The sequence below is a fragment of the Podarcis pityusensis genome, assembly GCF_964106645.2.
Source record: "Podarcis pityusensis genome assembly, chromosome: 7".
NCBI classification, from domain to species: Eukaryota; Metazoa; Chordata; class Lepidosauria; order Squamata; family Lacertidae; genus Podarcis; species Podarcis pityusensis.
In genome coordinates, this window is record NC_138031.1 from 6,384,893 (window position 1) to 6,448,798 (window position 63,906).

At 44.4% G+C, this 63,906-nt stretch overlaps 1 protein-coding gene across 2 annotated transcripts; it reads right to left on the bottom strand.

The window, feature by feature from the left end:
• Positions 1-5,224: 5,224 nt before the first annotated feature.
• Positions 5,225-56,549, bottom strand: DENND3 (DENN domain containing 3). 2 transcript variants are annotated; one of them, XM_081012497.1, is made up of 24 exons: positions 56,398-56,549; positions 54,954-55,142; positions 49,373-49,652; positions 47,696-47,811; positions 46,518-46,657; positions 45,609-45,720; positions 42,735-42,854; positions 40,999-41,217; positions 38,071-38,192; positions 36,838-36,993; positions 33,707-33,803; positions 28,828-28,931; positions 27,757-27,935; positions 26,543-27,064; positions 19,376-19,638; positions 18,341-18,511; positions 17,219-17,348; positions 15,900-16,007; positions 14,406-14,542; positions 13,601-13,761; positions 11,829-11,962; positions 8,178-8,290; positions 7,922-8,059; positions 5,225-6,575 (listed from the first exon to the last, which is right to left on the bottom strand). In XM_081012497.1, the coding sequence occupies exons 2-24, from the start codon at positions 55,035-55,037 to the stop codon at positions 6,375-6,377; spliced, it is 3,807 nt and encodes a 1,268-aa protein (XP_080868623.1). In that variant the 5' UTR covers positions 55,038-55,142; positions 56,398-56,549; the 3' UTR covers positions 5,225-6,374. The 2 variants fall into 2 exon arrangements, with proteins under 2 accessions (XP_080868623.1, XP_080868622.1); XM_081012496.1 differs by lacking the exon at positions 56,398-56,549 and adding an exon at positions 55,353-55,573.
• Positions 56,550-63,906: the final 7,357 nt, after the last annotated feature.

Sequence of the window (63,906 nt, forward strand, 5' to 3'; positions counted from 1 at the left end):
TCCAAGTGATTGCAGTTAAAAAACAACAGCACAGCCCAAGCCTTTTCACTAAAAGCAGTCCGTCCCCAAATGCATGTTGGAACAAGGAGGTCTTTGACTGCCTGAAGAAGGACAACAAGGAAGGAGCCAGTCTGGCTTTTATAGGGAAAGAGTTCCAGAGTCTGGAAGCAGCCACTGAGAAGGCCCTCTCCTATGTGAGCATGAAACTCTTAATCTCAGGGTTGTGGATTCAAACCCCACTTTGGGCAAAAGATTCCTGCATTTTAGGGAGCTGGACTGGGTGATGCTCACAGTCCCTTCCAACTCCACAATAATAGAATTAGCTTGGACCTAAGCTGAATAGGGGACACGGGTGGCGCTGTGGGTTAAACCACAGAGCCTAGGACTTGCCGGTCAGAAGGCCGGCGGTTCAAATCCCCATGACGGGGTGAGCTCCCATTGCTCAGTCCCTGCTCCTGCCAACCTAGCAGTTTGAAAGCACGTCAAAGTGCAAGTAGATAAATAGGTACCGCTCTGGCGGGAAGGTAAACGGCGTTTCCGTGCGCTGCTCTGGTTCGCCAGAAGCGGCTTAGTCATGCTGGCCACATGACCCGGAAGCTGTACGCCGGCTCCCTCGGCCAATAAAGCGAGATGAGCACCGCAACCCCAGAGTCGGCCACAACTGGACCTAATGGTCAGGGGTCCCTTTAACTTTTTCAGCTGCAGAGGGCTTTATAGGACATAAAACCAAGTCCAGGGTGTGTCCTGCAGCACAGAGGGGTCCAGGCCTTTTTTTCTGCCAGAAAGCCACCTCTTTGAGGAATTCCAGCCCCTCTTTGTAGCCTACTGGGGGCCAGAGCTGCGCATCAGAGGTTTCAGGCGCTCTTGGCTTTGTGTCGGAGGCAGTGGGGCAGCGCGTCAGAGGCAATGTAATGCGGCTGCAGCGATGCTGGCGGTGGGGCAATCGGGCGGAGAAGGGTCCCCCCCAAAAAAGCATTGTTTCCCCCCCTAAAAAAAGCTCATCAACTTTGGCTCCCCCTTAAAAAATACTCAACAACTTAGGGTTGTCTGTCCAAACAGAAGTGAGAGTTCTTGCACCTCTTTTTCTAGGGGTGGGGGAGCATTGGATAGGTCCATAAATTACTTGGGACAGACCCCAGACTGAGGGATCCCAAACACTCCTGAAGGGTACCAGATTGGCAATCTGGTGCCTCCCACAAGCCCTAACTAAATTACAGTAACGAAGGCAGTAGCAGCCAAAGAGGCTGACTCATTTCTGCCTGGCCAGACGCACAGGTGACATCAGCCATGCACTTGTTTAAAATGAATGGGCATGTGACGATGCTTTGCACAATAGGCCCTGACCTAGTATGGCAGAGAGTTGTAGCCTTGGCCCACCCTGCTCTCTGTTTAGGGGAACATTCACTCAACTGCTCTTGACTCATGGGACCGGATTTCATCCCGTAATTCCAGGCTTCTGTCCATTCAATTTTTTTATCGGACGCTTTTCCTTTAATTTTGAAGCCATGATGCAAAACCTTTTATTATTTTAGCCCAGGGAGCGGCAGAAAAGAATGGAGGCGGACAAAGGGCTTTGAACGCGATGCAGCAGTTCCTTTTCCTAATAGCTGCCATGCAGCGTTTCCTGAGACGCCAGACCCAAAAAGCCTCTGCTGTCACTCCTGAAATGGCCAGCTGTGGAAACAGCCTCATTGTGGTGTGAATTTTGTACCATAACAATGATCAGCCTCTACTGAGAGCTGGTGTAGACCAGTCACCAAGGGTTTCAATGAAACGTTAGGAGGAACTTCTTAGCACTGTTTGACAATGGAACAGATTGCTTTGAGAGTTGGGGTCCTCTCCTTTGCTGTATGTAGTATTTCGGTGGCACGGTGCACATTTCTCAGGGACACGATAACTGCTTCCTGCACTGCAAATCCCACTTTGACACCAGGAGGGCTGACTTTAGGTGACCTCCATGTCCCCTTTCAATTCTGTGACTGGAAGACTAAGTTGGACAGGGCGAAATTATTGATGGGCACATATCAGCAATGAGTTGGGAAGGATAGAATTCTGACAGTTCTTTTTGACACTACAGCACCAAACAGGGAGCATGGGAAGTTCCTCCCTAGGTAATGTACACATACTAACCTTGGCAACTAAGTGCTTGGTGAAGAAGAAGAATTTTAATAATAATTTCATTATTTGTACCCCGCCCATCTGACTGGGTTGTCCCAGCCACCCTGGGAGGAGGCTTCCAGCATATATAAAAACAGAATAAAACATCAAACATTAAAGTCCTTCGCTATAGGGGGCTGCCTTCAAATGTCATCTAAAGGTTATGTAGTTACTCATCTCCTCGACACCTGATGGGAGGGCATTCTACAGGGCGGGCGCCACCACCGAAAAGGCCCTGTGCCTGGTTCCCTGTAACCTCACTTTTCACAGTGAGGAAGCTGCCAGAAGGCCCTCGGAGCTGGACCTCAGTGTCCGGGCTGAACGATGGGGGTGGAGACGCTCCTTCAGGTATACAGGGCCAAGGTTGTTTGAGGCTTTAAAGGTCAGGGCTGGCTTGGTTTTGGGGGACACATCTGCTGCTGCCCCTGCCCCTCCTGCTTGCTAAGTGCTGGGCTGGCTGCAGTCCACGTGCTCCATTTCTCAGATCCCTTTCCCAAGATCTCTTCCCCTATGAAGAAGAGTTTGGATTTGATATCCCACTTTATCACTACCCGAAGGAGTCTCAAAGCGGCTAACAATCTCCTTTCCCTTCCTCCCCCACAACAAACACTCTGTGAGGTGAGTGGGGCTGAGAGACTTCAGAGAAGGGTGACTAGCCCAAGGTCACCCAGCAGCTGCATGTGGAGGAGCGGGGAAGCGAACCCGGTTCACCAGATTACGAGTCCACCGCTCTTAACCACTACACCACACTGGCTCTCATGAGTGTCCTTCTCACCCCACCGACTGCCTGGCAATGACAGAGGTACTTTCCGAGCATTTATGCAGATGAATGCAGCAGCAGTGACAAACCCCATGGGTGGTATTGCCGCTATTCAAGCAGCGCCTGTGTTAGTTGCCAGAGTCTGCTAAAGTGGAGTTATCAGTCACGTTACAAAGACAACCCTCCAGGCTTTTTCCAGAGAGAGGGAGGACCAACTTAAAAGGCAAATGATGCGTTGGCAGGATTCTGCTCCTGACTCATGTCATCCTTATGCTCCGTTTCTTCACTCTGGCTAGTAAAGTTTATGTTGGGGGGTGAGAAGGGACAAGCGAGTATTTAACACACACACCCTCCCTTTTCCTAAGCGGAGACGAGAGGAAGGCTTCTCTCTGCCTGAAAAGCTGCAAGGCAAAAACAAGGCCATTTTATCAGGACCAGAAAGTTGTGCCATATCAGTATCCCTCGCCCACTTTCCAATCCAGAAGCCTACAGAAAAACCAACTGGGTTTGCTCCTGCTGTTTCCAACAAGCTGTTATTTAGTGATGGGGGCCGGGCTAGGAGGATTTAAAGGGAGACAGGACAAAATCTGTTAACAGCTTTGACAGCTGTCAACAGCTTTTAGCTCTGATAGTTACTTGGACCTTTCGGAGACAGTATGGTACGCTATTGAATGCCAATTACTGGAGCATCAGTAAGCAAGGACCGCTGCCTTTCTGTATTGCTTCCCAGTGGAATAGGATGGGGAGCCACTCCCTATTCAGTCAAGAAGCTCATTGGGTGACCTTGGACCAGCCACTGTCTCTTAGTCTCACCTACCTCACAGGGGTGTTGTGAGATTAAGATGGGGAGGGGGTAATACATGCCAGCAGATACAGCTCCCTGGAGGAAAGGTGGGAGGGGAATCTAATCAATAAATTCAGCAAGGCTTTGCTTATGTCCTTTCTCCAGCACCTACTGGAGCACCAAAGCTTCTCTTTACTTTGCTCCCTGCATTGAAAAGGATGGCAGAGACCGGCCGCAAGGCCCTTGTATTGCAAGGAGTGTTGTGGAGGATGCTCTGCGCCCAGCTTAGTGAGCAATACAGAAGTGCCCAGTACCAGTTTGACACATTTGCTGTCCCCGGTGCACCTTCTTACACTGCAAACCTCAAGAGCTGTGTCTCAGCCGATCAGCACGACCAAACGGTGAGCAGAACAGCGACTGCTGTGTCCATTGCTGGTGCTGCCTAAAATATGTCCTTTCATTTGATGCAAGCAACACGAGTACGAATCAGCACAAATGCTTCTTTGGCTCAAAGCTCCGATGCTATCAGAGTTCGAAAATGAAGAAGGAAAGTCACAACAGCTGTGTACTACTTATCTTTGAAAGACTGACTGCTAATAATTCAGGTGGCTTGTTAAATTTCACTTGGTGGTGGTCTACAAAAACGCTGTATGCCTCGTCTCTGGTGCCATTAATACTTTGGGTTCCAATTAAATTTTACTCTGTGCTGACCTGCTTGCTCATATATATATAATTTTTTAAATATAATTTACATTTCAAAATATTCACTTAGACCTTAAAACAATTACTTCCCTTCTTCTCTTTCCATGGTTCATTGTGCATACAATACATCCCTGCATATTTTATATGAACTAAACCATTCGGTAATCCATTGTTACACCATCAAAACTTGTTTACACTGTTTAATGCTACCATTTATCAATGCGTTAACTTTTGCACTGCTGCAATCTGCTGGAAGGGATGCGGGTGGCGCTGTGGGTTAAACCACAGAGACTAGGACTTGTCGATCAGAAGGTCGGTGGTTCGAATCCCCGCGACAGGGTGAGCTCCCGTTGTTCGGTCCCTGCTCCTGCCAACCTAGCAGTTCAAAAGCACGTCAAAGTGCAAGTAGACAAATAGTTTCTGCTCTGGCGGGAAGGTAAACGGCGTTTCCGTGTGCTGCTCTGGTTCGCCAGAAGCGGCTTAGTCATGCTGGCCACACGACCCGGAAGCTGTACGCCGGCTCCCTTGGCCAATAGAGAGAGATGAGCGCTGCAACCCGAGAGTCGACCATGACTGGACCACGACAGGGATCCCTTTACCCTTTATTTTTAATCTGCTGGAGAAATCTGCTCCTCTTAGAGGTAGAGATGGCAGTGCAATACAAAAGTCACAGTTTCCACACGTGTATGGATACAGAAGTTTGATGTCAGCTGAAGTATGAATCCCGTCCTTCTCAAGCTGATCTGTGTATTCGCTATCCCAACCCGTTACATTCAGTACAGATTTTTCATTAGCTAAAAAAATGAAAGGTTAGCTTCAGCTACTCCAAAAGGGCACGGTTTTATTAGTAGATAGAAATCCTTCTGTTACTCACAGGGTATAGGAAATTAGCAATTTGTAACACTCCAATCTTTTATTAAACCGTTTACAAAAATAGCAAACATTTCTGTCTTTACAACGCTATCCAACACACTATCCCAATACGAAAGTTAAGGCCGTCAAAAGTTTCCTTCAGGCCCTCTATGTAATTGCTTTATATGTTAAAAAGTTGGAGGACAAATTGCTTATTTACATTTCAGTTATAAATATCAAAAAAATGGCAGGGGAACGCCTCATTTGTGAGTAAGGACTCCTGGTGTGAATGTCTGTTGAAGGGAAACGTATCAGAGCACCAGTTGCTTCAAGTCGGCATTTTGTGTGATGCACCTGGCAATGTAACTTGCAAACTTTTTGAAAGGCTGCAGGAAGTCAGAGCATTTGAAAAGGGAGGAGTGGCATAGCTTATGTTCACAAATAAATGGGAGCACCTTTGAAAATTAAGGTACAATATAAAATTATTCCATCTCACTGGAGTGTGTTAAACGTATAAACAAAGAAAGCAGCAGTCCCACTTTTAGGGAATTGAGAATGTGATTTACAATTTACTTTCAGATCAGCAAGTAACCACAATCCTCAGAAGGGGAAATTTCTTCAATGCACTATTGCTAGTGGAAAAATCTCACCTTGGGCAGGAAAAGCTTATATTTTACTATAGTGATCTATACAGTGTATAATCTTAAAGGCAATAGTCATCATTCACCCTTCTAAGCTTAACGGACTTTGCCCGATTAATTTCACTGCAACAGTTTGTCGTTCAGGAAGCACAGAACCCGATTACGCTGTCTGAACAAGGTGCCATTGATCCTACAACGCAGCAAATAATAAACTTCAGGTGGTATCTACAATTTGATATTAAAGACTCATTCAATGATTTCCTAGTGCATTTTCAAGTTTCTTACTCAGTGTATACATGGTCATAATATAAATTTACTTCTGCTATTCTAGAACAGAAATTCTAGAACAATTACCCTGAAAAGTGATCTGATAAGTTAAAACATTGAAGGAAGAACAAGATACACACAAGACTGAAGCCAACGGACTCTCTGTACCCAGCCTTAAAAACTGAATTAAACAAAACTGAAACACTGAACTTTATTCAACCTTCCAGATTGCTATCTTCCCTTCTTCCTTTCCAGAGCCGCTAAGAACGTATCTGTCCTCTGCTGAGCAAAGAGCTTTCACCGTATCGATGTGCCCAACCAATTCTTTCTCCACCGTTTTCTTTTCCACATCAACCACATAGATCTTTCCTTTGGTTTTGCCTTGAGAAAGACCTCTGCCGCCAACCCATATCTGAAAGGCAAACATGTCCTTTTAAAACAAAACACTGTATTTCCATTGTGAGTGTAAATATGGATTATTTTATCATTTATTCCAGCAGTAACAGGAGCAGCTGCAAGAAAGCAAGGAGATGGGAGACACCTCAAACTGGTGACTAATAGCTAATTTATTAATACAAGTACTAATGCCCAACTTGTTTTGGCATATGTGATCACCTTCAGGAGACACAAATATATATCTCATCTTTAATGCCTCAGCATACATTTCTGAGAAGGTGTTTTGTTGAAACAGGAAAACAGAGAACTACATAGTAATATGGATCAACTTGACATGTTAGCTGCATAACCAAGTGAAGTTTAACATTTAGTAACCATGAAAGCTAGCATCACCATATATTACCACACTTTTATATGGCATATTATATTACCGTACTTTTCCATGTATAAGACACCTTATAATTTAAGAAAATGGGGGGGAGATGGCACAGAGTTGTTGAGCTTGGGGGGTTACCCAGAGTTGTTGACCTTTTTTTGTGGGGGTTTTTTGTGGGGTTTGTGGGGTTGCCAAAAATCGCTCACCAACACGCATCACAAAATCCACCTCTTGACTGTCCTCTCACTGGCAGAATCTGCCAATCACCCGCCCTATTACCACAGCGCCAGCCAATCAACACCGGCCATTGACGCAATAACCATAAGACGTCCAAAAGCCGCTGACAGCCGTGGCAACAACCAATCAAATGTCCACCCTATGCACTATCCATGTATAAGACGACCCCAACTTTTAAACATAAATTTTACAGAAAAAAACCTGGTCTTATACACGGAGTAGTACAGTAATTGTTATTTAAATTAAAATAAGGTATTTGAGACTGCCCACTCCATTGTAATTAAACTATAAATAGTTGGTAGTTATAACTAGGAAGAGGAGAGTATGGTTATCCACAGGCTGTCAGATACAAGCAAACTGATAAATGACAGAACACACCATTTTGCCTTCACTAATTCTGGATGCATCATGAAAAAGCTACGTAATGCCATTCTGGAGTCCTTGAAGGAAAAATACAAAAAAAATACTTTCCAAGTGCGGCTGGTTCATTAAACAATGAGGGGATTATAGCTAAAGAACCCTGAAACCAAATCCATGAGCCAAACAGAACTTTAGATTTGTGATGTGGCAAATCTGAGAGGAGCTTCAAAAGCGGCTTGTAATTATAGAGGGGAGAAGTGAAACCCTAACCACAATTCAACGGAGTTAGCAAGTAGCTCTTGCATAAACCTAGGCAGACTTCTGTATCATAGCTGAGATCACTGAATAAGCCACGAGAGGCAAACAGAGTTCCTTTGCATCCGATTTACCTGGTTTTTAACTTTCATCATACACGTGATCTCTGAGCAGTCTTGCAGGCTGATCTTTTGAGAGGGTGTCGAGAGATCAGTCATGTTCCAGAAATACAACTCAGTGCTCGCTGAACATGATGCCAACACTTGCTCACTCTAAGGCAAAAGCGAAGAGAAAGGCAGGAGAATACTCTTATTAATGCAAAGGATTGTCTAGCGCGTTTAGGTTAAGGTGGTAATAACAAATCGACTGCCGCAATCTACTGTTACATACCTCGGGGAACAACTGGAAACAGAAGAAGGGCATAGCTCTCACGTTGTCGTCCATTTGTACCCTTTGCCGAATAATACCATTTGTTGAGAGGACAAGAATACAGCTCCCTATACCTTAAAACAAACATTCATAAAGCGCTTAGTGACAAAGATATTATTGTCTCATTAAAGCAGAAATGAAGATGGTGGTGCATGGATCCTTTACACTAAATGATACAAGGCATGACCGAAAAGTAGGGTGAATCACCCCTGTACGTGATAATAGGAACTGATGGATTCACAGAGACATGTGGGAGGTGTCTGTCCATATCTCAGCTAACATATGCCCAGGTGTCTCAGCATTTGTTGACAGCCTACGTTCATGTGGCAGCTGTTTTGTTGTTGTTTAGTCGTCTTAGTCGTGTTCGACTCTCCGTGACCCCATGAACCAGAGCATGCCTTGGAAACTCTCACTTTCTTCTCAAAGCTTCTCCTTTTTTATGTCCTTGGAGTTTTCTTGGCAAAATACTGGAGTGGTTCGCCAGTTCCTTCTCCAGGTGGATCACATTTAGTCTAAACTCTCGGCCATGACCTGTCCGTCTTGGGGCTGTTTAGTAATAATAATAATAATAATACCTTTATTGTCATTGTACAACCTGTGTACAATGAAATTAAACGAGCCTCCCTCCCCCACCCCCAAACACTCAATCTCTTATCGAACAACACACCACCTCGCAAGTCAATTTCGCTATTTTATTTTCTGTTCAACAGCCTAACAGCCCATGGATAGAAGCTATTTTTTAGCCTGTTGGTACGGATGATTATACTTCTATATCTCCTGCCCGGGGGTAGAAGATTAAAGGGGTGATGGCCGGGGTGTGAGTCATCCTGGAGAATTTTTCTCGCTTTCCTAAAGCAACAATCCCTTGTGATGTTGCATTGTGATTGAAAATGGAGAAGAGAGTCAATATGAAATTCTGTTTCAAATGGGGTAAATCGGCATCGGAAACCCACAAAATGCTCACAGTTGTGTACGGAGATGAAGCTGTAACCCGAAAGACAGCGTATGAGTGGTTTAAGCATTTCCGTGAAGGGTGGCAAAAAATTGAAGAGGACCCTCAGTCTGGCAGACCGTCAACAAACTGAACGGCAGCAAATGGCGACAGAGTTCAAGAGTTATTGATGTGGGATCAGCGTTTGCCCATCTGAAGGATGGCAAAAGGATTTCATATCCCATGTGAAATCGTTCCTGAGGTTACTGAGTTGTGCCACCCTCCATATTCTCCCGATCCGGCCCCACCAAATTTCTTTCTTTTTCCAAAACTGAAATCTGTCCTGAAAGGGCACAGATTTCCCAACATTTCACATGTCCAAGCTGCTTTGACGAGGGAACTGAAAGCAGTATGAAAAGAGGACTTCTCCAGAAGTTTCCAAAAGTTCTACGAACATTGTCAATGGTGCATTGTATCAGATTTCTGTCCGATTTCTGTGACCATTCACCCAACTTTCCGGTCACACCTTGTATTTCTGTTTCTAACCTTAACACTAATATTCTTAACTATAAAAAAAATCCTTCCAGTAGCACCTTTAAGACCAACTAAGTTAGTTCTTGGTATGAGCTTTCGTGTGCAAGCACACTTCTTCAGATACACTGAAACAGAAGTTGCCAGATCCTTCTATATAGTGAGAAGGTGGGGAGGGGTATTACTCAGAAGGGTGGTGGGAATGGGAGATTGGCAGATAGCTGAGATGAGCCTGCTGACGACTCTTAACGACTGTAATAGGTCTTACAGGAAAAGGCAAGGGGTGAGAAGGTGAGAAATGGCTTAGTCATGTATAATAGGATAAGAATCCAATGTCTTTGTTCAAACCAGGTCTCTCCATGGTTTTAAGTTTGGTAATGAGTTGCAATTCAGAAGCTTCTCTTTCCAGTCTATTTCTGAAATTCCTTTGTAGTAAAACAGCTACTTTGAGATCTTGTATAGAATGTCCTGGGAGATTGAAGTGTTCTCCTACTGGTTTCTCTGTTTTGTGATTCTTGATGTCAGATTTATGTCCATTTATTCTTTGGCGTAAGGTTTGGCCTGTTTGTCCAATATAGAGAGCTGAAGGACACTGTTGGCATTTGATGCCATACACAATGTTAGATGATGAGCAATAGAATAGTCCCGAGATGGTATGTGTGATGTTGTTGGGGCCAGTAATGGTGTTGTCCGGGTGTATGTGGCCTTATAGAAGGATCTGGCAACTTCTGTTTCAGTGTATCTGAAGAAGTGTGCTTGCACACGAAAGCTCATACCAAGAACTAACTTAGTTGGTCTTAAAGGTGCTACTGGAAGGATTTTTTTTATTTTGACTATGGCAGACCAACACGGCTACCTATCTGTAACTGGATTCTTAACTATGGAATAGTTTAGCAAAAGGATATACAGTGGCACCTCGAGTTACAAACATCTCGGTTACAAACGCTTCAGGTTACAGACTCTGCTAACCTGGAAAAGTTACCGTATTTTTCGCTCTATAGGACGCACCCAACCATAGGACGCACCTTGTTTGAGAGGGGGAGAACAAGAGGGAAAAAATTCTCCCCCTCTCTGCTCAGCACTCCTTCAGCTAAGGGGCAGGAGAAATGGAGCCCCTTCCATTCCTCCTCCCGTTTCGCTGAAGGAGTGCTGCGCAGCTCCCCCTCTCTGCTGAAGCCAGGAGTCTTGCTCTCCCGGCTTCAGCAAATGGAACCCGAAGCCTTCGGAGCGCAGCACGATGTCCCGCTGCACTCCAAAAGCTTCAGGCGGCTATCCCTGAAGCCTGGAGAGCAAGATGGGTCGGTGCGCACCGACCCCTCTAGCTCTCCAGGCTTCAGCGAAAGCAACGCGTAGCCTCCGGAGCGTGGAGGGAACGCTCCCTCTGCGCTTCGGAGGCTTCGCGTTGCTATCACTGAAGCCAGGGAGCCTGCATTCGCTCCATAGGACGCACACACATTTCCCCTTAATTTGGGGGGGGGGGAGTGCGTCCTATAGAGCGAAAAATACGGTACCTTGAGTTGAGAACTTTGCCCCTGGATGAGAACAGAAATTGTGTGCCGGCGGCACAGCGGCAGCAAGAGGCCCCATTAGTAAAAGGACGCCTCTAGTTAAGAACAGTTTCAGGTTGAAAACAGACCTCCGGGACAAATTAAGTTAGTAACTAGAGGTACCACTGTAAATGATTCACAGGAAAGAAAAGAGAACATGTTTGGGACCCTAATCTGGTTCACTGCACCTTTTGGGGGCTCCCCCTATTTTCTGTTGCTGCCTTCTTCCTATTAAGCATTGAAGGGGAATACCAACGCTGTTAGGAAAACTCCTGTTTCTGATAGGAGTTTGTCAGGTTCATGAGCACCAGGTGAGCTCTCTTCCTAATGCAGAGAAATGCTTCTGACTAAGCACTGAAACAACACGCTTACATTTGCAGCAAGGAAGAGTCTTCCCAGAAATGAAATTTAATTTAATCAGTCCCACGGTTTCAGCTGAAATCCGCTAAAGTTATTATAAGCATTTGGGTGACGGTCTCCAAGAAAGAGCAGGGGAAGGCTGAAGGTGGCTGATTTCTTATGAATCAAAGTCGGATATGGCTTCCCCACCCTCTTCCTTTTAAATTACATTCTTTTCAGGTAGATGAAGACACAGAAACTTACAGCACCAAAGCCTGTTACTGTGGAATTTGATAGCAGTCAGAGTTTCACAGGGCAGCTGGAATCTGTGGTTCACTTTCAAAGTGCTGATGTCCCACATAATCACTGTCCCATCCACGCTGCAAGAACAGGCCTCACTGCGCATGCGCAAGGAAAGTACGTGATGTTAGGACATGTGTTACAAAAAAATTAACAAGTCGACATAAAAATTCATACAGTGGTATCTCGGTTTTCGAACATAATCCATTCCGGAAGACAGCTCGAGTTCCAAAACATTTGAAAACCGAAGCATTTACTTACGCAAAACTCAATACGGAAGCCGTGTGGCACGTTAAACTTCCAAAAAGCATTCAAAAACCGAAGCATTTACTTTCAGGTTTTCGATGTTCGAAAACCGAAACATTCAACTTCCGAGACGTTCAAAAACCGAGGTACCACTGTACTGTGGTTGAGGTAACGACATGTAACTCTATTCATGAGTCACTATCTGCCAGAGAAGTCTGTGTGTGTGTGTGTGTGTGTGTGTGTGTTGTTCAGTCTTCAAACATTACCTTTACCCCTCCTGCTTTTAAGCTAAAAAAAAGATCACATTCCAAGTTTTGTGGTATCTAGATTCTAGCCTCCCTTCAATGCAATGCAGAAGGAGTGAACCAATAACATTTCTCCTGCTTTAGGGCTGCGCTGCTGTTTATATCCGTAAAATAGCCTACTATATCCGATCTCATGAATTAGATATAGAGACACACACACACACACACACACACACACACACACACTACTGAGGAACCAGCTTTTGGAACTAAGACCTCAGCTCAAAACTGGACTGCTCTTATTTCAAATGTACTCATACCTCCCCAACATCCACCTGGACAAAAGGCGAAAATGTGACTGGAAGATGAATTACGTACATTTTCTAGTTTCTAAGCTCATCTCTTCGCAAGGAGTTTTCTTGCTATTTTGACACATCTCATGGATTAGAAAGTTCTGCAGGCGACAGGAGAGAACCAGCCACTACCTTGGGGCAAGGGAACCTTTGGACTTCCAGAAATTATTGGACTTCACCTCCCAATCAGCCACAACCAGCATGACCAGGAGTCAGGGATTTTGTAATGCAGGACGACAAGAGGACTGCAGGTTCCCTGTCTCTGTTTTTCACTTAAAATTTATAGGTGGAATATTTCAAGTGGATACCCAGACATGCACAAGAGAACAGAAATGTTTTACAAACTGGTGCATCATCCAGCTTCTCTCGCAAAAGCCATGAATGGTTGTAGTTCCCACAGCTCTCATGTGCAACCCTTTTACTGTGCTTCCTTTTCCTTCCCCATGAAATTCCTTGGACATTTGGCTTCATTGGGTTTTAAAAAATGAACTTCTCAATAAAATTTCACCCACATGCTAAGACTGCACAGTTGTAAAGCTACCCCCTTGTATTCCAACAATAGTTTCCACTAAGCTTTGTTAGTCCTCTAGGTTTGGGGGGAAATAAATTCAAAGCTGCTCTCCATTTTTCACCTAGAGGTGGGCTGAAAGGAAGAGGTCCTAAGAAACAGGGGCTCAGAAATTCCTCAAGCAGCTGCCTATCAGGAGGTTCACAGTCTGGTTTTTGGCAGCACATCATAGTTCCATTTTGAGGGAAACACTTTGAGGAAAAAGAGGGTCCACTAATAGAAGTCTCTCTCTTTCTCTCTCTCTCTCCTGGTCCCTTACACTCAGGATACAATCCCAGTTGGTCTTTGAACAAGAGAACCTGCCATACTATATATTCAGCTGACCTGGAGCTGCTATCCCCGTTTTTCACAATGATGTCCACAACTTCGGAACGATGGTCGTTCAGCTGCTTATTGCAAGACATGCTGTGGGTGTTGATCAAATAGATAATGGAGTCCTGAGAACCGATCCAGACTTGGCTTTGTTCCACCATTACCATACAATTCTGCATTTGTAAGGAGAAGAAATACCCAGGAAGACTATATCACTGCAACATGGAAGCTCTCAAAATCACACCCAAAAGTTAAATCCCTGAAAAGCCTTGATGATTCTGAAAGACACACAAATGTTTTCCAGAGGTGAAATTCCACTTAACTGTGTGTAACCTTGAGCCTCTTGGATGGGCAGTTCCCTATCCCAAACACTGTTCTCTGAGGGAGGAGAAGCATCTGTCTCTACTGAACTTAAGGAAACACCTGTACCCCTTTCTGACATATGTTGCATAGAAACCTGCGCCTCTCAAGTCCTCCTTAAAGTCCCTTTGCCCCCATCTCTCAGTGAAGCCTTGAAGAATTCCAAACAGTGTGCGTCAATTTCATTAGCAGCTAGCCACTATTTACCTCCCAAGAAAAAAACACAGGTGTTTTTCCTTCTGCGCCATTCCCTGGATTTCCTGATACAGTATATCTGGACAGAATATATTGTCACATAAATAACAATGAAACAGAAAAAAAACCCACTACAACTCACATCTACCAAAGCAAAAACTAAAAGGATGGAAAAGCTTAAAAAGCCAAAACGCCCATTTGCGTTTCAATACTTTTTGCCAGCAAATTAAAAATTATGCGGTACTTGCCCAGTGTTGCTTACCAGTTTAGAGTTTCCTACTTTAAGATAGTGCTGGATGGACCACGTAGATGCATCAAACACGACCACCTTCCCTTCATTTAAGGCACACCATAATTTTGGGTGGGCATCCCCATGCTTTTCTGCTGGATCAAGTTGCCCTAAGCGTTGGAAGGAGAAAACGGTGACACACTTGATATAAAATACGTTTGAACCAAATACATTATCGAGCAATGTACTATCTAAGAGTATACATCTGGCTATGCCATCTTACAGATTGGGTTACTGGGGAACACTGAAGAGCAGCTGTATTTCTGATGCCTATTAACGTCTCCCTCAGCTGTTACCTTTTTCACTGTGTTTTTGTTCAAGACAGTCCCTGTATTTTACAAAGCTTAACAGAGCCAAGAATGAAGAGGATGCAGGTTTCAACCCATCAGCTTTACATGGAAGACCTGCTCTTGAACTATTTCCAACACAGGTGGTGATTATAAGATCCACTCTTCAGCTTAAAGTACTGGCACTTTCTAGACTGGGAGGAGCACAAAGAGGAGAAACACTTTTTCTGGTTGCATAGCGAAAATAAATTATTTTGATACTATGCTATACTACACTGAAATGCTTATATGTTCCTTTGATTGTCCTTGAATGTCATCCTTTTCTGCCACAGCCTCTGAGAACCACTGCAGTATGGTATTCACTCCTGAACTACTCTGTCATACGTCATTTAGCTCAGGGTTTTCCAAACTTGTGTCTTCAGCTTTTTCTTCTTTGGACTACAAATCCATCATCCCTAGCTAGCAGGACCAGTGGCTTACCACTGATCGGAATTGTAGTCCAAAACAGCTGGAGACCCAGTTAAGGGAAACCCTGATTTAGCCTACACAGAATAGTGAGATAAATAAAGGTAAAAGGTAAAGGACCCCTGGACTGTTAAGTCCAGTCAGGCGACTATGGGGTTGCGGCGCTCATCTCGCTTTCAGGCCGAGGGAGCCGGTGTTTGTCCACAGACAGCTTTCCAGGTCATGTGGCCAGCATGACTAAACCGCTTCTGGCACAACAGAATACTTTGATGGAAACCAGAGCGCACAGAAACACTGTTTACCTTCCCGACGGAGCGGTACCTATTTATCTACTTGCACTGGCATGCTTTTGAACTGCTAGGTTGGCAGGAGCTGGGACCGAGCAACAGGAGCTCACCCCGTTGCGGGGATTCGAACCGCCAACCTTCCAATTGGCAAGCCCAAGAGGCTCAGTGGTTTAGACCACAGCGCCACCCACGTCCCTTTTTAGTGAGATAAATATTTGGCCTTGGAATGAGGATACCAGAGTTCTTATTGCCTCCTCACCTCGGCCATGTATCTCACCAGGATGCCTCTTTCTGTTATCTACCCCAACTTGTTAAGAAGCCAACATACCCCATCCCGACACACTGGGGTGCTGTAATGTCACTGAGTGCCACCAACTCCAATTGTTCCCTGACACACACACCCCTTCCAGGAATACAGTATTCCATACCTGGTGTGTAAAGTAAGACTTCTACTGCTTGTGGGAAAGTTTCCCCAGCTGACGGATTAATCTTGTGCTTGAGCGTTTCTCTTGTTGTTTTGGGGACCATCATGGGCACTGAAGGAGAGGAGACAAATACATGTTGTTGTTTTTCAAACTTACTGTCAGGCCCAGGAGGAAAAACCCATGCAAATGCCTGAAGAAATAAAGGCCAGTCACAGAACGAAAACAGAAGTCCGTTTGGAAGGCAGTCGGAATAGTCACACAACAGGTCCCAGCATCTCTTGCGGGGGCGCAATTAGTGCCAGCGCCGTCTGTTAAGAGTTTGGGTGTAATCTTCGACACCTCCCTTTCCATGGAGGCGCAGATTGCAGCTACAACAAAGGCGGCATTTTTCCATCTCCGCCAAGCTGAGCAGTTGGCTCCTTACCTCTCTCGCCCTGACCTAGCCACTGTGATCCACGCGACGGTCACCTCCAGACTGGATTATTGTAACTCGCTCTACGTGGGGCTGCCCTTGAGACTGACCCAGAAACACCAGCAGGTGCAGAATGCCATTGTGAGACTCCTTACAGGGTCCTCGCCGCGGGATCACATTCACCTGGTGCTATACCAGCTGCACTGGCTCCCGGTGGGGTACAGGATCAGGTTTAAGGTGCTGGTTTTAACCTTCAAAGCCCTATACGGCCTAGGACCCTCATACCTACAGGACTGCCTCTCCTGGTATGTCCCACAGAGGAATTTACAGTCTTCAAACAAAAAGATCTTGAAGGTCCCAGGCCACAGAGAGGTTAGGCTGGCCCCAACTAGAGCCAGGGCTTTTTCGGCTGCAGCTCCGATCTGGTGGAACACTCTGTCACAAGAGACTAGGGCCCTGTGGGACCTGACATCTTTCCGCAGGGCCTGCAAGACAGAGCTGTTCCACCAGGCCTTTGGCCAGGGCACAGCCTGACTCCCTCCTTTGGCAATCTTCACAGAACTCTAGCTCAATGGTTGCCATCAATTCAATTTGAATTAATTTTATAATGAAATGATTTTAGAATGTTGTATTATTTTATTGTTGTTAGCCGCCCTGAGCCTAGCTTCGGCTGGGGAGGGCGGGATATAAATAAAATTTATTATTATTATTTATTATTATTCTGCTCCTCCCACTATTAGCCCTGGGCCTTTGGGTGCAGTCAAACTCTGACACAATGTACTCTGGCCCCTAGGTATTCCTGGGCTTGGTGCATGATTGGAGATGCCTTGAACCAACAGAGTTCTGGACAACGCTCTTAGATACAGAACAACAGTTCTAGCAGGAGCATTTAAGCCACAAACCAGCTCACCTTCGTTCTTCATCTTGTCAAAGTAAGATAGCTTGGAAGCAGCATAAATGATCTTAGAGGACTGCAATATACCCACGACTGCATCCATCAGGAGAACGTTCGTAAGTGCTTGTTGAATATATTGAGGGTCCTAGGGGACAAAATGAAAAGAAGCCATTATGTTCTGTGAACCGCCCTGAGACCTCCGGGTATAGGGCGGTATATAGATTCAATAAATAATAATAATACTTGATTTTGCCTTCTGTTCCTTTTGTTTTAAGAAAAAGCCCATGCTTATCTCCCAATGTGTATGTCCATGATCATCCCATTCGGCTTTGCATGTGTGCATAATGCAATATTCTATATAATCACATTACCAAATTCAATCTAACAATATGAAGCCTTTGTTTATTTACTTATTAAGTTTAGGGGAGGAAATACTTTCCTTCAGGACCCTTAACTACCATCCCATTAACAGTAAAAACGGATTGCACCAATCCATCCAGAATCAGGTTGAAATGTGCGCCAAGGAAGCCATACAACAAAACGGTTGTTTAAAATATGGATACAGAAGATGTCAGGCACATTCATCAACAGTATCGTGGTTTTTGTAACGATGGCTGCAGTCTTGGCAAAATTGGTCACTTCACTTCTCTAATAATTAATCTTCTCTTACAACTGAAGGCGAGCGAAACATGGGAATTTGGAAAGTCAATGAGATAGTAAGTAAAGGTAAAGGGACCCCTGACCATTAGGTCCAGTCGTGGCCGACTCTGGGGTTGCGGCGCTCATCTCGCTTTACTGGCTGAGGGAGCCGGCGTACAGCTTCCGGGTCATGTGGCCAGCATGACTAAGCCGCTTCTGGCGAACCAGAGCAACGCACAGAAACACCGTTTACCTTCCCGCCGGAGCGGTACCTATTGATCTACTTGCACTTTGACGTGCTTTCGAACTGCTAGGTTGGCAGGAGCAGGGACCGAGCAACGGGAGCTCACCCCGTCGTGGGGATTCGAACCGCCAACCTTCTGATCAGCAAGCCCAAGAGGCTCAGTTGTTTAGACCACAGTGCCATAGTAAAAGCATACAAAACTTTTCTTTTGACAATACAAAACATATTTCAACTGCCAATTCAAAGTGCCAGACCTTGTGATCATCCGCCATTTTCTTCCCGGCCCACATCTCCTTCACCATCAAGTGCCACAGGTCACATTCAGATTTAAGATTTGCTTCGAAAACCTCCTTTTTGGACATGGCTTTTATCTTTAGGGTGGGAATCCGGAGAAGCAGGAAAGCAACTGTCGTACTCTTCACTTCCTGGGTTTGGGGGCAGTGGGAGAAGACGGAGAAATTAGAACTTAAAACTGAAGTGAGGCAAAGTACAGCTACACAGCCGTCTCCTCCAAATCCCTTCCCCGTAACGTTTTCAGTTCCTCGGATTCTAAGCAATTTACAGAGGCTTGCTTTTCTCTAAACCAGGCATGGCCAAACTTGGCCCTCCAGCTCGTTTTGGGACTACAACTCCTATCATCCCTAGCTAACAGGATCAGTGGTCTGGGATGATGGGAATTGTAGTCCCAAAACAGCTGGAGGGCCAAGTTTGGCCATGCCTGCTCTAAACAAACAATGGTCACAGTAGCGCAGGTGTGGAGAAACCACCAGATGTTGCGGAACTACAAATTCCATCATGCCTGGCCATTGGCTATGCTTGCTGGGGCTGATGGGAACTGAAGTTCAGCAACACCCAGCTGGGCAAAAGTTCTCCAAACCTGCAGCAGATGCAACAGGGCCCCCTGTATTGTATTGTATGTGGTATTATGAAAATGCTGGGGGGTGGGAGAGTTTGCACGCGAGTTCCAGTAAGAGATGGCAAGAATTTCCAGGGCTGAACAGGTTGCCAAACATGCCCCCAGACACAACTGACCCGAAAAATTAAACTTTGGCATGGCAAAACTGATGTTAAAAGCCAAACACGTACACAAGATGATAAGGACTGTTTTAGATATAGTATGGCCTCAACTATTTCTTGTGCATACCACCATCAGCCCTAAAGCACATAAATATATAAAAGGCCTCTATAAAGGCCACCAACTGGGATATAAGGTAGCCCCAAATCTGCAGTCGTATAATACATATCTTCAAAATTAGGGAATTCAGCTACTGAGTCTACGTCGCACTCACCTCTATGTCCCTGAAAGTTGCAATCTCTTGGTAGCCGGGCCGAACTCCTTCCGTCAGAAGGAACAAGCGCTTCTGAGTCATGGCTATTTTCCCAACTCCTTTGTTCGTTTTAACAGAGGACGACAACTTGTAGACACATTCGTTTTTGTCTAAGCGTTCTATCACGCTGGGGGGCAGGTTTACTTCTTGCGCTTCAGCTTCTGTTTCCTTCCAGTAGGTGTAAAAGTCCTTAAATGTTTCTGGGTCTATTTGTTTCTGATGTCCTTAAATGAAAGGAACCATTATTTCCTGTTAACATTTCTAGGTAAAGGTAAAGGTAAAGGGACCCCTGACCATCAGGTCCAGTCATGGCCGACTCTGGGGTTGTGGCGCTCATCTCGCTTTATTGGCTGAGGGAGCCGGCGTACAGCTTCCGGGTCATGTGGCCAGCAGGACTAAGCCGCTTCTGGCTAACCAGAGCAGCACTCGGAAACACCATTTACCTTCCCGCCAGGTATTGGTACCTATTTATCTACTTGAAGTTTGATGTGCTTTCAAACTGCTAGGTTGGCAAGAGCAGGGACCGAGCAACGGGAGCTCACCCCGTTGCAGGGATTTGAACCGCCGACCTTCTGATGGGAAAGTCCTAGGCTCTGTGGTTTAGACCACAGCGCCACCTGTATCCCTTGTTAATATTTCTACACAAAGCCAAACTAGTTCCTCCTTTCACCCAAGCAGTGGGACAAGGTTTTAGCTTCTGCGGCAAATGTGTTTTGAGATTATAAACCACGTCTTACAACATTTAGAATTTATTGGACTCTGTTTCATTCATGTAGAAAGGGATTGTCTATGACAATATGTCGCTGGAGATGTTATAGGGAAAATGATTATTTGAAGCATATGTTTATGCAATGTCCAAAGCTTACGAATTTTTGGAGGAAAGTATTAGGATGCATAGGGACGCAGGTGGCACTGTGGGTTAAACCACAGAGCCTAGGACTTGCTGATCGGAAGGTCGGCGGTTCGAATCCCTGTGATGGGGTGAGCTCCCATTGCTCGGTCCCTGCTCCTGCCAACCTAGCAGTTCGAAAGCACATCCAAGTGCAAGTAGATAAATAGGTACCGCTATGGCGGGAAGGTAAACGGCGCTGCTCTAGTTCACCAGAAGCGGCTTAGTCATGCTGGCCACATGACCCAGAAGCTTTATGCCGGCTCCCTCGGCCAATAAAGCGAGATGAGCGCCGCAACCCCAGAGTCAGCCACGACTAGACCTAATGGTCAGGCGTACCTTTACCTTTACCTATTAGGATGCATAAATACTACTGGGGTGGGGAATAAAAATTGTCAGATGATAATATTATCCTAAACCATATGCCAACAATATGGGGTCTGACAGCGGGTCAACTTAGATGGAGTCTTTGCACCTTTACTGAAGCCAAAAGACTGATATTGGTTCATTGGAAAGAGAATACCTTTGATCAATGGACACAAGATATGATAACTCAACATATGAACGGATTGCTTTTGGATGCAGATTGTGTATGGATAAATATCATGATATCTGGAATGCATTTATAAAAATTATAATGACCTGTTAATAATTTTATATTCATTGGAATAATCATACTATTTATATACCCGTACATTGTATTTTGTCACAGTTTAAAGCAATTTTCTCTTTTTGTTTTGCATTTCATAGAATCATAGAATCATAGAGTTGGAAGAGACCACAAGGGCCATCGAGTCCAACCCCCTGCCAAGCAGGAAACACCATCAGAGCACTCCTGACATATGGTTGTCAAGCCTCTGCTTAAAGACCTCCAAAGAAGGAGACTCCACCACACTCCTTGGCAGCAAATTCCACTGTCGAACAGCTCTTACTGTCAGGAAGTTCTTCCTAATGTTTAGGTGGAATCTTCTTTCTTGTAGTTTGGATCCATTGCTCCGTGTCCGCTTCTCTGTAGCAGCAGAAAACAACCTTTCTCCCTCCTCTATGTGACATCCTTTTATATATTTGAACATGGCTATCATATCACCCCTTAACCTCCTCTTCTCCAGGCTAAACATGCCCAGCTCCCTTAGCCGTTCCTCATAAGGCATCGTTTCCAGGCCTTTGACCATTTTGGTTGCCCTCCTCTGGACACGTTCCAGTTTGTCAATGTCCTTCTTGAACTGTGGTGCCCAGAACTGGACACAGTACTCCAGGTGAGGTCTGACCAGAGCAGAATACAGTAGCACTATTACTTCCCTTGATCTAGATGCTATACTCCTATTGATGCAGCCCAGAATTGCATTGGCTTTTATGGCTGCCGCGTCACACTGTTGGCTCATGTCAAGTTTGTGGTCAACCAAGACTCCTAGATCCTTTTCACATGTACTGCTCTCAAGCCAGGTGTCCCCCATCTTGTATTTGTGCCTCTCATTTTTTTTGCCCAAGTGCAATACTTTACATTTCTCCCTGTTAAAATTCATCTTGTTTGTTTTGGCCCAGTTCTCTAATCTGTCAAGGTCGTTTTGAAGTGTGATCCTGTCCTCTGGGGTGTTAGCCACCCCTCCCAATTTGGTGTCATGTGCAAATTTGATCAGGATGCCCTTGAGTCCATCGTCCAAGTCGTTGATAAAGATGTTGAATAAGACCGGGCCCAAGACAGAACCCTGTGGCACCCCACTAGTCACTCTTCTCCAGGATGAAGAGGAACCATTGATGAGCACCCTTTGGGTTCGGTCAGTCAGCCAGTTACAAATCCACTGAGTGGTAGCATAGTCAAGACCACATTTTACCAGCTTCTTTACAAGAATATCATGAGGCACCTTGTCAAATGCCTTGCTGAAATCAAGGTAGGCTACATCCACTGCGTTCCCTTCATCTACCAGGCTTGTAATTCTGTCAAAAAACGAGATCAGGTTAGTCTGACATGACTTATTTTTCAGAAATCCATGTTGACTATTGGTGATCACAGCATTCTTTTCTAGGTGCTCACAGACTGTTTGCTTAATGATCTGCTCCAGAATCTTCCCTGGTATTGATGTCAGACTGACTGGGCGGTAATTATTTGGGTCCTCTCTTTTCCCCTTTTTGAAAATAGGGACAACATTTGCCCTCCTCCAATCTGCCGGGACTTCGCCTGTTCTCCAGGAATTCTCAAAGATGACTGCCAGTGGTTCTGAGATCACATCTGCCAGTTCTTTTAATACTCTTGGATGCAGTTCATCTGGCCCTGGAGACTTGAATACATCTAAACTAGCCAAGTATTCTTGTACTATCTCCTTAGTTATTCTGGGCTGTGTTTCCTTTGCTGAATCATTTGCTCCAAATTCTTCAGGTCGGGCATTGTTTTCTTTATCGGAGAAGACTGAGGCAAAGAAGGCATTGAGGAGTTCAGCTCTTTCTGTGTCCCCTGCTTGCATTTCACCATCTTCTCCTCTGAGTGACCCCACTGTTTCTTTGTTCTTCCTTTTGCTACGAACATACCCATAAAAGCCTTTTTTGTTGCTTTTAACCTCTCTAGCAAGCCTGAGTTCATTCTGTGCTTTAGCTTTTCTGACTTTGTGTCTACACGTGCTGGCTATTTGTTTGAATTCCTCTTTGGTGGTTTCCCCCCTTTTCCATTTTTGGTACACATCCTTTTTTAATCTTAACTCAGTTAAAAGTTCTTTAGATAGCCACCCTGGCTTCTTTAGGCACCTTCCATGTTTCTGTCTCATTGGTATTGCCTGACGTTGTGCTTTTAGTATCTCCCTCTTAACAAACTCCCAGCCATCATGAACTCCCTTTCCTTTTAGTATTACTGTCCATGGGATCTCACCCAGCACTTCCCTAAGTTTTATGAAGTCAGCTTTCTTAAAGTCAAGAAATTGAGTCCTAGTATGCTTGGCTGCTCCTTTCCGCTGTATAGTAAACTTCAGAAGAGCATGATCACTCGCGCCTAATGATCCTTCCACTTCTACCCCACTAACCAGGTCATCAACATTGGTTAGGACCAGATCTAAAATGGCTGTTCCTCTTGTTGCTTCTCCCACTTTCTGGACAATGAAGTTGTCTGCAAGGCCAGTGAGGAATCTGTTTGACCTTATGCTCTTGGCTGAGTTTGACATCCAACAAATATCCGGGTAATTGAAGTCCCCCATTACTACTATCTCCCTTCCTTTTGCATGCTTGGCCATCTGTTCCAGGAAGGCATCATCTATGTCCTCCGTTTGGCTTGGGGATCTATAGTAAACTCCCACAATGAGGTCACTGTTATTCTTCTCTCCCTTAATTTTGACCCAAATGCTCTCACTTTGGCTTTGAGGTTCTAAATCTTGGATCTCTTCACAGGTATACACATCCCTGACATATAACGCCACTCCTCCTCCTTTCTTGTCTGGTCTGTTTCTCTGAAATAGATTGTATCCCCCCATTATTACATTCCAATCGTGGGACTTATCCCACCAGGTTTCAGTGATGCCTATTATGTCATATTTAGTTTGCTGTACCAAGAGCTCAAGCTCATCTTGTTTATTTCCCATGCTTTGCGCATTAGTGTACAGACATTGAAGTCCATTAATCATTCCCCCGTGACTCTTATTTAAGGATTTTTTCCTCCTACCACTAGGTCTGCGTGCTGTTTGCTCCATTTGGTCTATGACATTTGGATGATCATCTTCATCAATTGATAGACTCCTACCTTCAGGAGCACTGTCTCCCTCCCCCACATTAGTCAGTTTAAAGCCCTCCTGATGAGGTTTCTGAGATTTTTGGCAAAAACATTTCTCCCAACCGTTGTGATTTCTTTCCTTCCTTCCTCCAGTTTATTTCTCCACTGAAAATTTTCAATAATATATAAATAAAAACAGTAAGCTCTCGCTTTTCTTCTTCCTGGCCAGCTGCCTCTGCCATTACGGCCCCTAACATCTCGAAGTCAAGTATCTATCCTCTTTTTTTCTGAATGGAAGAAGTGGCTTCATAAATACTTGGCTTTACAAGAAGAGATGGGGCAAGTGAGACGAAGTGGGCAACCCAGTCGCAGAAGAAACTGGAGAAACGGATCCGCAGCAAGACATGGAGAAGCAACAGCAGGGCGATGGCTAAACCTCATCCACAAAACAATTGCTAAACCTGCTGCCATGTCCCACAGATAAAACCAAAATCAGCTGCTACTAGACGTACCATCTGTGACTGCAGAACTGCCTTCTGAAAAAATACCTCAGCAGCTATTATCAATTCACCATTTTAAGTATGGTTCAAGTAACTCTGCAATTGCTGGCCGTTTCATAGCTGCAGTCTCCCACTGAGCCTAGGCAGTGCAAGCCAATATACACAGAGACAGATTCCAGACCCGGCCAAGGAAAGCATGCCAGCTCTCAGTAGCAAACATGCACAAGTTATTAGAAGTGTAAAATGAGACATCAACCGAACCACGTGAAGCTGGCAGTTTTGCCTGCACCAGGTAGGTGCCATTTTTAAAATCCATCTCACTTTGGATGATAGCGCTGCAGAGAAGCAACAGAATCAGCCAAAGTACCCCATGTTTTTCACTCATAGACCTTTCCTCTGCAACAAGACAGGCCTCATTTCATTCCTACCATTATTAAGCTACGGATGCAGGCAAACACAGTACAGTGGTACCTTGGGTTACATACGCTTCAGGTTACATACGCTTCAGGTTACAGACTCTGCTAACCCAGAAATTGTGCTTCAGGTTAAGAACTTTGCTTCAGGATGAGAACAGAAATCGTGCTCCGGTGGCGCGGCAGCAGCAGAAGGCCCCATTAGCTAAAGTGGTGCTTCAGGTTAAGTACAGTTTCAGGTTAAGTATGGACCTCCGGAACGAATTAAGTACTTAAACCGAGGTACCACTGTACAGTGGTATCTTGTGTTACGGATGGGATCCATTCCGGAGGCCGCCCGTAATGCGAAAAGCCTGCAACTTGAAGCACCACGTCTGCGCAGCGCGATTTGGTGCTTCTGCGCATGCGCGAAGCATAATTTAGTGCTTCTGCAAATGCGTGAGCAGCGAAACCCAAAAGTAACCCATTCCAGTACTTCCGGGTTGCTGCGGGACGCAAGACGAAAACACGCAACCTGAAGCAGACGTAACATGAGGTATGACTGTAAAAGTCATTAAGGGATAATAAGAACATCGAAATATGGAGAGAAGGAGAGATAGCTCAGTCAGTAGAGCATGGGAATCTCAGGGTTGTGGGTTTGAGCCCCACGTGGGGCAAAAGATCCCTACACTGCAGGGGGTTAGACTAGATGACTCTTGTGGTCCCGTCCAACTCTTATGATTCTATGGAAGCAAAGTAACAACTGAATATGAATCCAACCAGTCATCAGTGATTATTACTAATGTTGTCTGCACTGCAGTAATCATCTCAGACACTATGCAACAAGCTAGCAATGGAGAACTAAGAACAGGCGGGTGCAGATCAGTATTTGCTTAGTGGCTATTGGTTGCAGGATGCATGCAATCACTTGGTAGGCAATGGGCTTCTACATCACGAGGAGAATCTCACCCTGCTTGTGGAGCCTTGGCACACCCTAAAACCTGCATATCACCCTGGATCTGTATGATCAAGCAAGATATTTGAGTTCAGGCTCTAGTCCAGTGCAGAGTGTTGTGTTTATAGCAGATAAGGGTAAAGGTAAAGGAGCCCTGGACAGTTAAGTCCAGTCAAAGGCAACTCTGGGGTTGTGGCATTCATCTCGCTTCAGACCAAGGGAGTCGGCGTTCGTCCACAGACAGCTTTTCCGGGTCATGTGGCCAGCATGTCTAAACTGTTCTGGCATAATGGCACACTGTGATGGAAACCAGAGCACACCGAAACACTGTTTACCTTCCTGCTACAGCGGTACCTATTTATCTACTTGCGCTGGTGTGCTTTCGAACTGCTAGGTTGGCAGGAGCTGGGACCGAGCAACGCGATCTCACCCCATCGTGGGGATTCGAACCGCTGACCATCCGATCGGCAAGCCCAAGAGGCTCAGTGGTTTAAACCACAGAGCCACCCGCATCCCATGTTTATGGTACAATACCTTGCTGATTTGGTTAGGTTTGCCAGCATCTCCTTCGCAGCAAGAAATGTATCAGGGAATGAACATGTTTTACGTCAACAGTAAGAGCAATATTCAAGGAAGGAAAAAAGGTAGGCATGAAAAATTCTGACGAAAACAACTGCTTTCGAGCATATTTTTTTACCCCTTACCAACTGTCAGTGCGTCGAACAGCCGATGAATCGTGTCTGTGTCTCTGACAATCCCAGATTCTTGAACGAACTTCACAAAGTCATCCAGCTGCATGTGCGTTTTTGGCAACTGGAATTTTTTCACACGGTCGTCTACTTTGCTTATTTCCCTTTGGTTATCCATCACTTGACTGATCAGCCTCTTCAGCTCTGGCTTCTGATCTGCTTGGGAACGTTCGGAAGGAGGAAGGTTTTCCACCACTTTCCTCACAAGGTCTGTGGGAAATATCCGTATGTCTGTCTTATAAAGGTTCTGGAAGTCCGAAAGCGCATTCAGAAGCTTTCCTTGCATCAAACCAATAAGTCCCCGGAGGTAGAAATACCTTGCCAGAAGCGCAGAGTTATCGGGAGACAAAATATCTATAGCTCTGCTGAGATAAATATTAAATTCAAGGTAGTAAGAAAAGACACACTGGCTCAGAAGAGGAAAGTGGATTTCTGGGATCTTGAAAGTAGTCACTGACTTAGAGGTTGATCTCATATCTGGAAAAGGGAACAAACAATTGCTTACAACTAAAACAAATGCAACTAAATAAAAATAATTATACAACTTTTAGAAGGCATCTGAAGGCAGCCCTATATGGGGAAGTGTTTTTTTTTAATGTTTGATGTTTTATTATGCTTTTATATTTGTTGAATGCTGCCTTGAGTGGCTGGGGCAACCCAGCCAGATGGGAAGCGTACAAATAATAAAAATAAGATTAAGATAATGAAAGTAAGATTAGGAAGCAATAGGCCAGGCATAGCCAAACTCGGCCCTCCAGATGTTTTGAGACTACAATTCCCATCATCCCTGACCACTGGTCCTTTTAGCTAGGGATGATGGGAGTTGTAGTCCCAAAACATCTGGAGGGGCAAGTTTGCCTATGCCTGCAATAGGCCATTGACTATTGTTTTGCTTGTCCCACACTGGTTTCAACGCCCCATAAGGCTTGCTTATGTTTACTCTTCTGAAAAGGGTCGCAAGGAGGCTGGCGAAAGTAACGGCACAGCGCTTTGCAGTTGGACGAAATTGGATTCTGAGACCTGACAACCTTTCCCTAACAGCCATGGATTGGTCTTCAGAATGCAGTTCAAGAGAGGGGTGCTGTATTTGACATTTATTTTATCTTTTTCATTTACACTGGAATGAGAAGAGAAACAACCACAGCAGCCCAGTTAAGTTCTCCTCTTACCTTGCTTCACGTCTAAACGCCGAAGAGACGAATTCCTTGTCGGGCCATCCTTTGGCGCGATCTCTTGCAGATTAGGCAAGCTCAGTCCCATTCGCCTGCTCATCATGTACTGAGGATTAAACCTTCTCGAAATTACTTTTTCCATGGTTGGCCTCCTTGGGCTGAGCACTGAAGTTAACCTACAGATAACAACATAAATATATATCTAACCTACTTGCAAGATCCAACAAACTCTCTGCCCTTCTGGCCATCAGAAAACCCAGGCTTTATGAGACAGACTTAGTTGCAAGATTTACAGTCAAAGGGGGAGAGGTGCTACGGTTTTGTTATCATATCGGAATTCCATGGCTGAATTGGCAACAACTCCCCTGGAAAGGCTGATTTATGGAGCAACTGGTCTGGGAAAGTTAATGAGCAGACGCTTAGACTGTATTTTATGGGAACTGCTGAAATGGCGCCTGCCGTTTGAACAGAACTTTTGGATCATTGTGAAAATCCACACAGGACTATAATAATGTTTGCTTCAACTCGCTTGTGGAGATAATCTCAGAGGTTATAAAGAAAGAAAGAAAAATGATAACAAGAAGAAGATTGGAAGATGGGATTTGTAAAGGATAACAACAAAGAGATGGAAAGATGGGACTTGTGAACATCAAAGCAGCAGAAATATGAGATGATTGGACCCTTTCTGAACTCGAAGCATGGGTACCCCCAACAAAAATTTAAAATTCGGCTAAATATTTGGAGTTTATTATGTATTGGTATAATTTGGAATTAATGTGATATGATTGGTTTGTTAATTGGAAATTTAATAAAAAATATTTTAAAAAAGAAAAAAAAGAAAACCCAGGCTAGGGCATAGCCCAGTCTGCGTGTCACAAACCCAAAGACATTTACCAACCCATGTAATTATTTGATGAAGTGGGACAAGGGATTTCAAAGATTATTTTAAATCATGCTTCTGTAGCAAAACTTCCTGAAAAGAAAAGAAAAATAGCCATGTGTTCAGCGGAGTAGAAAAGGGTATTTTGCCATGCAGCCACTGTATAAATAGTGAGAAGGCTTCTTCACCTGTCTTTCTCAGCTTCAGTGCTCAGCTCTAGGCGGGCAAAAGCATCCATCCTTCTGTTAAGGCGAGCTTTAAGGAAAAAGTGAAATATATAGGTATCCAGCACCTGCAAAGCGTAACAGGAAAGCGACGTTAGTATCTTGACATATTTGAAGGGCTAGCTATTCACTGACATGAAACAGCCCCAAAGCGTCCCCTTAAAGCTGGACTTGTATGTCTGCACACTTACGATTAGGGCAGGCTTCCTCAACCTCGGCCCTCCAGATGTTTTGAGACTACAATTCCCATCATCCCTGACCACTGGTCCTGCTAGCTAGGGATGATGGGAGTTGCAGGCCAAAAACATCTGGAGGGCCGAGGTTGAGAAAGCCTGGATTAGTGCTTCACACCAGAAGTTCACCTGTTTTGCTTTTTTGTGAGGGGAAGGAGAGAAGCATTTACCTAAGAAACTTCCCAATGCTCTGAACAAAAGACCAGAGGTAGAATTATTATCCATTTACGATGGGGTGGAAGGTTTGCAGGCTAGGAAGGACTCGCTCACAAATTTATTGACAAGCTGCGCAAATTATTATAGCTAGGAAGTGGAAGGGGCAAGGTGAATATAAAATGGAAGAATGGTATAAAGAGATGTGGGATATAATTATTAATGATAAATTAACACGTGCCGTTAAGGTATATGCAGGAGAAATGATTTTGAGGAGATATGGAGAGTGTAGAATTCGTACTCTTAAAACGGAAAGGGGTCAAACCATGGCAAGAGGTGTTGAAATTTTGTGAGGTTGGATAGCTACAACGGAATGGTATCGGTGGTGGGGTGCACATTTTTATTCTTATTTATTTATGGTTATTAGTTTGTCAAAATACAAATAAAAACAAATTAAAAAAAGAAACTTTCCAATGCTGCGTTTGTTTTTCTTTTTGCTGTTTTTTTCCCTTTCCCTTTTTGCTCTTAATCGTACCCATTGCTTCTCCAGGCTGCTGCTGCAACTTTTTAAAAAAACAACAACAGGATCTTCTTCCCGGGAGCAGTCATGTGCTCAAACTCAAGGAACAGGACCACAGAGTGAACCGCATAATGGTGCTCAATGATAAACTTAGCCAGAGCTCACTAAGTGTGGACGTTGCTGAGGGATGGGGTGCCAAACAAAGCAATATGGCCCTCCGTCTCAAGGGGGGGAAGAAGAAGAAGAGTTTGGATTTGATATCCCGCCTTTCACTCCCTTTTAAGGAGTCTCAAAGCGGCTAACATTATCCTTTCCCTTCCTCCCCCACAACAAACACTCTGTGAGGTGAGTGGGGCTGAGAGACTTCAGAGAAGTGTGACTAGCCCAAGGTAACCCAGCAGCTGCATGTGGAGGAGCGGAGACGCGAACCCGGTTCCCCAGATTACGAGACTACCGCTCCTAACTGAGGCATCTGATCAAGGCCTGTCTTTTAAAATGAGCTTAAAAAATATATTTGCAAATGTTTGTATGTTTCATGCCAGGCATAAAGCAGCTGGCTAAGTACTTTGGCAGTTGTTTATCTCCTTGAACAGGGCCCCCCTGATTTATAGCAGTACCTCAAAGTTGTAAAAGGGAATTACAGGCTGGGAGCAAAGGTCATACTGACCATACATATTACAGAATACAATCAAGCTGCAAAAACACTAATTAAGAGTTGGTAAATAGTAAGAAATAATACCAGGTGCCTCCCATTAGACTCAGCCATATTTTCATAAGGTTAAAGGGCAAGAGCTAATAGGAACAGCAGCTGGCTGGGAAAGGAGGGTTGTAAACTGAAGAGGCTTCTTTTTGAAACTGTTTTTACTAAGTTCCTTTTCTTCTAAAAATCTATCTATGTTATGTATGAAATATATTGGCTTAATGTAATTATGCAAAGGATTTAGAAAGTAAGAAATGTTAGATTCTTATGTTAGATTCTTATTTCATTGATGGTGTGTGAGAAGGTGAACCCAAGATCTCTGTTTAGACAAAATTTAATACCATGAGCCATCTGTTTTAGCCATTTGTTTTGGAATAAAGGGGCAGCAGGGGCCAAAGGTTATCTGGTAATTAAGGTGCCTGGTCGAGGCAAATATAAGATATATGGCTACTTGTCTGCCATTTATGGATAGAAGGAAATATAGCTCTTTGTCTCCCATAAAAGGTAATAGGAAATGGGTGTATCTTTTATGATTGGTTCTAGCAAACAGCCAATAGGAATTTCAACCAGGCTGATTGGACAGAGGCAGCCAAAGGAGGAGCAAGGGGGCTGGGCTGAGGAAATATAAGTGCTGGTCATCAGGGCTGGAGTGGGCAGAGCTTTGGTAACCATATACCACTGTGTCTCTCATTTATTTGTCTGACAAATAAATTATTATTTTAATTTCTCTATTGCTAGGTTGAATATTTCATTCCAGCTAAGCGTTAACCACAAGCAGGGTGCTACATAACCACTACACCACACTGGGAAAACACACACACACACACACACACATATATATATATATGTATGTATGTATGTATATGTGTGTGTGTGTATATATATATGTGTGTGTGTGTGTGTGTGGTGTGTGTGTATAGGTAAAGGGACCCCTGACCATTAGGTCCAGTCGCGGACGACTCTGGGGTTGCGGCACTCATCTTGCTTTATTGGCCGAGGGAGCCGGCGTACAGTCATGTGGCCAGCATGACTAAGCCAGAGCAGCGAACCAGAGCAGCGCACGGAAACGCCGTTTACCTTCCCGCCGGAGCAGTACCTATTTATCTACTTGCACTTGGACGTGCTTTCGAACTGCTAGGTTGGAAGGAGCAGGGACTGAGCAACGGGAGCTCACCCCGTCACGGGGATTCAAACCGCCGACCTTCTGATTGGCAAGTCCTAGGCTCTGTGGTTGAACCCACAGCGCCACCCACATCCCATATATATATATATATATATATATATATATATATGCATGCAGCTTTCAAATCTCCTTCCTGGGGAGAGCATTCCACAAGCCACTGCAGAAAGGGCCCGGTTCTCGTGTTGCCACCCTCCAGACCTCTCACCAAGGAGGCACACAAAGAAGGGCCTCAGTTGATGATCACAGGGTCCGGGTGGGTTCATGTGAGGAGAAGCCGCCTGTGAGCTATTGCGGTCACATAAAGCAAATTACAAAAGTTCAACCAGGACGTGACAGCAGCCAGATTTGCCTTTTCCAAGAAGAGGCAAAGCTGGTACACTGGCCAAAATTGTGGAAAAGGAACACAGGCACGTGATCGTAAAGAGACAGAGCTGTTACGCTTTTTCGATGCAAGGGCTAAAAAACTGAAAGGAGGGGGGTGGGAGTTCCTTCGTTTCTAATTCTCTCTTTATTCTCTATGTGCCTTTTTAGCTGCGTTCATCCACTAGGTGGCATGTTATCGATATGGGATATTGGCTTCACAACAGCTGCAGTCATCACTGACAGCCTTGCCAGAATTTCATCACACAAACAACAATTTGTTGATAAGACACCCTGCAAACTCTTGTTATCCATTTCCAAAACAATGCTGGTGGCTTATGTTCAACGGATGACCAGGACCTATAGCGTTGAGGGATGAGGAAGAGGTGGGGGGCATTTGGATCTGACACTCAAGCTCCAAGGAGGCCCCTCAAATTCGGACCCTTGTTAAAATTATTGGCATTGGGTAAGTTTCGCAACTTGTCCTCAGGCACTTGAGACCAAAGTGTGACAATCTCACAGCTTAGAAGGGCACGTTTAAACAAATAACTGGTACAGATTTAGTCATGTTAAAAGAGATTTAACTGTTATAGATTTACCGTATTTTTTGCTCTATAAGACTCACTTTTTCCCTCCTAAAAAGTAAGGGGAAATGTGTGTGCGTCTTATGGAGCGAATGCAGGCTGCACAGCTATCCCAGAAGCCAGAACAGCAAGAGGGATTGCTGCTTTCACTGCGCAGCGATTCTTCTTGCTGTTCTGGCTTCTGAGATTCAGAATATTTTTTTTCTTGTTTTCCTCCTCCAAAAACTAGGTGCGTCTTGTGGTCTGGTGCGTCGTATAGAGCGAAAAATACGGGTAGTTATGCTTGAGTTTTTGTTCTCGTGTTATTCCAAACCTAGAATCAGGGGCAGAAAGACTGGAGATCTCCCCTCTTGTTTTATATTTATGGTCTTTCGTTTCCCCACATTCTCCTCAAAACAACCCTGTGGGGTAGGTATTTGGGGCCAAACCCAGTGTTTGGCCCAAGATCTTGCAGTGAACTTCATGGCTGCGTGGTCTCCCAGATCCTAGACCAAGTAATATCCCACCACTTTACTTCATAATCTGGGAAGTAGGCCTAAAAGTGAATATACAGGCTGAAGGAAATGATCTTTTCCCATAGGTCTGGAAGGCTGAGGAAGCCCCTGTTATAGGTTGTGTGTGGCAACTTTTAACAGTCCACTAACGCTGGCTAATTCATCCTTCTGGGCCCCACAAATTCACCCTACCAGGTCCAGGGTCCACCAGCTACCACTGAGGTATATTCATGGCAGTTTCCTGGTCCTTGGCAACAGATGTCATAGTCCAGACTCTTCCACTCAGAGGAGAGGGCAGAAGAAGGACTCAGGGAGCTGGCCTTTCCAGCGGTTTTAGTCAAGGTTCTCCCATTACATAATGCTATGCCAAAAGGTAAAATCCTTCTTTCAACCGTTCTGCACAGGTAAGACCAAAGGACATACGACGAGATGGATGAATGAATAAACAGCTAGAAGCTAAATGGCTTAAAAAAATAAATCACTGAATTCATGTACTTCCCATAAAAGAACCCTTGTGAAGGAAAGCTACAGGCCACATCCAAAATACCCGAATTCTTTAAAACTCTACTTATAATATTGAGTGACAAAATGATACAAATCAGTTCTGAAGATTTACCTTTTTGTAAAACTGCTGGTCGCACACTGCTCTCGTTTTCATAAATTCTTCACTATTAAATACTCTGTGCTCATAATTCAGATGATCTTTCACCTCCCTATTGGTAAAACAAAATTATCAAAATCAATCATGAATAAAGGTCCTTATTAATTGTGCCCAGTTCTTTAGGTGGAATCATTAAACCCACGCCCCTCCCCTTAATTCTATTGTAACCTGCAAGCCTTCAGCAACACATTTAATACAGCACAGAGCATCCACCACATATAAATGACACAGGAAAAAGGCTTGTGTCATGGAAGTGTACAAGTTAGGGGTGGAGAAGGAATTTGTCTGGGCCACTTTTCACAAAATCATAGAAGTGTAGAGCTGAGATCCTAACCCCCGCGACTTGGGGCTTGAACCCACAGCCCTGAGATTAAGAGTCTCCTGCTGGACTGACTGTGCTATCTCAGGGGACCAAACTGGCCTGACACTCCCTAACTTGCTTGTGGATCAGAACACAGCTCCCAATCGGACAGCACACTTCGGCATATTTTGAAATGCATTTCAGAGCGCAGAACGTGCAGACACAAATAGGTTTAGGAAACTGATGCACATGAAGGATCATTCTTGTGTATAATAGCTGAAGCCAAAGACTGATGTTCTGCAAATCAGTCTAACCCCTTTTGAAAGCCACCTGCCCTAGTGGCTATTACAGCAAGATGGTCTGCAAGCAATACCTTATTGTTAATTATTGCAAACACACACATCCTGATTCACGAGCAACAAACGCTTCGCATTTGTATTTTTCTTGGTCCTGGATTCTGGCGCATAAAGCAGTAGAAGAAAGGAAAGACACTACTGTCTTTATATAATAAATATATAATATATTTATTATATATATTTATTATATTATATATATATATATATATATATATATATATATATATATAATATAATAATAAATAAAATTTATTTTTATTATTATTATTATTACTACTGGAAAAGAAGAACAAAGGGGAAGTTGGAAGAAAAGGACGAAACAAAAATCTCAAGCCCATTGACAGAATGTTGACTGGCTTTAGCACTGTAACACTTTACCTCTTCATAGAAAGCATTGGCTCAAATATTTATGAAAGCAGCAATAATTCCCAATGAGTATTGGTACGCCTGATTATGGGGCTAGGGGTACCAATTCTGTGCAGTGAATTAATATTGCAGTTTTGAAAAAGACATCCCTAGCATTTCCCACCCCCAGATTCCAAATTCTAATTCTTTTCTCTCTCACACTCTTTTTTTAAAAAGCAACCACAATGATGCTCAACTGGTGTTATGACCTTGGGTAGATGCAACATTTATTGACCTCTTTCCACACCGACTCATCTTCTTCCACCGAAACTCCCCTAACTTTTCAGCAGTGACCAGAGGGCAGAATCGTGTCTGCATTGAAGTGACCATTAAAAACAACTCAAGTGCATTTCTAGCTCTCACTGGAAGCAAACTATGGTCAGCAACCTTTGCAACCCCATAGTTAACACTGGAAAGGGATGGGGAGGAACTGAGCAGGAGAAGAGAGAACACAAACTTGTAGGATGCTCTCATTTATTTTAACCACAGTTAAGATTAGCAAGGCATCAGGAAATGTCACAGCTGCATGGGTACAAAGGCAAATGTCAAATGAGTGCCAAAATTCAGGGGGACCGTTAACCTTATTTAGGCACAGTTAACCCCCCCAGAACAGATGGGGGGGGAGGAAGTCCTGCTACATGAATGGACCTCGTTCCATGCACACGTCAACTTAGTTGAAGCCCACCCAATAGGTCTATTCAAAGTAAAACTTAATTGAATTCCACCCTCAGTCGCCACATTCACACAGAGTCAACTGGCAACAGCCAAAAACCCACTTGAAAGCTCAGCATAAAAAGGTCCTTGGTTACAAGCATATAATTCCTTTCTCTTAACAATGATTCTGTCCTCAAGACTAAGTCCTGGAACCTTGGGGAGCTTCATAACATTACTCACTGAATTGTTTGCAGTGCCTCCCCTCCAACCAGCTGAAATTCTGATGAGTAATGCGATGCACTTTCCAGCCAGGCAGCTTAAAGGTACATCTAACGTAAATTAGGGTAATTAACATTCACTATGAAGAATGGAAGCCCATTTAGTCCAGCATCTTGCTCTCACAACAGCCAACCATCTTCTTTCTTCTTTGGCGATCACTTGTAGCTGAGTAAGACTGTCCTCCATAAACATGGTTTTAACCATGAGTCCATAAGTGACTGTGGAGGCCTATTCTGGATCCACATGTCCTTCCACAGTGGGGACATTGGTTTACAGGCCGGAGTTGATCACGGTGAGGGTTTTCCACATTTCTCCCTTGCGTCCTGAGTTTGAGTGTCTTCAAAGCCCATGACACCTTTGGTAAAGGCTGTTCTCCAATTGGAGCACTCGCAGGCAAGTGTTTCCCAATTGTTGGTGTTTATACTACATTTTTTAGATTTGCCTTGAGACAGTCTTTAAACCTCTTTTGTTGACCACCAGCATTACGCTTTCCATTTTTAAGTTCGGAATAGAGTAGTCGCTTTGGAAGACGATCTTCAGGCATCCGCACAACATGACCAGTCCAACGAAGTTGATGTTGAATAATCATTGCTTCAACACTGGTGATCTTTGCTTCTTCCAGTACACTGACCTTAGTTCGCCTGTCTTCCCAAGTGATGTGTAAGATTTTTCAGAGACAAAATGGAATCTTTCCAGGAGTTGGCGTGGTCCATGTTTCACAGGCATACAGCAAGCTTGGTAGTACAATAGCTTTGTAAACAAGCATTTTGGTTTCCCTGCGAATGTCCCGGTCCTCAAACACTCTGCACTTCAATCGGGAGAAAGCCGCACTCGCAGAGCTCAGGCGATGCTGGATTTCGGCATCAGTGTCGGCCCTTGTGGAAAGATAACTGTTGGAGTCAACCCTATGCCCAGGAGAAACACTGCCATAACTGAGCGTCAGATTCAACGCCTCATTTATTCCTTCACCGAATCGAGGGACTCTTCGCTTTAGTACAGAAGGGAGCAGCAAAAGCTCAGAGACAGAGAGAAAGTGCAAATGCTTTGAGTTCCAGAATCATGCGCTGTGCAAGGGTTATTTCAGCACCTACCTAAAGATATTGACTATTAACTGCAGAGTAATCTGTTGAATTTCAGAATTCAGCCTCTGCTGCCAAATCCTCCTTCGCAGCTGAACTTCACCAAGGTCTGTGCAGGAAGCACGGTGGGAGAGCTCCAGGTCATAGTGCAGCTGAAGATTTTCAACCCTGCAGGGGGGGAAAGAACACGTTAACTCCCTAAAATTTAAATCAAATCCACCCTGGGTGGGGGGAGTCTGAGGATTCCACTCCCCGTCCAAGAGAGATGTGGCGGGATGCCAGGACAGGCAATTTCTCAAGAGTCAAAAACTCACCCAGCCCCAATGTTAACCCCAGGGATGGAGGAAAGGGAGAAGCAGAGTGGAATGGCTTCAAGGCATCCTTTGAAACCAAGGGCCTTAAGCTATGCCTGTCTCGACAAGCAATCAGACTTAAGAGAGAATTTGGAGTATATATGGGGGAATTTGCTCAACTAGTCAGGTGTCAGTACGCAAGAGAAAATGGGATTAGGTGTATTATAGAAGACAAAGGGACACGGGTGGCGCTGTGGGTTAAACCACAGAGCCTAGGACTTGCCGATCAGAAGGTCGGTGGTTCAAATCCCCGCGATGGGGTGAGCTCCTGTTGCTCGGTCCCTACTCCTGCCAACCTAGCAGTTCGAAAGCATGTCAAAGTGCAAGTAGATAAATAGGTACCACTCCAGCGGGAAGGTAAACGGCGTTTCCGTGCGCTGCTCTGGTTCTCCAGAAGCAGCTTAGTCATGCTGGCCACATGAAGCTGTACGCCTGCTCCCTCGGCCAATAAAGCGAGATGAGCGCCGCAACCCCAGAGTCGGCCACAACTGGACCTATTGGTCAGGGGTCCCTTTACCTTTACCTAGAAGACAAACTCTTTATCTTACTGGATCATGCGCCATTATCAGAATTTTGCAGTTCAAAGTTTTTGGGTGTTTATTTCAGAAAACCCATCAACCATCTCTGTGCGTGTATTTGGGTGAATGGCATAACTTAATTAACACACACCACTTGCCACCATTCAGGCACCCTGTTGCCCCCCACCCCAGGTCCCTCAATCCACCAAAGGAATCCATCTTTCTAATTGCACTGGATGAAGATAACATCAGCCCCCGTGCAACTCACTACCTCACACTCCTTTGCCAAGCAGGAGAATGAGCAGGTGCACAAAATCGCACCCTGTGTCTTTGCCAAATAATTTCATTTTTTCATCCTTAGCATTTATTTCTACCTTGCTATGAAGATTTTTGCTGCCTCCAGTGGGATGTCTGGAATTTCAGTCTCCTCTTCTGATGACTGGGATTGCGCGATATCGCCATTGTCAATGTTAATTAGAATTAAGTCGTCGGCTTCCTTTTTATTTGAGAGACAGACAGGTTCGTCATTTAAAACAATATGGATTAGGCAGGAAGAAGTAATGCAAAATGCAAGCTATGACACTATTAACAATGGAATAACTGAATACCACCCATAAGATGCAATTAAAATTAAGTTTCACTCAAAAGTAGAACTATTGAAATTAATGAACCTGATTTTGTGAATCTCAGTGGGTCTACCCTGAGCAATGCTTAGCTGAATACGACACGATGTATCTCACTTAACGTGGGCGGAATTCAATGCAGCACTTAGGAGATTGTTTTGTGCAATCATTTTTGCTTGGCCAAAGAGATGCTCTCCCCTTTCCTCCTTCTGTACACTGTTCTGGGGGTTCTTCTCAACCCCCCAGAATGAATTAGCAGGCAATACAGTAAGGAAGGGGAGGGAATAAGCCCTGCTGCGCTGGCATGCTCTGGCAAATGAAGCCAGGTAGTTGAATCCAGCCCCGTATGAATAAAAATACGTAGGTTTCAAATTTTTGGTCACAGAGCAGGGTAGATAAAAATCAATAATAATTTTTTAAAATCGGATTTAAATTGGATTTTTAAAAAATTTAAATTGGATTGTTAAAATAAAATGCTTTTGGAGGAAAAACCTTTCTAAATATAGTTTTCTATTTAAGTTACATTATACTCCAAAGGCTATTCATCAAGAAAAAAGGATTTGTTTTTAGTTTTTCATGTGTGCTCAAACTCAGTCTAAGTTGTTTTTTTTTAAATGTTTAACCACATCAGTTAACAAACATGGATACGTATGCTATAATGTTATTGTTTTGGTTAAATAAATTGTTATTAAGGAAATGATTATTTTTCTCCTTCCAATAAAGTACAGCAGAAAAATTGTCCAGATATAAACAGTTAACTTATTAAACCTCACAATAATTTCATAATTACCTGCCTTTGTTTTTCTAGTAGTATAACCAAATCAGTAATTTTTGAAATAACTGTAAAAACTGCTCTGAAAATTTATTATTCCAAAAATGAAACCTTCATCTGGTTGTAAATATTAAGATTATACCTGCAAGAATGAGTCTTTCTGTAAAAAAAAAAAAATGATTTAAATCAAGTCTTACTGACTAGTGATTTACAGTATTTTTTGCTCTATAAGACTCACTTTTTCCCTCCTAAAAAGTAAGGGGAAATGTGTGTGCGTCTTATGGAGTGAATGCAGGCTGCGCACCTATGCCAGAAGCCAGAACAGCAAGAGGGATTGCTGCTTTCACTGCGCAGCGATCCCTCTTGCTGTTCTGGCTTCTGAGATTCAGAATTTTTTTTTTCTTGTTTTCCTCCTCCAAAAACGAGGTGTGTCTTGTGGTCTGGTGCGTCTTATAGAGCGAAAAATACGGTGAATCATGATTTAAATCAAATCCACCCTGTCACAGAGCAATAATTTATGAACAAAAGCATTGATCTTATCTGTGGATAAAATATTAGAACACAGTTCAAACCGAGGGAAGGAGATCAGTGGTGGAGCACACACTTTGCATGCAAAAAGTCTTGGTTCAATGTCCGGCAACTACAGGAGACGCCCATTTGAAACCCCAAAGAACCACTGCCAGTCCATGTAGACAGCACTGAACTAGATGGAGCAAATGTCTGACTCAGAACAAGGCAACTTCTTGCGTTTCCATCCAGTCTATCTCAGCCTCGCTGGGGAGCCGCTTGGACTCGTGCGAAAATATCCTACACAAATCTTCCCATTCCGAAAAGACTGAAGAGTCCTTTCAGATGTGAAGGCTGACAATGGGAGCCAATTCTTTAGAGCACGGCCACAACCCTATAAAACAGGAAATGACCTAACTCTCAAGGTTCCCTGGAAGATGAACCAGCATTTATAATCCCCTGTGAAAGGGTCTGACCTGAGACTGCACTGGTGGTGGCAGCAATTATGAGAAATGTCAGGGGATTTACACAGCAATCATGGCAATAGCAGGGTGAGCGAGAGCCAGCATTCAGGAGCTGGGGCAGGGGCAGAGAAGTTCGTCCTTTGCCACTCGGTTGGTTATCTGGGGTTGCAGCCACAGCACAGCTAAGAAGCAGATTAAATGGGTGCACTACATACATGACGAATATTATTAAATGCGTAATCTCTTCAAAAGGGCCCAGTTATCTATAATACCATGTGTTCGTCTAAACCATTTTCCATTTTTAATTCGTATTAGATAAGCATTAGATAATCCCCAGGACTAGCTGGCTGAATTGGTCCTACTTGGGCCAGCGAGGAGGCCAGGGGAGAATTAGCTGTGGGATCTTCATAAAAGGGGTAGGGAGAGGGAAGAGAAGGGAAATAAAAGATCAGGCTGAATTCAGATTAAAGGCCAGGCGGAATAGCTCTGTCTTACAGGCCCGACGGAAGGAGGTTAAATCCTGCAGGGCCCTAGTCTCATGGCACAGAGTATTCCACCAGGTCAGAGCCATCACTGAGAAAGCCCTGGCCGTGGTGTAGGATAGTCTGACTTCCTTAGGGCCCGGGACCTCTAAACTATGGTTATTCATGGACCTTAAGGTCTTCTGCAGGGCAGACCAGGAGAGGCGGTCCCGTAAATACATACCTGGAAGTGACCTGGATAAGTCATAAGGACATTACTGGAACGTCACTAAAAGGGTGGAATGGAGGTAGAAAAAGGGGTTCACAGGCTTTTTCAATGGGCTTCTGATCCCATGCAAGTGGGCAGTAACCCAGAACGCAACTCCAGCACAAATGTGGAGTTACTTGTACCTCTGAATGCATTTTATAGGTGAGAGAAGCAGAGAAGCAGAACTGGAAATGACCCACAGCAGACCTTGCAAACCTCTCCAAAATGATCAATGTGGCATCCCATGAGGAAGGATGTAGGAGCCATGACGAAATCCAACATCTGACGAGACAGAATGGGTACGAAAGTGTGCTGCCACTGAATAGGGTGGATGTACATCATGAAGCACTCGGATATGAGGGTCAGCAATGCCCAGTCAGAGGAAAATAAAACAATCTTCCGCTCTGTTAAAATGCAGGTTATGATCTGGAAAGGGAGGGAAAACAGGCCACCATAAATTCCATATAGGAAGAGCTTCAGCGTAACAGCACCTTATCATTTATTTAACAAATTTTAAGTGCTTGGCATACTTTACAAAAGTAATAATAATAATAATAATAATAATAATAATAATAATAATAATAATTTATTATTTATACCCCGCCCATCTGGCTGGGTTTCCCCAGCCACTCTGGGCGGCTTCCAACAGAACACTAAAATACAATAACCTATTAAACATTAAAAGCTTCCCTAGGCAGGGCTGCCTTCAGATGTCTTCTAAAAGTTTGGTAGTTGTTTTTCTCTTTGACATCTGGTGGGAGGGCGTTCCACAGGGTGGGTGCCACTACCGAGAAGGCCCTCATTTCAGTAACTCTTATTACATCCCGTCTAGCAGAAAGATGGAAGGAGAATTGAACTGGCAACATCCCTCTGACTTCTTACTCTCACTGCCACTATGAGCATTCAGTATTTACGGCGACCCTGTCAAAGCCCTGGTCTCGCTATGGAAAGGCGGGCGAGACTTTGCCTGGTTATGGGGATCGCTGTGTTCCCGTTGTTAAAAGTATGGTATGTCTTCTCGCATGCTCCCTGCCAGAGGCCCATTTCACTCATTCAGAACAAGGGCATTAGGCTGAAATTATTTACAAATGGGATCCTCCTTAATGAGGGTCCTGGTTGCGCACGGGCCCCTAAGGCACCCTCGCTGGGAGAGTTGTTGCCGGGAGTGGCCCAAGCCTTAACCGTTGGGCCCCGGGATCATGCCAGGCTGTTTGGGCCAATCAGGGCAGTTGGCGCGATTCCTGGGGCCTATAAAAGTGGCAGCGCGGCGTAACTGGGGTTACTTGCATTCGCGCTGCCGAACATCTGCCCTCCCTAATTTTATGTGCTGCTGCTTTGGCCTTGCTTTGGATTGGGTCGCCTGTTTTGGAGCAAGAGCTGGGTAGGAATTTTTCCATTTGACAGATTGGATGTAGCCACTTGGTTTTCGCCTACCCCCTTAGCAATCGTCACAACTTTGTAAGGTTTGGCGGTGAGGCATTGGCTTATTGAAGTGTGTGGGAGGGGAGGTGCGGCCATCACCTGCCTCTCCATGAATAAGGGTATTCCGGTAAAGGAATCTGGGGGTCTGGATCTCGTCTGAAGTCCGCTTGAGGGGCTAGGGCCATGCCAGGACGGCAGGAACCCCGGGGTGAGCTTCGTTGGTCTTCACCGATGTTGCTCCCTCGTTTGGTGTTTACCCTTTCAGACTTCCAGCCAGAGAGGCAGGAGTCAGTTATAGTCTGTTGCCAATGCCTAAGCCAACACCGCTCACTTTGCTGTAATCGATAAAGTTGTGGCCTAAATTTTGCCCAATAACTTAAACTAAAATTACATGTCAGTGTGAAGTTATTTTCAGGGGAAGGGCTTGGGGGCCTTGGAGCGCAAAGTAATTCTGTGCAACTCCCACAAACTATACACGGATCCAGTTTCCACCTGCTTAAAACAAGACAGCCATGCTATACCTGTAACACCTGTTCCGGTTTGAAGCATAGGAAGGGAAGGTGTAGATCCAGATCAATAAGTGGGCTGTCAGGATCCTCCTGAGATGGAAATATTACCTGGAGAGGCTTCGTATTAAATATCTAGGAGGAACAACAGAGGTGGGTGGTCAGCTATTTTTTGTGTCATAACCACAAACTGCAACTACAATATATTTTACAAACAAAAACAGTGAAAACAGGCCTAAGAATCGGGAACAAGAAGACTGCTTTTGCATGCAGAACATTCACAGATCTGCAGTATTATAGCACATTTCTTTGTCCAAATGAACAAGCTTTTGTATTTTTTTTTGCTCATCTACAGGAAGGGACTAAACAAAGCAACCGGAGAATTTGACAATAGATTAAACTTATCTGACATCTACTGTGATAATGAGCCGTCTAGTCTAATCCCTTTCTGAGCAAGGAAATGTTAATTCATGTGAGAGGGGGTGGGAAGAGAAAATAACAGTTGCATTACTGAGCGGATGAACCGTGAAAACAAATGCAAATTCTGGTGTTAAGTAAGATGAGATTTAGTTAATAACTCCTGTAGAACTTATATTTATTATTTATTATTATTATTTCAAGCACAATCATGAGCAGTTGCAATACAGGCTCAGATACTATAACACAAACAGAAAACTTACATTAAATTGCATCACTCGGTGACAAGTTCTCACACAGACTAAAGGTCCTAGGGGAGACTACAGAACTGTTCTGTATTCCCATGATTGCCAAATACTGGAATAAACCCTGAAAACTGTTGTGATCAGATACCTATTGACAAAGGCTCAACCCAGACCCTAAACAGGCTCTAGACGAAGAGAGAGAATGAAGATTGAATGCAAACTCCTACAGTCTGCACTGAAAACAAAAAAAAACCCAGAAACGCACATTCTTCGATGAATTATGTCATGTCCTGCAAAATAAGGATAACCTCCATTATTCCTCTTTAAAGGTAAAGGGACCCCTGACCATTAGGTTCAGTCGTGACTGACTCTGGGGTTGCGGCGCTCATCTCGCTTTATTGGCTGAGGGAGCCGGCATACAGCTTCTGGGTCATGTGGCCGAACCAGAGCAGCGCACAGAAACACCATTTACCTTCCCACCAGAGTGGTACCTATTTATCTACTTGCACTTTGACGTCCTTTCGAACTGCTAGGTTGGCAGGAGCAGGGACCAAGCAACGGAAGCTCACCCCATCGCTGGGATTCGAACCGCCGACCTTCTGATCGGCAAGCCCTAGGCTCTGTGGTTTAACCCACAGCGCCACTACCTAAAAATCCCAGCGTGGGCAGAAAAACGTTGCAGTCCTAAAAGCAGAGTAGAAATAGAGGTCCTAAAAGACAGGGAACACCCAAGGCAGAAATGTGTAGGACAGGAACAGAACTTGAATCTTCAAACATGGATTACTGCCAAATAGCAGTAAAGAAGAAGGAAAGGCGATTTCCAGCAGGAAAAGCAGAAGATAGGGAGAGCTAAAGCATTTCCTCCCACACACCCCCATTTCCCCCCTGCAACCCCTCCCTCCCCTACAGTCAAAATAACATGGGAGGGAGAGAGGGAATGCAGAGACAAGATGTTCCCAACCATCGTCTCTCCACTGAAACTCCACTGTCCTATATTATTGCGAATGGCAGGGGTGACCTGAATTTGCAGACACAAGCCTGCTGCTGTCTGGTGTCAAGGCACCTTCATCGTGTAGTTTTCTTGATACGCTGAAAGTGCACCTCTCTTTGACAACTGAGATATGCATTCTAGGACACGCCCTCCCCCCTTCATTCTGTAATCTGTTTTAACTGATTCCGAAAGTGTGTTTTTAAAATTGCTGTAAGCCACTTTCCCTTCCTCTCTTATTTTTCCCTAGGCCTGCATATTTTTTTTGTTTTTTATACATATTTTGACTGCGTCAGACCAACACGGCTACCTACCTGAATCTAGAGTAATGTTCCGGTTTGCAGACTTTTTCTGGAAGTCAAACGTGCTCTGTTTTGACTGCTACGCTTCCAATTTGAGTGCCACACTTCCGTTTTAAGTGTTACACTGAGGTCTGTCTGTTTTTGTTATTTATTTTGCATTTTTGCTTCTGCGGCTCTTTTTCGTTTTGTTTTTGTGACTGTGTGTAACCCAGTTCAGCTACTGACTGATTGAATGATTGTATGACTGCAGTACATTGTTTACTGCTTTCATTTTATGGATCGATGGTCTCGTTAGATAGTAAAATTCATGTTAAACTGCTGTTTTAGGGGTTGTTTTTAAAAGTCAGGAACAGATTAATCCGTTTTGCATTACTTTCTATGGGAAAGCACGCCTTGGTTTAGAAACGCTTTGGTTTTGGAACAGACTTCCGGAACGGATTAAGTTCGAGAACCAAGGTACCACTGTAGACAACAAATTGAAGGGTAAGTTTGGTCTGGAGGGAAAAATGAAGAATGGAGGAGAAGAAGAAGAGTTTGGATTTGATATCCTGCTTTATCACTACCTGAAGGAGTCTCATAGCAGCTAACATTCTCCTTTCCCTTCCTCCCCCACAACAAACACTCTGTGAGGTGAGTGAGGCTGAGAGACTTCAGAGAAGTGTGACTAGCCCAAGGTCACCCAGCAGCTGCATGTGGAGGAGCGGGGAAGCAAACCCAGTTCACCAGATTACGAGTCCACCGCTCTTAACCACTACACCATGCTGGCCTAGGGAAAAATAAGAGAGGAAGGGAAAGTGGCCATGAGCCTTTGCTCTTCTGAGCACCAGTCATGAACCAAGTTCTTCAGAACAGGGTTATTTTAAGTTCCTTCATTTCCAGACAAACACTAAGGAAGCTAATATACAGCAGAATAAAATGTAGTATCTTGCAGAATTACCAAGTGCAAAGGTCCTGGAGGAGGAGTGGGGATTAAACACAGTCTGGCGGCGAATTCTTTTATATAGTTATCAACATCTAAATCCTTGTAAGACTTCAATTGTGCCAATAAGCTGAAATAATAAAAAAAGCAAATAGAAGTAAAGCATATGTCAGTAGAAGGCAAAATTACTTTTAGTAAAATTCTCATTCCTTCAAAGTATGTTTTCTTCTGTACAGTATATATCCACCAACTTACTGCAGTCCTTCTTTGTGTTGTTTTTGGGGCCTGCTAAAAACTGCTTTGCTCCAACGAAATATACTTAGATATATTTTAAAAATATGTGTTTAGATATATATTTTTAAAATGTATCTAAATACGTGCCTTGCTTTCATAAGTTTTTGATGAATATTTTAGTTTGTCTTTAGCTTGAGTAAGCGGTATATAAATTTTGTTAAATAAATCAAAATGCACAATATACATAACTGCAACAGACTAAATCCATGCTTACAACCATCACTAACCTCTGAATAACTGTTGAAAGAAATACATTTTAAGTGCCGTTCTGAACACAGGGAACCCAATTAATTTCCACCTATAAGGACACTGACTAATTATAGCACTGCCTGTTGGGGCATACCTTCCTTCCAATCTGCAAACCTACTTGGAAGGACAGTTTTAAAATAAATCGTTTCCTACTCCACACTGATGTGAAGACAGAGACTGTTCAAGCAAAATGCTGCAGCGTTGCCTACAAATAGGTGAATCTGCTGCCTTAATTTGGCTGCCTTTGCCTCCCAACAGTTGTAATTGGTCACTAAAAGCTCTCTTACTGTGATATAGAATATTTTGACAGCTTCTGTAACAAATAAAATCACAGCCATGGGTGCAAGTTACTGTCATTGAAGTAGCTTAGATCATAATCCTTACCAGGACAGACAGTCTTTGAGGGCATTGAAGTAGGGATACCTAGATATGATGCACACTGCAAATGGCACAAAATATGAAGCAGATCTGGAGCTCTTTGCCGTTTCCCAAGAAGCTTGTCCATTATAGAAGATGTGGGCATCCTGCAAGAAAACTGCGTGTTACTTTAGGCACTTGTCAAAAAAACTCAGTTTTGGAAAACCAAGAAGCACATTTACAAAATAAAGGACATAATGTTGACTTTAAGAACCGCTCATGTTGCAGTACATATTAGGCACTCAAGACCCATTCTAATTCTACAACAACAACAACAACAACAACAACAACAATTTATTATTTATACCCTGCCCATCTGGTTAACAACAACAACAACAACAATAATAATAATTTATTATTTATACCCTGCCCATATGGTTGGGTTTCCCCAGCCACTCTGGGTGGCTCCCAACAGTATATTATTATTATTATTATTATTATTATTATTATTATCATTAAAAGCAATAAACATCAAACATTAAAAACTTCCTTAAACAGGGCTGCCTTCAGATGTCTTCTAAAAATCAGATAGTTGTATATTTCCTTGACATCTGGTGGGAGGGCATTCCACAGGGCGGGCGCCACCACCGAGAAGGCCCTCTGACTGGTTCCCTGTAACTTCACTTCTTGCAGTGAGGGAACCGCCAGAAGGCCCTCGGAGCTTGACCTCAGTGTCCGGGCTGAATGATGGGGGTGGAGATGCTCCTTCAGGTATACTGGGCCGAGGCTGTTTAGGGCTTTAAAGGTCAGCACCAACACTTTGAATTGTGTTCAGAAACGTACTGGGAGCCAACGTAGGTCTTTCAGGGCCAGTGTTATACGGTGTTATATTCTTTGGGGAATTCCCATGTTCAGCTTACAAAAGCCACCCTACAGGTTTATGATCACGTGTTAATAACAAGTTACCTGAGTTGACAAAGTCGAAAGCATTCGCCCTAGATATATCTGTGACTAGAACTCACAATCAAGAACTCTGCTGGGTCTTGCTTCTTCAGAGATCTATGCCCTGAACTGTAAGAACTTAGCAGCAGCTAAAGATACAGACACTAGATGACTAATTTTAAGAATGGTCAGCATTTGCAAATGATCAGCTCAGCATTTGGGCTTGTCAGATTAGGAGCACAGGAGCAGGGTAAACAACCTACTTGCATAGGCCGGTAATACTGTGCGACAACACCATACGTTCTGTTACCACAGACGTCGGTGAAAACAAGGAAATGGATGCGGTCTTCTGTGGATTCCAACGCTATATTAAATCCTCCTGCAAATGAGATGAACATATTGTAAGGCACAGCGCCAATAAAAGTTAGCAGTAGTGAACACAGTTACGAATTGCCATCTTCAGATGAAGGGCAGTATATAGATTTAATACATAACAACAACAACAGCAGCAACAACAACAACAACAACAACTACAGTACACATATTTGCAGACCCTGAAAATTGATTCCAGGAGTGAAATTAGGAATCAACTTCCTGGGCAGAGCAATCCAAACAGTTTGTATTTTAAAATGCAAAGCCAACATTGCTTCCAAGAATACACGAGACAGTTCAGGCGGTGTTGTTTGTTTTCCCAAGCTGGGGGGAAAGAAAGGACACAGAACCTTTGGATCCATGCCTTCCTGTGATCTTCACCCGGCACAGATGTTCAACATCTGCACAGACCACTGGCAGAGGTCACAAAAATTGCCACATTGCCAAGGAGCACCTCTCTTTCTCTCTGCCACGGCCCCTTGGAACACCCTCCCCCTGGGGACCAAAGGATCACAGCCTTAATCAATAAAATTAATTTAGCCTATTAAAATACCACCCAGAATAGCAGCGTTTTTGCTCTTAAGATTTTCTCAGTACGGCATATTTTTCTCTTGTAGCCGAGATGCAGCTTATACTATCTGCATGGGGATGAGAGTTATACACAGTAGCCCAGAATCAGAATAGGAATCATTGGTTAGGTAATCATGTAACCCACCATTAGATTCTAATGCATGATCTATCTATCTATCATCTATCTATCTATTTATTTATTTATATCTATCTATCTATCTATCTATCTATCTAACTAACATCTATCTATCTATCTATCTAATCATCTATCTATCATCTATATCTATCATCTCTCTATTTCTCCCTCTCTCTCTATCCAGCACTTTCTTTCTGGGGGGGGGAGGCAGGGGGACGCATACCCCTAAACATTTTATGAATCTTTGTAAAGGTAAAGGTAAAGGGACCACTGACCATTAGGTCCAGTCGTAGCCGACTCTGGGGTTGCGGCACTCATCTCGCTTTATTGGCCGAGGGAGCCAGCGTACAGCTTCCAGGTCATGTGGCCAGCATGACAAAGCCGTTTCTGGCGAACCAGAGCAGCACACGGAAACGCCGTTTACCTTCCTGCCGGAAGGTATTTATCTACTTTCACTTTGACGTGCTTTCGAACTGCTAGGTTGGCAGGAGCAGGGACCAAGCAACGGGAGCTCACCCCGTCGCGGGGATTCAAACCGCCGTCCTTCTGATCAGCAAGTCCTAGGCTCTGTGGTTTAACCCACAGCGCCACCTGCATCCCTCTTGTGAATCTTTGTACTTTTGTCCATTTACTGAATTTATTTTTCCCGATTTAAACTATAAAATGGTGATTCTCTTGAGTGAAAATGAGAGTACCCCTGAACATTTTTTTAAGGAAAAAAACACTGTATCAATCGATCATCAATAAAATGATTCCCACTTTTCCAGAAGCACTACAAGTCCCCTGCTTTTATGCATCAATACTGATCCTATCCGTTAACAGACATGAAACTGATTATTAAAATGACAGGGGCTCACATTACCTGGAAAGCAAAGCTGTGGCAATCCGTTAAGGTCAATGTCTATGGGGATGGTAATATCTTCAGTCTCGGGAATTTTATGGGCTCCATTCAGAGCTTTTGCAGTGTCAATCTTGGATTTCTCTTTCTTTTTCCGAAAGGAACGCCGTTTCCCTTTATTGAACACATTCCTATTTATATTTGTGGTTTGCAACTCCTCCTTGCTGATGAACGGAGGTACAAAAACAGAAAGTACTTCTGGTTCGAAGGGAGGGGCGCTTCTTATGTCATGTCTTTGAGCAACCTAAAAACAATAAAATAATAACAATTGTTGTTTTGTCCCCAAATGATGGTTCACATATAAGAAATTTACTTCTGCTACTACTTAGCAGCAATTTATTTTTGTTATGAAACAATCCACCCCAGCTAAAACAATATTTTTAAAAGAATGTTACTAATATTATTTGGCAATAATTACATCTTCAGTCTTCATCCTCTTATGTATTATCTTCATTTTGTACATGGTGCTCTCCACACATATATCCAATACTAAATTCTACTGTACCTGTTGAATTGTACTTCCAAGTAAACAAACTCTAAGTCTACTGGTTCAAAATTAAAGCCAAGAGCATTTAACTAGGTGCAAAAGTCCACCCACTGTAAGTTCTTTCTTCAAGAATTAATAATACACATTAACTGAAACATTAGGAATGTTATTATTTCAATTTGTTACCTACCTTTCAACCTAAGATCCTGGGGCAGGTTACAGCAATTAAATCGCAATGTTAAAAGCAGTTCAATACAATTTACCGTCACAAAAATATGGTGGGCCCTAAAACTAGAGACCCCGGGTGTCAAAAAGCAAAGGTAAAGAGGTATGTCTTTAGTATTCGATGAAGATGCCAAACTCACCTCTATGGGGAGAGAGCTCCACAGCTTTGTGGCTGTCACAGAGAATAGGTAAAGGTAAAAGGTAAAGGAACCCTGGACAGTTAAGTCCAGTCAAAGGCGACTACGGGGTTGTGGCACTCATCTCACTTCAGGCCGAGGGAGCCGGTGTTTGTCCACAGACAGCTTTCCAGGTCATGTAGCCAGCAAGACTAAACTGCTTATGGCGCAACAGAACACCATGACGGAAGCCAGAGCGCACGGAAACGCCATTAACTACCCGTCACAGTGGTAACTATTTATCTACTTGTGCTGGTGTGCACAACTGCTAGGTTGGCAGAAGCTGGGACAGAGCAACGGGCGCTCACCCTGTCACAGGGATTCGAACCGCTGACCTTCCGATCAGCAAGCCCAAGACCACAGCGCCACCCACATCACAGAGAATGTCCTCCCCCAGGCCACCAGCATCCCAAGCTTACAGAAGTGATGGAACAACCAACAGGGACTGCTCTGCTAATCTTAACACCCAAGGGGATCTGTAGGAAAGGAGGCAAGCCTTCAGATGCTTGGAGCCTGAGTCATTTGAGGCTTTAAACACTAACACGAGCACCTTGAATTGGGCCCAGAAATAGAACTGGCAATCAGTGCTGCTGTTTTGCAAGATCTAAATGGAACCCAAACAGTAATCCGGCTGCTGCATTTTGAACCTACCGAAGTTTCTCGTTCATCTTCAAGAGCATCCCCAAGCACAGTGCAGTCATCCAAATGGGATGCTACCAGAGCCATGTCACTTCTTGTCCAGAAGGGGCCACAGCTGTTGAACCAGCCATGGCTGGAAAAAGACACTCCAAGCCATCGAGGTCATCTAAGCTTCCAGATTCAGGAGGACCTCCAAGCTGTGAACCTCCTTTTTCCAAAAGACTGCAACCCTGTCCAAACCCCTACCCACCTCCTGGACATGAGCAGGTCAGTCTACAGTAAAAGTCACAAATAATGGGTTGCGTCCATGTTAGTCCTACTCAAACTGGACATGAGGAACTTAGGTTCGTTTATGTCAAGGGGCCTGCTCATCAGCATCTGTCTGTCTCGAGAGACAATGGAGTGCACCCCCGGGGTGAAGTCAAACCACTGCATTAGCAAGACCAAAGTGACCTCTTCAGTGTGTATGGAGGTCCTGGGCTGCCCAGAAGATAATCCCCACCTCCTGGCCTCACTGGTGTGGTCCAAAGGAAGCAGAGCAAGATGTTTGGCACGAGCTTGGCTGCAGGAGTTGCTGGTAGGGGGTGTACGAGGCAACATCCAGCTATCTTAAGAGACTCCTCCAAATTTGTGTAGTTTATACTCCAGGCTTCCTCAACGTCGGCCCTCCAGATGTTTTGAGATTACAATTCCCAACATTCCTGACCACTGGTCCTGCTAGCTAGGGATCATGGGAGTTGTAGGCCAAAAACATCTGGAGGGCCGAGGTTGACAAAGCCTGTTATACTCCCTAGGCCAGAGGTCGGCAACGTGTGACCCATGGGCTGGATGTGGCCCACAAAGGCCAGTTTAGCGGCCCACAAGCTGCCTGCAAACCGAGCCACCCGCATGGCAAGTCCCCCGTGCACTGCACTAAACCAGCACAGCATGGCGCGGGGACTCGCCAAGTGGCGCCGGAAATGGCATCTGCGCACGTGCAGATACCAGAAATCACGTCTGTGCATGTCCAGATGCCGAAAATTGTTTTGGGACTACAACTCCCATCACCCCTAGCTAACAGGACCAGTGGTCAGGGATGATGGGAATTGTAGTCCCAAAACATCTGGATGGCAGAGTTTGCCTATGCATGGTCTAGTAGTTAACAATATTGGGAGCAAAGTCAAGAAATCCTAAGCTAATACAGATTCTATGCCGGTTTCTCAGGAACTTGCGACACCCTTAAATCTATCTTGCTTCAAGACATTTTTCTTTTCAATTTTATGCAAAGCATAACCATTATCAACCAATAAAACCAAATAAAATCAACTAAGCACGTTGATCTTCATCTAGTTCATTCTACTGAAGTCAGTTTGTAAGATGTCGGTGGCGAAACAAACTAAGCATGCTATTTTGCAACCAGTTCAGTTCATTCTGCTGAAACTGACTCATAGGAAGAAGTCTTCTATAGGAAGTGCCCAGGCCACTCCATCATACTCTATTTCAGATGGTGTCCCCCCCCCCCCCAATGTTGCTGAACTCCAACTCCCATTAGCCCCAGCCAGAGATGGTGGGAACCACATGGCTTACCCCTGCTCTAGGCAAATCATTAAACCGCCTTCAGGATCAGGAAGCAATGCCCTTCCCTGGGGTAAGGGGGCAGACCTACCAATGGCTATCAGAATGCCTATCAGCTTTTCCCCATTCCCAGTCTAGCCATGAGATGAACAGCTGCCAATGGGGGTAGCTTTCAGTCAATGAAAAAAGAAAGATTTAAATGGCAAGGATGTTTCATATAACTGCCTAAGCATGCAAGCAGTGGTGGTGCCCGGGAAAGGGGATCTGGGAACCAAAAGAGTACTTATCAAAATCATATTGCCGTTTTCAGCGGATAATAAATCAGTTTGACACCCTGGTCATATGAGTGACACCCTACTTTAGATTCAGGTAGGTAGCCATGTTGGTCTGATGCAGTCAAAATAAATATTAAAAAATTGTCCAGTAGCACCTTAGAGACCAACTAAGTTTGTTCTGGGTATAAACTATACCCAGAACAAACTTAAAAGGTAAAGGATCCCTGACAGTTAAGAAGTCCAGTTGCAAACGATTCTGGGGTTGCGGTGCTCATCTCACTTTACTGGCCGAGGGAGCCGGCGTTTGTCCGCAGACAGTTTTTCCGGGTCATGTGGCCAGCATGACTAAGTCGCTTCTAGCGAAACCAGAGCAGTGCACGGAAACGCCGTTTACCTCCCCGCTGGAGCGGTACCTATTTATCTACTTGCACTTTGACATGCTTTCGAACTGCTAGGTTGGCAGGAGCTGGGACCGAACAATGGGAGCTCACCCCATCGCAGGGATTCGAACCGCAGACCTTCCAATCGGCAAGCCCAAGGCTTAGTGGTTTACACCACAGTGCCATCCGCGTCCCTATAACAAACTTAGTTGGTCTCAAAGGTGCTACTGGACATTTATTTTTAATTTGTTTTATTTAACCCTACTTTTGAGACCACACAAACGTCACAATGCCAAATAGTCGTTGCCATTCCTCACACAAACTCTCCCCACCAACAAAGGAGCTGTGGGTCCACTTTTGAACAACCTGTAACCAATTCAGATGGAAGATAGTTGTTCAACAAATGAGCTGTTCTGCTTGAATAGCCCTCATCAGAAAAGAAAACAACAACATATTAGGCAATTTGGAGGGAGGAGACATCTGATGAAGTAGAGAAGTCTACAAAAGCTTATGAAAAATAAGCTTATTGGACGAAAGAAGAATGGCAGACAAAATTAATGGACTACGCAGAATTAGACAAAACGACAGGAAGGATTCGAAACCTGCAGGACCAGAGATTCACAGAAGATTGGAAAAAATATACGAACTATTTGAAGAGCAACTGTAATCAACAAATTACGCTAGTAGGACTACAAGAAGTTTTGTAAAGAGAAATATATGAAACATTGCAAAGTAGAAAAAGAATAGAGATATTAGTTATGAGATTTAAATGTAATAGTGAAAGTAAGAAATGTACTGTATTGATTAGATTGGAAAATTTTCAGAGGTGATTGATGGAAGTCAAAAAATTTCTATAAGATGCAAAATTATGTTATGTATGTTTAATTACTGTTGAAAATGATATGTTAAAAAACTAATAAAACTGTGGGGGGGGACCTCGGGTTAAGTACTTAATTCATTCCGGAGGTCTGTTCTTAACCTGAAGCACCACTTTAGCTAATGGGGCCTCCTGCTGCCGCCGCACCGCCAGAGCACGATTTCTGTTCTCATCCTGCAGCAAAGTTCTTAACCTGAAGCACTATTTCTGGGTTAGCAGAGTCTGTAACCTGAAGCGTATGTAACCCGAGGTACTACTGTATATAAGAAAAATAAGCTTATTGGTCTTTAAAGTCCCACTAGACTCTTGGTGTGTGTTTTCCCTGCAAGCAACCAACACAGCTAACCCTCTGGAAACCATAAGGGCTTGGTGATTAAGACTTAAGTGTTGCAGCATGCTAACGAAACGTCACATGCTGGTGACATGCCCACTTTAAAGCAAAGTGGCACATCTCCATTTCACAACATCTCAACTCTTAGGAAGTGGCGGCGGTTGTTTCTTTTTCTTCTTTTTTAATCTGCAGAAACCACACACTCACCTTGTAAAAGGAAATAAAACGTTTTTTTAAAAAGTCTTCCCCTGCCCCCAAGCTCCTAACATGTAAATAAAGGCCAAAGAAGGAAGTTGACAAATTAGTGAGACAGGCGAGATAATCTTAAACTCCTGCGATCTATTATGTATTTACAAGGGGATCTGTGGGAAAGAAACCGTGCTGTCGTTGTTTTTTCCTTCTCAGCCTCAGGGTGGATTTACCAGTTTGTCAGCGCATCAGGAACAAGCTAACAGCTTTGCACAGTTACATAGCACAGAAATGCAGCCGCGCTGGTTTAAACGGATCTCAAGGGTGCATAGAAAGCGATTTGTTCCACCTTTCTCCTGCAGTCACCAACCCTGCGAAAGCGTAGCAGCTTAGTCCCTTCTCCCTTTTTTACCTGGTACATTTCCTTCTCCCTTTCTCTAGGGACGCCGACCAACACGCAGATCTCCAGCACTGAAGAAGGGAGCACATCTTCCATAGCAAGGGCGCGGAGCCCACAAGAAGCCGAGGAACCCGGGCTGCTTCCTGCCCCTTCCAGACGGAGCCCACAGACCCCGGACAGCCAAGTTCAGTTCCTCCAGCCCTGTAGAAAGAAGGGAAGAGGAGAATGGGAGGTGAAGGCAGCAGCCTCCTGGCTTCCGAGAAGGAAAGAAACAAACGAGGTCTGTGTCATCCGCTATGGGAGGAGCCGCTGAAAACTCTCCTCACTCAGAGGGCTGGATAAAAAGTTAAAAACCAACAGGGAAAGGGATCAAAAGGAAAGTTGACACCTGCAAGGAGTAGCAAATCTCACCCCATGGCACTTCTGTTTCCAAGCACCCTTTGCAACGAAACTGGGGGGGTTTGGTCCCAAAATAAGGAATAAAAGCAGCCTTCAGTCTCTGCTCGCCCTGGGATGGAGGGGAAAGGAAGGGGTTGCCTGATCGTCTCTTCACTTATTTTGGGTGCATTTTTTCACTTTCTTTTTTAATCTCAAAATTGACAGCAAAGGGGGGTGAGATGGGGGGGCTCCCTCCTCCCGATTTCTTCACCCGACCCCAAAATTTGGGGAGGGGGAATTTGTTGGCCAGCTCACCGCATTCAAACAAAATAATAATAATAATAATAATAATAATAATAATGACGACTCTGGGCGGCTTCCAACAAAACACTAATATACAAAATAACCTATTAAACATTAAAATCTTCCCTAAACAGGGCTGCCTTCAGATGTCTTCTAAAAGTTTGGTAGTTGTTTTTCTCTCTGACATCTGGTGGGAGGGGGTTCCACGGGGCGGGTGCCACTACCGAGAAGGCCCAATGAGCAACACCCCAATGAAGGGGGTTTCGTTGGGAAACTGGGGGTGGCATATAGCCCTAACTTCAAGCTCGGCTCCCAAACACCCGCAAAATAGTGGGGGGGGGGAGCAGTCCTCTCTTAAGTTGGCTCTCCTGACATCCATCTGCCCATTTGCAGAGGCTTCGAATCACAGGATTATAGACTCCAGGAGAGTTGGAAGGGACCCCCAAAGTCATCTAGTCCAACCCCCTGCAATGCAGGAATCTCAACATATGGTCGCGTCCCCCCCCCCTCCAACAACATCCAATTTGAAACTGTACAGGACCTTGCTTAGGCAAATGTGCCAGCGGTTTTATTTTAATCTTGTTTTTAAGTTATATTCATTCAGCTTCTTTTTATTATTGGTTGTTAGCCGCCCTGAGCCTGGCCTTGGCTGGGGAGGGCGGGGTATAAATAAAAAAAATTATTATTATCATTATTGCGCACCCCCACCCCCCAAATGAAGACAAGAAAGCAAAAGCAGATGCCCCGATGGTTTCGAAAATGGGGGGAAACACACCTTCTCTCCCCAATATTTCCTTAACGTTTAGAGAGCTCCTGCCCACCCCCCTCAAAAAAGGGGGAAGGCAAAAAAGACCCCCACCCCAAAAAAAGGGGGAAGCAAAAAGACACCACCCCCAAAAAAAGAGGGAGGCAGAAAAGACACACCCAAAATGGGGAAGGCAAAAAAAACCCAAAAAGGGGGGGAAGCAATAAGACACCCCCAAAAAGGAGGCAAAAAAGACACCCCCAAAATGGGGAAGGCCAAAAAAACCCAAAAAGGGGGGGAGCAATAAGACACCCCCAAAAAGGAGGCAAAAAAGACACCCCCAAAATGGGGAAGGCAAAAAAAACCCAAAAAGGGGGGAAAGCAATAAGACACCCCCAAAAAGGAGGCAAAAAAGACACCCCCAAAATGGGGAAGGCCAAAAAACAACAACCCAAAAATAATAATTTGGGAGAAACCTCTAAAGAGCTGCCTCTGAGGGGCTTCTCCTCACTTCTCAGTGCCAAGTGGGGTGGCAAAAAAATGGAGAGGCGCCCGCCCCCCAACTCAATCTCTCCTCAGCCCAGTTAAAAAGGGGAAGATATGGAAGACACACACGGCCCCTTCCAGGAAGAAGGGCCGGCTCCCCTCGGCCGAGGAAAAGGGGGCGCCCTCAGGCCCACCCCCCAGTCCCAAAGTCCAGCGTCCCTCCAGCTGGGACACCCACACGCCCCACCGCGCCGCCCTGCCCGCGGAGGCCTCGGCGGGTGGGAGAGGCGGAGTCCCGGGCGGCTTCCCTCGCGCAGGGGAGGAGCGGGAGAGGCTGCCCGCGGCGCGGAGGCAGGAAGTCGGGGAGGAGGAGGAGGAGGAGGGCGGAGGCGGCGCGGGCGGCAGAAGAAGGGGAGGGTCCGAACGTATTTCTTATGGCTATTATAGGGCAATCGATTTAAAAAAACCAAAACAAACCCTGGTAGGATTTATTTTTAGATTTCATCAAGTTTAATGCGCCACTAGTGTGTGCATATAAACTCTGTTTGTTTGATTCATAAAGGTTAATGCATCGCTGGATTTTTATTTTTCTGTGTACATATATACAAATACACACACACACACACACACACATATATATATATGTATATATATATGTATATATATATATATATACACACACACACACACACACACACACATATACAGCATAGGCACACACACACACACACACACACACACACATATATATAAATATACATACATACAGCATAGCTGTCAACTTTTTTCTTGCGAGGAATCCTATTCAGAATAAGGGAATTTCCCTTTAAAAAAGGAAAACATTGACAGCTATGACATACATACATACAGACACACACACACATATGTAATCCCTCTTTAATTATTTCATAAAATTTAACCGTTGCATTATGTGTGTCTAATTTTTTACTTTGAAAAAAAATCACCTCTTTATTTATTTATTTCATGAATGCACCACTTGATCGTTTTGGGGTTTTTCAATAATAATAATAATAATAATAATAATAAATCACTCAAAGTGGTTTCTGAAAAGGCAAGGCAATACTGCAAAATGGAGAGAAATCCGCAGCCCTGCTTCACGACATATGAAAGCTAAAATGGCAAAAGCAGATCAGAGTTTTACCTGAACTTTCTAAGCTTGCCTAAACAGGAATGCTTTTAGCGGGTGTCGAAAAGAGAAAAGCGAAGGCGCCTGCTTGGTCTCAATTGGCAGGGAGTTCCAAAGTGCTACACTAAATGACCGAGTTCTTGCAAATGAAGAACAGTTATTAGGTAGCACCTGTAAAAAGGTAAAGGTACAGGGACCCCTGACAGTTAAATCCAGTCCCGAACAACTCTGGGGTTGCGGCACTCATCTCACTTTACTGGTCAAGGGAGCCGGCGTTTGTCCACTTCTGCAGGCAGTTTTCCGGGTCATGTGGCCAGCAACGGAACACCGAAACCAGAGCAGTGCACGGAAACGCCGTTTACCTTCCCACCGGAGTGGTACCTATTTATCTACTTGCACTTTGACGTACTTTCAAACTGCTAGGTGGGCAGGAGCTGGGACTGAGCAACGGAAGCTCACCCCGTCACGGGGCCTCGAACCGCCGACCTTCCGATCGGCAAGTCCAAGTGGCTCAGTGGTTTAAACCACAGCGCCACCTGTGTCCAGGTAGCAACTGTGGTAGTGCCAATTAAAACTACAGTGGTACCTCTGGTTGCAAATGGGATCCGTTCCGGAGGCCCGTTCGCAACATGAAAGGAATGCAACCCGCAGCGGCACGTCTGCGCACGTGCAGGTTGCAATTCGCTGCTTCTGCACATGCGCGGGGACATCATTGTGCGCGTCTGTGCATGCACGAGCAGCGAAACCCGGAAGTAGCCCTTTCCAGTACTTCCGGGTCACCACGGGACGTAACCTGAAAGAACGTAACATGAAGCGGACGTAACATGAGGCATGACTGTATACACAATATATAAATCAATTTGATTTTCTCTATGGTTCTTTTTGTTTCTTCACTGGATTTCTATTTCTTGTTTTATATATATATGTATATGTATATGTATATGTATATGTATATGTATATGTATATGTATATATCTATCTCCATATTAGTTGAATCCATCAGGTGCACTACAATATCTTTTGTTTTCTCATTACCTACTTAGAGGCTGTCTTTTTAGGGATTCAGGGCAAGCTCAGACATCATAAACTCACTCTCACACACTACAAATTTCCAATAATATTATGAATAAACGTTTAAAAACTCAGGGCCAGTTAAAACAGATACAGTGCTGCCCACCTCGGCAGAAATAAAAAAGTTATCCATTATAAGATAGTGCTCTAAAAATAATGCTAGCAATGGTTTGCAGAGGAGTAGCTGCATTTACAGAATGTTAACCATTTCCTTTTCATCCTTTTCTTGTAAAGTTAATATTATTATTTCATTTATAATGTATATAAACAGAAGGAACAATTATGACAAACAGGCAAAAACTGAAAGATGAAAAACAAGGCGTCAGAATGGCTCTATTAGCAGTAGCTATTGTTCCTACAATGGATCATGGGAGACCGGTTCCATGATTAGAAAAGTTCATGTATTGGTGGAAATAGCAATAATAGCGTTCCCCTTCCCTTGGTTGGCTACATCTGTACTGTATTTCTATTACTCTGTTCCGAATTAACTGTAGAAATGGATGACGGGCCTCCTCAAGGCATAAGAAGGCTGTTAAATTAGGGTTACCAGACATCCCCGTTTCCCAGGGACAGTCCCCGGATTTATGAATAAGCCCCCAGACAAATTCCATCCCTGGAATGTCCCCGGATTTCATCTCATGTCCCTGGGAAACGCAGCAGCGGCAGTCTCAGCAGCCCGGAGCAGTTGGCTCTGGCTGGCTTCAGGAGCTGCTCGGAAGTCCCCATATGATGGTGGTACAGGGGGTCTAAGATGCAGCTTCGGGGCTGCCCCCACCTTCCCTGACCCCAGCAACTAAGCTGTGAAGGGAGGCTTCATGCTGCCTATCGGAGCAGCCTCCCCATTCCTACTTGCGTGCAAGCAGGAGCGGGGTGGGGATCTCTTAGCTGTGAAGGGAGGCTTCACGCTGCCTATCAGAGCAACTGGGAAGCCTCCCTTCCCAGCTGAGGGACCCCCATCCCCTCCTGCTTGCACAGAAGTAGGAATGGGATTGGGGCTGCTCTGATGGGAAGGGAGGCATCGCGCTGCTCAAGCCTCCCCACCGCCACTCTCGGTCCTCCTTCTCCGCCTTCCATGCCGGACTGCTTCCCCACCACCACCACCAAAGAACCAACAACTTAGGAGCTGCCCAGGCTCAGGGAGAAAGGAGATAGAAGCCTTGGAGGAAGTGGCGGTTGAGGTCAAGGCAGCGGCCGCCCCCTGCTGCCGCCATCACTGCAGCATCAACATCCTGAACGTGTATTTATTTATTTATTTAAAGTGTCCCCGGATTCATTGAAAAAAATCTGGTAACCTTATATTAAATGGCAAAGAAAACAATTTCCCCAGTCGCTGTAGAAAGAAGCAATTGCAGATTTGAAACAGTAAGAAAAGGTTCCTTTTGGGGGAGGAAAGGGCAGTATTATTCATAATGTATCCATAGCTCAATGCAAGTTCTTTTGAGGGCTTACACCCAGGAAAGTGGGTACGGGGTTTCCAGTGTTTATTTGCTGCAGGGGAAGGAAGAGGAAACTGTTGCCCTCCGAATTTTGTCGCACTACAGCTCCCCCCCATCCCTGAACATTGCTGCCTGAGGCTGATGGGAATTGGAGTTCAACAACAACGGGAAAGCCGCAAGTTCTCCATGCCCGCTTTGCTAAATTAATGCAGTCGCTTATAACAGAGGTTATTGGGGCAGTGTGCAAAAGGGGGGGGGGAACCACACACAACTTTAAAACAGGCCTCTGTGCGTGTTCTTGCAAAGGTTGCATAATAACAGAGCTAGATTATTTGCTCAAGTTCACATCTCATTCAAATAATCAACATGCAACTCAAACCTATCCTTTCTGGAAGTTATTATGGAGTACACCTTATGCATATAACGTCAGCTGAACCGAACAGACTTACTTGTGTAATCTGTCAAGGCAAATACTTGTATAAATTGTGATAAGCCTGAATGACAAGGTTATTGGAGGAGGTTATTGCAAGCTGCAGCCGCCAAGCCAATTGGCATATTTAAAACACTGCATTTGGGTGTTCAGATTCACACTTTATACCAAACAACGCCTTTTTTCTTTCCTGCATCTGTTTTTCCTCTGTGTAAGAAATGATATTAGGAAAAGGAAGAGAGCTGTGTTTAAATCAAAGTACAGAATCGCATGTGAATTATGGGTGCAAGAGACAATAAAAATACATTCCTTGTGAAAACAGATTCAAAGTAAATTCAAACCTTGAGCCGGAAGGAAATAAAGATAGAGAGAAGTCTCCAAAGGGAAACACAGAAAATGAGATGTACATTTGCACTGACAGTCTGCATCATCAGATACAAATCAACACTCCATGTCCAGATGACAAAGTTTCAAAGACTCTGAAGCACGTAAGATGCTCTGTCTCCTTCACAAAGTTTGTCATATTCCCTTCAGTGGAGGGGGCTCACAATTTTGGTGCACAGTGGAGCATTCATGGAGGACTGGACTGGGCCACAGACCCTCGATAGGAAAGTACAACGCTGCCTTATTTGTTGGCAATTTGTCTCGAGAGACATTGGAAGAGAGCACCTTTTGGGGTGCATCTTAAAAAGTAGAGACATCACCTTGCCAACAAATGTCCGTATAGTTAAAGCCATGGTTTTCCCAGTAGTGATGTATGGAAGTGAAAGCTGGACCATAAAGAAGGCTGATCGCCGAAGAATTGATGCTTTTGAATTATGGTGCTGGAGGAGACTCTTGAGAGTCCCATGGACTGCAAGAAGATCAAACCTATCCATTCTGAAGGAAATCAGCCCTGAGTGCTCACTGGAAGGACAGATTGTGAAGCTGAGGCTCCAAGACTTTGGCCACCTCATGAGAAGAGAAGACTCCCTGGAAAAGACCCTGATGTTGGGAAAGATGGAGGGCACAAGGAGAAGGGGACGACAGAGGATGAGATGGTGGGACAGTGTTCTCGAAGCTACCAGCATGAGTTTGACCAAACTGTGGGAGGCAGTGGAAGACAGGAGTGCCTGGCGTGCTCTGGTCCAGGGGGTCATGAAGAGTCGGACATGACTAAACGACTAAACAACAACATGTTTAATACATATGTGCAATAAGCACTGCAATTTATGCTGATTCAGGTTTGATTTTCACCAATTTCTGTTAGATTGTGTTAGTGTGCATGTTGGGAACCTGTGTCACGTGTAGCCATTCGCACCATGTAGCAACTTGAGCTGCGTCTTTGTGATTCACATATTAGCTGTATTCCTGCTCCAATGTAGGGGGGGCAGCAACTTGCAAAATCATGAGTTTCATAAAGCAACAGGTTACCATAACTTCTCTAATAGTAACGCACTCAAGGATTTCCAGGGGTATACATTATCACATTTATTGTGGCCCTTTGGACCACCACCACATTTGATACGATACGATATCTTTATTGTCATTGTCCCTTGCGGAACAATGAAATTGAAAACTACATAAAACTACATAGAAACTCCACAAAACTACATAAAACTACATAAAAACTACATAAAACTATTACAAAACTACATAAAACATTCAAAAACCCCTAAAAACTCTAAAACCCCATTTTAAAACACACTATACTACAGAAACCCCTTATGCTGCGTTTAGAACCAGAATTGCATTAGCGTAGAAACTGTTTTTCAGGCGGCTAGTCCTGGCCTTTATAACTCTATACCTTCTTCCAGAAGGCAGAAGCTGAAAGAGATCATTTCCGGGGTGCGTACTATCATGTGCTATCTCTGCCGCTTTCTTATGGCACCTGACAGCATAGATTTGATCTAAGGTGGGAAGAGTGCACCCAATAATTCTCTCTGCAGTCTTTACAACCCTGGATAGCATTGTTTTTTCCCTGGCCGTGCAGCTCCCAAACCACACGCACAGACCATAAGTTAGTACGCTCTCTACAGTGCAATGGTAGAATGCCATCAACAGGTCCTTTGAGAGATTGTTTTTCCGGAGGATTCTCAGAAAATATAACCTCTGCTGTGCTCTCTTCACCAGGTCTTTGCTGTTCTCTCCCCAGGTTAGGTCGTCTCTCAACTCCATTCCCAGAAATCGAAACACTGAGACCTGTTCCACGCACTTCCCCTCAATAATAAGTGGCTGAATATTCAATTTACATTTCCTAAAGTCCACAATGATCTCTTTTGTTTTCTTTAAGTTAAGCAGTAAGTTGTTTTTCCTGCACCACTCCCCCAACTGCTCAACTTCCTTCCTATAGGCCGTCCCCCCCCTCTCCAGCCGTAATTAAACCAACCACCGTTGTATCATCTGCGAACTTAATGATCTTATTAGTGGGGTATTTGGGGGCACAGTCAGCTGTATAGAGCGTGTATAAAAGCGGGCTCAACACGCACCCCTGAGGCGTCCCCGTATTCGTGATGAGATCCGCAGAGACGTGGGAACCCAACCTGACCCTTTGGGAACGGTTTGATAGAAAGTCTAATATCCACCTGCACAAACATGGTGGAAGTCCCAGGTCTAATAATTTGGGCACCAATCTATGCGGAAGAATAGTATTAAATGCAGAACTAAAGTCTACAAATAACAGTCTCGCGTAGTTCCCTTGCTTCTCCAAATGAGTCAGGACAGCATGTAAAGCCATTGCCACAGCATCCTCTGTGGATCTCTTTGCCTTGTACGCAAACTGGTAAGGGTCAAGTCCCACTGGCAGACAAGATAAGATGCGCTTCCTCACCAGTTTTTCGAAACATTTCATTATAATGGGTGTCAGCGCCACAGGGCGAAAATCATTCAGACTGTCTATCTTTGATGTTTTTGGCAGGGGTATAATGGTAGCAGATTTCAGACAGGGTGGAACAGTGGCTTGGGCCAGAGACTGGTTAAAAATCTTTGTA

Excerpts from the sequence above, each read along its gene's own strand:
- DENND3 (XM_081012497.1), bottom strand. The coding sequence starts at position 55,037 with ATGGAAGATGTGCTCCCTTCTTCAGTGCTGGAGATCTGCGTGTTGGTC. Across the intron at positions 46,658-47,695 it reads AGTATTACCGGCCTATGCAA|GATGCCCACATCTTCTATAA; the intron begins GTAGGTTGTTTA and ends GTTTTCTTGCAG. Across the intron at positions 8,291-11,828 it reads CAGTAACAGGCTTTGGTGCT|GTATAGGGAGCTGTATTCTT; the intron begins GTAAGTTTCTGT and ends GTTTGTTTTAAG.